This window comes from Saccopteryx leptura, chromosome 5 (assembly GCF_036850995.1).
Source record: "Saccopteryx leptura isolate mSacLep1 chromosome 5, mSacLep1_pri_phased_curated, whole genome shotgun sequence".
NCBI classification, from domain to species: Eukaryota; Metazoa; Chordata; class Mammalia; order Chiroptera; family Emballonuridae; genus Saccopteryx; species Saccopteryx leptura.
This window is the reverse complement of record NC_089507.1, coordinates 81,832,828-81,904,916: the sequence shown is the minus strand read 5'-3', so window position 1 is coordinate 81,904,916 and position 72,089 is coordinate 81,832,828. Positions and strand designations below refer to the sequence as shown.

Here is a 72,089-nt window from a genome sequence, read left to right as displayed (position 1 = left end):
TCTGGGGAGGCAAGGATGGTACAATATTTGTAAATCAATCAATGTGATTCATCACATAAACAAAAAGAAGGAGAAAAACCATATGATAATTTCAATAGATGCAGAAAAAGCATTTGATAAAATCCAGCACCCATTCATGATCAAAACTCTCAGCAAAGTGGGAATACAGGGAACATACCTCAACATGATAAAAGCCATCTATGAGAAACCCACAGCCAACATCATACTCAATGGGCAAAAATTAAAAGCAATACCCTTAAGATCAGGAACAAGGCAGGGGTGCCCCCTTTCACCACTCTTATTTAACATGGTCCTGGAAGTCCTAGCCACAGCTATCAGACAAGAAGAAGAAATAAAAGGAATTCAAGTGGGAAAAGAAGAAGTAAAACTATCATTATTTGCAGATGATATGATATTGTATATAGAAAACCCTAAAGTCTCAGTCAAAAAGCTACTGGACCTGATAAATAAATTCAGCAAACTGGCAGGATATAAAATCAATACTCAGAAATCAGAGGCATTTTTATACACCAACAATGAACAGTCAGAAAGAGAAATTAAGGAAACAATCCCCTTCACAATTACAACTACAAAAATAAAGTACCTAGGAATAAACTTAACCAAGGAGACTAAAGACTTGTACTCGGAAAATTACAAAGCATTGATAAAAGAAATCAAGGAAGATACAAACAAGTGGAAGCATATACCGTGCTCATGGTTAGGAAGAATAAACATCATTAAAATGTCTATATTACCCAAAGCAATCTATAAATTCAATGCAATACCAATTAAAATACCAATGACATACTTCAAAGATATAGAACACATATTCCAAAAATTTATATGGAACCAAAAGAGAACACGAATAGCCTCAGCAATCTTAAAAAAAAAGAATAAAGTGGGAGATATCACACTTCCTAATATCAAGTTATACTACAAGGCCATTGTATTCAAAACAGCCTGGTACTGGCATAAGAACAGGCATATAGATCAATGGAACAGAACAGAGAACCCAGAAATAAACCCACAGTTCTATGGACAACTGATATTTGACAAAGGAGGCAAGGAAATACAATGGAGCAAAGACAGCCTCTTTAACAAATGGTGTTGGGAAATTTGGACAGCTACCTGCAAAAAAATGAAACTAGATCACCAGCTTACACCACTCACAAAAATAAACTCAAAATGGATAAAAGACTTAAATGTAGGCCGTGAAACCATAAGCATCTTAGAAGAAAACATAGGCAGTAAGCTATCCGACATCTCTCGGAGCAATATATTTGATGATTTATCTCCATGGGGAAGTGAAATAAAAGACAGGATAAACAAATGGGACTATATCAAACTAAAAAGCTTTTGCACAGCTAAAGACAACAAGAACAGAATAAAAAGACAAACTACACAATGGGAGAAGATATTTGACAATACATCTGATAAGGGGTTAATAACCAAAATTTATAAAGAACTCGTAAATCTCAACACCAGGAAGACAAACAATCCAATCCAAAAATGGGCAAAAGAGATGAATAGACACTTCTCCAAAGAGGACATACAGATGGCCAACAGGCATATGAGAAAATGCTCAACATCACTAATCATTAGAGAAATGCAAATTAAAACCACAATGAGATATCACCTCACACCACTCAGAATGGCGCTCATCAACAAAACAACACAGAATAAGTGCTGGCGAGGATGTGGAGAAAAGGGAACCCTCCTGCACTGCTGGTGGGAATGCAGACTGGTGCAGCCACTGTGGAAAACAGTATGGAGATTCCTCAAAAAACTGAAAATCAAACTGCCTTTTGACCCAGCTATCCCACTTTTAGGAATATACCCCAAGGACACCATAGAACAGCTTGAAAAGGAGAAATGCACCTGCATGTTTGTGGCAGCATTGTTCACAATAGCGAAGATCTGGAAACAACCCAAGTGTCCGTCAGAGGACGAGTGGATTAAAAAGCTTTGGTACATATATACTATGGAGTACTACTCAGCCATAAGAAATGATGACATCGGATCCTTTACAATAACATGGATGGACCTTGATAACATCATACGGAGTGAAATAAGTAAATCAGAAAAAAAACTAAGAACTACATAAATCCATACGTAGAAGGGACATAAAAATGAGACTCAGAGACATGATCAAGAATGTGATGGCGGAGATGACATCAGAGTAATGGCGGGGTAGGAAGCGATTCCGATAAATCTCCCCCAAAACTCAACAAGATCTTCAACCAGAAACAGAAAAACCTATACTTGGAGCCTCCAGATGCTTCGCAATACACCCAAAGGTATGGTCGAGTGAAAAATTGGCTAAATATATAACCAAACCCCGAAGGACATAGGGAGTAAGAAATGCTCCGCCTTCCTCACTAACCTAAACAGGGCGGCTTTCTCTGGTAACTGTGAATATAGAAACTGAGGCGGGCAAAGGGGGTGAATAGATTTAGGCCACGTCACAAACGGCTGAACCAGGCTGTGGCACGGAGATCCAAGCCGAGGAAAAACTGATCCTGTGGCAACCCGGGCAATACAAGCTAACACTCGCGCCAAACCCAAACAAAGAAAGACAAGCGGGGCGGCCATTTTACCCGGTCTCCTGGTTGGTGCGCAGTTAGTGGGCGAGAGATTTCTTCCTAGGCCCCGGGAGTCAGTGCCCGTGTTGCCCCACAGAGAGGCAGGGTCAGAGGCCTTTCTGTGGGCCGAGGGCAGAGTCTCTGGGCAGCCCCAGTGCCCTGGGAAAGCCACGCACGGGAGGGAGTGAGAACTAATTCCAATGGTGGAGATTTTCCTTGCCGAGGGTGTTTCACTCAGAGGGAAAGCGGCCGGCCTCATATCCTGGTTTGCGCGCGCAGATAAGGAGTGAGCGATTCCTCCGAGTGCCTCGGCAGTGCGCGCCCGTGTCATCGCACAGAGGAGCAGAGTCAGGGGCCTTTGTGTGGGCCAAAGCGGAATCTCGGGCCGCCCCAGCGCCTTGCAAAAGCCGCACACGGGGACGGAGCGAGACTCAATTCCAACGCTGCAACTTTTCCCTGCGGTCGGGGGTTTCACTCAGAGCGTGAGACTGCTGGCCTGATATCCTGGTCTGCGTGCGCAGCCAGTGAGTAAAAGTTTTCTCCAAGCGCCCCGGAAGTGGGCACCCGCTTGTGTTACCGGACAGAGTGGCAGAGCCAGAGGTCTGTGAGTGGGTGGAAAGCCCGCCTGATTATGCTAGCAGCTCTGACTGACTGAGCCTTACCCAGAGCCCTGTGCTGAGTGGAAATAGAGTGGGGAGTTGCCAGCTCTTTGAGCCTCTTACTATCCAGGCAGAGGCAGCAGCAACCCCATAGCTGGATTATCAGGCTACTAATTGAGGAAGGAAAGACTAGGAGAAAGGCTCCAGGAACACGGACTCTCTCACGGTCGGAGCCTATAAATGCTAATAGCCTCGACTGCCAATGAGACTAAAGCACAATACATGACATTGCCATAGAGACTTATCAACTGCAAACCTCCACCTGAGCGTGGCAAAGGGGCAAAACCCGGGGTACAGAGTCACCGACCAGGAAGAAGGAGAGAAAAGAAAAAGCAAGAAGATAACCTCTCAAAATCAAGAATAATCTGCAGACTTTATAACCTATCCCATTTTATTATATTTGTTCGTTTGTTTCTCTTATCTTCATTCTTGATACTTTTTTTTTTCCTCCTCCAATTTGGCCGATTAACTCTCTACCGGTCTTACTCTCTCCTCTCCTTGAACTACACTACCCATAAGTGTTACATCTCCCATTATCTTTTCTCTTCTCTTCCTTTCAATCTATGAGGGTTGCACTCCAAAACCCCTAACTCTCTCTCTCTCTCTCTCCTTTCTTTTTTCTTCTTTTAGTGGTTCCCTCTTTTTTTTTTTTTTCTGTCTCTCTCTCTTTCTTTTCTCCCTCTATATTAGTTTCTTCCTTTTTCCTTTACATCTCCTCTCATTCAAACCTCAATAACAAACAAATTATCTTATCTGGGACTCAAACTTATGTTTGTGGCATTTTGGGGGGTTTTTACTTCACCTTTTTAACTCACTAGCAGTGCTCCCATCCCTGGCTCTCCATATTATCTAGTTCTTGTTCCACTAAATACAATAGTAATTTTTTAATTTGTCCCCCCATTTTTCCGTTTTCCTCTTAATCCTCTCATCATAACTCTTAGACAACCAACACCTAAAAGCAAATCATTTTATTCTTGACCCAAATTTTTTCCTTATTTGCTTTTTGTGGGTCCATACGCTCTTTTTTTTCTTTTTTCTTTCTTTCTTTTTTTTTTTTTTTTTTGCCCCTTTATTACTTTTCCCCAATTCAGGCCCTCCATCACAGGCATTGTTTGTTATAATTCACAGTCCACCACAAGATTTTATCAAGAAAGAGGGGAGAGGAGAGGAGAGGAAAAAAGGAGGGGGGGAATAATTTCCTTTTTTTTTTTTTTTTTTTTAATTTTTATTTTATTTTATTTTTCTTTATTTCATTATTAATTTTTTTTTTTTTAAAAAACAACTCTTTTCGATTTTTTTTATTATTTTTTTAAACTTTTTATTCTTTATTAAATCTCATTAATACTATCAACAAAACCACCCTCAGATGCCATTAAGGAAGAGAAAATCAATTATCATGGATACAAAAGAAAGAGAGGTAACACAGCTAGATGAGGAAAAATCTATGGAGAAAAAATTTAATATATTGGAAACCTTGGAGCTAAATGACAGAGAATTCAAGATAAAAATCCTAAAAATCCTCCGAGATATACAAGAAAACACAGAAAGGCAATTTAGGGAGCTCAGAAAACAACTCAATGAACACAAAGAATATATGTCCAAGGAAATTGAAACTATAAAAACAAATCAAACAGAGATGAAAAACTCAATTCACGAGCTGAAAAACGAAGTAACAAGCTTAGCTAATAGAACAGGTCAGATAGAAGAGAGGATTAGTGAAATAGAAGACAAGCAACTTGAGGCACAACAGAGAGAAGAAGAAAGAGACTCAAAAATTTAAAAAAATGAGATAGCCCTACAAGAATTATCTGACTCCATCAAAAAGAATAACATAAGAATAATAGGTATATCAGAGGGAGAAGAGAGAGAAAATGGAATGGAGAACATACTCAAACAAATAATAGATGAGAACTTCCCAAGCCTGTGGAAAGAATTAAAGCCTCAAGTTCAAGAAGCAAACAGAACTCCAAGTTTTCTTAACCCCAACAAACCTACTCCAAGGCATATCATAATGAAATTGACACAAAACAACAGCAAAGAAAAAATTCTCAAGGCAGCCAGGGAAAAGAAGAATACAACATATAAAGGAAGGCCCATTAGATTATCATCAGATTTCTCAGCAGAAACTCTACAAGCGAGAAGAGAGTGGACCCCAATATTTAAAGTCCTGAAAGAGAGGAACTTTCAGCCACGAATACTATACCCATCAAAGCTATCCTTCAAATATGAAGGAGAAATAAAAACATTCACAGATACAGAAAAGATGAGGGAATTTATCATCAGAAAACCCCCACTCCAGGAATTACTAAAGGGGGTTCTCCAATCAGATACAAAGAACAAAAAAAAACAGAGCCACAAGTAAAAGCTCCAATAAGAACACAATAAAACCAAATTTAAACTGTGACAACAACAAAAAGAAAGAGGGGGAGAGGATGGAGATTAACAGTAGCAAAGGACGATGGAGTGCAAAAGTACTCACAAAATAGTTCGCTACAATGAACAGGGTAGGGACCCTTTTCATTATTCAAAGGTAACCACCATTGAAAAAACCACCACAGAAGCACATGAGATAAAAAAGATAGCAACAGTGGAAAGATGTATGGAATACAACCAAATAAAAACAAAAGATAGAAAAACAAAAGAGAAGGATCAAACAAGACACAAAACTAACAGAAAGCAAGATATAAAATGGCAATAGGGAACTCACAAGTATCAATAATTACACTAAATGTAAACGGATTAAACTCACCAATAAAAAGGCACAGAGTAGCAGAATGGATTAAAAAAGAAAATCCAACTGTATGCTGCCTACAGGAAACTCATCTAAGTAACAAGGATAAAAACAAATTCAAAGTGAAAGGCTGGAAAACAATACTCCAAGCAAATAACATCCAAAAAAAAGCAGGTATAGCAATACTCATATCGGATAATGCTGACTACAAGACAGGAAAAGTACTCAGAGACAAAAATGGCCATTTCATAATGGCTAAGGGGACACTGAATCAAGAAGACATAACAATTCTTAATATATATGCACCAAACCAAGGAGCACCAAAATATATAAGACAGCTACTTATTGATCTTAAAACAAAAACTGACAAAAATACAATCATACTTGGAGACCTCAATACACCGCTGACGGCTCTAGATCGGTCATCCAAACAGAGAATCAACAAAGACATAGTGGCCTTAAACAAAACACTAGAGCACCTGGATATGATAGACATCTACAGGACATTTCATCCCAAAGTGACTGAGTATACATTTTTCTCCAGTGTACATGGATCATTCTCAAGAATTGACCATATGTTGGGACACAAAAACAACATCAGCAAATTCAGAAAAATTGAAGTTGTACCAAGCATATTTTCTGATCATAAAGCCTTGAAACTAGAATTCAACTGCAAAAAAGAGGAAAAAATCCCACAAAAATGTGGAAACTAAACAACATACTTTTAAAAAATGAATGGGTCAAAGAAGAAATAAGTGCAGAGATCAAAAGATATATACAGACTAATGAAAATGACAATACGACATATCAGAATCTATGGGATGCAGCAAAAGCAGTGATAAGAGGGAAGTTCATATCACTTCAGGCATATATGAACAAACAAGAGAGAGCCCAAGTGAACCACTTAACTTCACACCTTAAGGAACTAGAAAAAGAAGAACAAAGACAACCCAAAACCAGCCGAAGAAAGGAGATAATAAAAATCAGAGCAGAAATAAATGAATTAGAGAACAGAAAAACTATAGAAAAAATTAATAGAACAAGGAGCTGGTTCTTTGAAAAGATCAACAAAATTGACAAACCCTTGGCAAGACTTACCAAGGAAAAAAGAGAAAGAACTCATATAAACAAAATCCAAAATGAAAGAGGAGAAATCACCACGGACACCGTAGATATACAAAGAATTATTGTAGAATACTATGAAAAACTTTATGTTACTAAATTCAACAACCTAGAAGAAATGGATAAATTCCTAGAAAAATAAAACCTTCCTAGACTGAGTCAAGAAGAAGCAGAAAGCCTAAACAGACCTATCAGTAGAGAAGAAATAGAAAAAAACATTAAAAACCTCCCCAAAAATAAAAGTCCAGGCCCTGACGGCTATACCAGCGAATTTTATCAAACATTCAAAGAAGACTTGGTTCCTATTCTACTCAAAGTCTTCCAAAAAATTGAAGAAGAAGCAATACTTCCAAACACATTTTATGAGGCCAACATAACCCTCATACCAAAACCAGGCAAGAATGGCACAAAAAAAGAAAACTACAGACCAATATCTCTAATGAATACAGATGCTAAAATACTAAACAAAATACTAGCAAATCGAATACAACAACATATTAAAAAAATAATACATCATGATCAAGTGGGATTCATCCCAGAATCTCAAGGATGGTTCAACATACGTAAAATGGTTAATGTAATACACCATATCAACAAAACAAAGAACAAAAACCACATGATCTTATCAATAGACGCAGAAAAGGCTTTCGATAAAATACAACACAATTTTATGTTTAAGACTCTCAACAAAATGGGTATAGAAGGAAAATATCTCAACATGATAAAGGCCATATATGATAAACCATCAGCTAACATCATATTAAATGGCACTAAACTGAAGGCTTTCCCCCTTAAATCAGGAACAAGACAGGGTTGTCCACTCTCTCCACTCTTATTTAATGTGGTACTAGAGGTTCTAGCCAGAGTAATCAGACAAGACAAAGAAATAAAAGGCATCCATATCGGAAAAGAAGAAGTAAAGGTATCACTTTTTGCAGATGATATGATACTATACATCAAAAACCCCAAAGAATCCACAAAAAGACTACTAGAAACAATAAGCCAATACAGTAAGGTCGCAGGATACAAAATTAACATACAGAAGTCAATAGCCTTTCTATATGCCAACAATGAAACAACTGAGAAGGAACTCAAAAGAATAATCCCCTTCACAATTGCAACAAAAAAAATAAAATACTTAGGAATAAACATAACAAAGAATGTAAAGGACTTATATAATGAAAACTATAAACCATTGTTAAGGGAAATCGAAAAAGATATAATGAGATGGAAGAATATACCTTGTTCTTGGCTAGGAAGAATAAATATAATCAAGATGGCTATATTACCCAAAGCAATATACAAATTTAATGCAATTCCCATCAAACTTCCAATGACGTTTTTTAAAGAAATAGAGCAAAAAATCATCAGATTTATATGGAACTATAAAAAACCCCGAATAGCCAAGCAATCCTAAAGAAAAAGAATGAAGCTGGGGGCATTTCAATACCTGACTTCAAACTCTATTATAGGGCCACGACAATCAAAACAGCATGGTATTGGCAGAAAAATAGACACTCAGACCAATGGAACAGAATAGAAAACCCAGAAATAAAACCACATATATATAGTCAAATAATTTTTGATAAAGGGGCCAACAACACACAATGGAGAAAAGAAAGCCTCTTCAATAAATGGTGCTGGGAAAACTGGAAAGCCACATGCAAAAGAATGAAACTGGATTACAGTCTCTCCCCCTGTACAAAAATTAACTCAAAATGGATCAAAGATCTAAACATAAGACCTGAAACAATTAAGTACATAGAAGAAGACATAGGTACTCAACTCAGGGACCTGGGTTTTAAAGAACATTTTATGAATTTGACTCCAATGGCAAGAGAAGTGAAGGCAAAAATTAATGAATGGGACTACATCAGACTAAGAAGTTTTTGCTCAGCAAGAGAAACTGATAACAAAATAAACAGAAAGCCAACTAAATGGGAAATGATTTTTTCAAACGACAGCTCAGATAAGGGCCTAATATCCAAAATATACAAAGAACTCATAAAACTCAACAACAAACAAACAATCCAATAAAAAAGTGGGAAGAGGATATGAATAGACACTTCTCCCAGGAAGAAATACAAATGGCCAACAGATATATGAAAAGATGCTCATCTTCTTTAGCTATTAGAGAAATGCAAATCAAAACGGCAATGAGATACCACCTCACACCTGTTCGATTAGCTGTTATTAGCAAGTCAGGTAACAGCAAATGTTGGAGAGGCTGTGGAGAAAAAGGAACCCTCATACACTGTTGGTGGGAATGTAAAGTAGTACAACCATTATGGAAGAAAGTATGGTGGTTCCTCAAAAAACTGAAAATAGAACTACCTATGACCCAGCAATCCCTCTACTGGGTATATATCCCAAAAACTCAGAAACATTGATATGTAAAGACACATGCAGCCCCATGTTTATTGCAGCATTGTTCACAGTGGCCAGGACATGGAAACAACCAAAAAGCCCATCAATAGATGACTGGATAAAGAAGATGTGGCACATATACACTATGGAATACTACTCAGCCATAAGAAATGATGACATCGGAACATTTACAGCAAAATGGTGGGATCTTGATAACATGATACGAAGCGAAATAAGTAAATCAGAAAAAAACAGGAACTGTATTATTTCATACGTAGGTGGGACATAATAGTGAAACTAAGAGACATTTATAAGAGTGTGGTGGTTACGGGGGGGGAGGGGGGAATGGGAGAGGGATAGGGGGTGGGGAGGGGCACAAAGAAAACAAGATAGAAGGTGACAGAGGACAATCTGACTTTGGGTGGTGGGTATGCAACATAATTGAACGACAAGATAACCTGGACTTGTTATCTTTGAATATATGTATCCTGATTTATTGATGTCACCCCATTAAAAAAAATAAAATTATATATAAAAAAAAAAAGAAAGAATGAAAAATAAAGGCGATTTATCAAATGTAAACTAAATAAAGCATAATCAAGAAAAATATCAATAACAAAAAAAAATAAAAAATAAAAAAATAAAAAAAATAAAATATAGAATCCATGACTTGCAATGGGGTGCAACTATGTATGGCACCGGTAGAATTTGTTCATTTTCCTAAGTTCAGCAGCAGCACATAACAGGAGTGTTTAGGAGACAATTAGGGAAAGGAGGGTTGACATTATCAGCCAACTGTGGTCTGCTCCATGCAACACAGTGTTTATCGATTATCAATGCCACCTCTCCCATCTTTCATTAAAAGCTAAGTATCAATTAACCCAAAGAACATGATCTTTCTACACGTTGCTCTATCTACTGAAAGACACCAAAGGAATGGGGCTGCTTAATCGCTGTCTACTGTATAGCAGTCAAGTTCAGAAAACCATGGAATTTTTTTATTTCCAGTTATGATCTTTTGCTGAATTACATGTCTCATGGGAAAACCCTGGGCAGGAAACCCTGCTTTTTTGGTGTAATTCATGCAAATAAGAATATTTCCTACATGATTACACATCATCAAAATACAACTATCAAAATTAGAAACTTAATATTGATAATTACTAATATCTAATCATGGGCTCCATTCAAGTTTTGTTTATTGACCAAATAATGTCTACAAAGGACCCAGCCAAACATCCCACATTGCATTTAGCTTTCATGTCGGTTTTGTCTACTTCAACATGGAACAATCCCTCAGTCTTTCCTTGAATATCATGGCATTGACACTCTTGAAGATTGTAGAGCATTTGTTTTGTAGAGGATCCCACAATTCAGTTGGTATTTCCCAGTGAGAGTCAGATTATGCACTGTTGGCAGGAGTGTCACAGATGTTTTAGCATTATAGTACCTCCTATCAGTTGATATGTGGCTTTGATTTATCTCATTACTAGCGATCTTTTCTCTATATTTTACCTAGCTTTTCTAGGTGTCCTTATGAAAAGTTGAATCCCAAAGAGCCTAGCTCACCATAACCAGAAGCTGAACTACTTATGTATAATTTCTAACTTATTCTTGACAATAGTTTAAGTATTATTGTTCTAATTTTACAAATAGGTACCTAGTGTTGATCTTTTTAGCTAGTTAACTGAAATAGAAATAAAATAGGACATGAAGGTCATTCAGCCAAATTTTCCCTCAGTGATAAGAATTGCCTCACACTGGAGGTAAGCTAACTGGCCTCAGTACTGGACTAGCTGAGGAAAGACAGCAATGACAAGGAAGAAAAGAAAACTTTGAACCAAGACACAGCCTCTGAAGACAAGGCTCTTCCACTTGTCCTTTTGGATATTAGCTACAAATCATGAAGTAGTGTGCGAGGATCAGGATAGGAAACATGACATGTTTTAACTTCTTCTTTTGGGGGTGGGGAGGGCGTGAAGGGCAATGCAAGAAAGAAGCCTGAATACCTCGATACCCAGGAGTCACCTCTATTTAAGTATAGGTAACAAAATAGACCGTAAGTTTGAGTTATCTGCTTTATCATATGCCACAGATCACAGACCGCTTCTTGACAAAGAGCTAGAGAATACTTCAATGATAATATTAAATTCAGTGTGATGTTAAAGAGGCCTAGAGAGGATTATAAAGACAAAGACTAAGTGTTTTGGTCTGTTTTCTTTTTTTTTTCTTTTTTTTTCTTTTTTTAATGGGGCGACATCAATAAATCAGGATACATATATTCAAAGATAACATGTCCAGGTTATCTTGTCGTTCAATTATGTTGCATACCCATCACCCAAAGTCAGATTGTCCTCTGTCACCTTCTATCTAGTTTTCTTTGTGCCCCTCCCCCTCCTCCTTTCCCTCTCTCTCTCCTCTCCCCCCCCCCCTGTAACCACCACACTCTTATCAATGTCTCTTTGTCTCACTTTTATGTCCCACCTACGTATGGAATAATGCAGTTCCTGTTTTTTTCTGATTTACTTATTTCACTTCATATAATGTTATCAAGATCCCACCATTTTGCTGTAAATGATCCGATGTCATCATTTCTTATGGCTGAGTAGTATTCCATAGTGTATATGTGCCACATCTTCTTTATCCAGTCATCTATTGACGGGATTTTTGGTTGTTTCCATGTCCTGGCCACTGTGAACAATGCTGCAATGAACATGGGGCTGCATGTGTCTTTACATATCAATGTTTCTGAGTTTGGGGGGTATATACCCAGTAGAGGGATTGCTGGGTCACAAGGTAGTTCTATTTTCAGTTTTTTGAGGAACCACCATACTTTCTTCTATAATGGTTGTACTACTTTACATTCCCACCAACAGTGTATGAGGGTTCCTTTTTCTCCACAGCCTCTCCAACATTTGCTATTACCTGTCTTGTTAATAATAGCTAATCTAACAGGTGTGAGGTGGTATCTCATTGCAGTTTTGATTTTCATTTCTCTAATAACTAAAGAAGATGAGCATCTTTTCATATATCTGTTGGCCATTTGTATTTCTTCATGGGAGAAGTGTCTGTTCATGTCCTCTTCCCATTTTTTTATTGGATTGTTTGTTTGTTTGTTGTTGAGTTTTATGAGTTCTTTGTATATTTTGGATATTCGGCCCTTATCTGAGCTGTTGTTTGAAAATAGCATTTCCCATTTAGTTGGCTGTCTGTTTATTTTGTTATCAGTTTCTCTTGCTGAACAAAAACTTCTTAGTCTGATGTAGTCCCATTCATTAATTTTTGCCTTCACTTCTCTTGCCATTGGAGTCAAATTCATAAAATGTTCTTTAAAACCCAGGTCCATGAGTTGAGTACCTATGTCTTCTTCTATGTACTTAATTGTTTCAGGTCTTATGTTTAGATCTTTGATCCATTTTGAGTTAATTTTAGTACAGAAGGACAAACTGTAGTCCAGTTTCATTCTTTTGCATGTGGCTTTCCAGTTTTCCCAGCACCATTTATTGAAGAGACTTTCTTTTCTCCATTGTGTGTTGTTGGCCCCTTTATCAAAAATTATTTGACTATATATGTGTGGTTTTATTTCTGGGTTTTCTATTCTGTTCCATTGGTCTGAGTGTCTATTTTTCTGCCAATACCATGCTGTTTTGATTGTCGTGGCCCTATAATATAGTTTGAAGTCAGGTATTGTAATGCCCCCAGCTTCATTCTTTTTCTTTAGGATTGCTTTGGCTATTCGGGGTTTTTTATAGTTCCATATAAATCTGATGATTTTTTGCTCCATTTCTTTAAAAAATGTCATTGGAATTATGATGGGAATTGCATTAAATTTGTATATTGCTTTGGGTAATATGGCCATCTTGATTATATTTATTCTTCCTAACCAAGAACAAGGAATATTCTTCCATCTCATTATATCTTTTTTGATTTCCCTTAACAATGGTTTATAGTTTTCATTATATAAGTCCTTTACATTCTTTGTTATGTTTATTCCTAGATATTTTATTTATTTATTTATTTTTTTTTTTTTTGCAATCGTGAAGGGGATTATTCTTTTGAGTTCATTCTCAAATGTTTCATTGTTGGCATATAGAAAGGCTATTGACTTCTGTATGTTAATTTTGTATTCTGCGTCGGTCTGTTTTCTGAAACAGTTAAACTCTATGAGCACAATCAATAATATGTCACGTTTAGGTTTTAAATAATATATTCTGCTTCTAGACTTGGAAATATTGCATTTTTCTGAAAGATCCAATTTTATAACAAGGCATTTTATCTTCAGTCATTTAATTACTTTTCAGATTCTATCTTCTGGGACCTGTGGTACTGATCAGCATATCTTGGAAGGGAAAAACAGAGTACCCATTCCTGCAATTTTGGGCCATGAGGGAGCTGGCATCATGCAGAGTAGTGGAGAAAGTGTAACCACTGTGAAACCAAGTAGGTAACTGGACAAGATATGGTGCCAATCTGGTAAATTCTGCTTTCCCAACTCACCCCCTGACATTTTCGCAAAATCACCAAGGATAGCCGAACTCATTACATAGTAACAAAACTATTTACACACCATATATAGAAAATATGCAACCTAAGATTCAGAATCTTCAAAATATGTTAAAAAACTCAAAGAAAAAGAAGTTTTCTTCATTCATTTCTTTAGATTATCTCTAGTCTATATATCTCAAACTAAAACCTCAAATATATAATCTATTGGAATATCATTAAAGCAAAGGAATATATGGTTAAGAATTCTTTTCTACACACACACACACACACCACATATACTCACACATATGATAATCCTTTAAATTGTCTGAAATAGGTATTGTCTGTAATAAAGTTTCTTCTTCTGCTTTGGATACAATTTATGTTTCAATTTATGACTGAGGCAAGGCGTCACCAGCATCCTCTGCAACCGATCTACTAAACTACTCCCCAAAACTCTACTAAAGAAGTAGGAAGGTTTACTTCTGAGGTTGAAATGTTAAGTTTTTGAAGGAGATATATCCAGAGCCTCAGGAAAAATATGGAAATTGAAATCAAACCAGGTGCAAGGTAAGTTGTTATAAGAAATCATTGGCCCTGGCCGGTTGGCTCAGCGGTAGAGCGTCGGCCTGGCGTGCTGGGGACCCAGGTTCGATTCCCGGCCAGGGCACATAGGAGAAGCAACCCATTTGCTTCTCCAGCCCCCCCCCTCCTTCCTCTCTATCTCTCTCTTCCCCTCCCGCAGCTGAGGCTCCATTGGAGCAAAGATGGCCCGGGCGCTGGGGATGGCCTTGGCCTCTGCCCCAGGCACTAGAGTGGCTCTGGTCTCGGCAGAGCCACGCCCGGGAGGGGCAGAGCATCGCCCCCTGGTGGGCGTGACGGGTGGATCCCGGTCGGGCGCATGCGGGAGTCTGGCTGTCTCTCCCCATTTCCAGCTTCAGAAAAATACAAAAAAATAAAATAAAATAAATCATTAATGCCCTGAGCACTATGGTCTAGTGGCTGTGACCAGAACAGCTTTGGATGACTCCACCAGCTCATCACAGCCCTGACACTGGTACTGCTCACCTGCAATGCGGGGTAGTCGCAGTACTCCTGAGTGACAGCAGAATTCTGCAATGGAATAAGTTACCTTACTTTTGATGATTAGGAAAAGAGTTCAGTGGTTTACCCATGAATACTTTTGCCAATTTTACACATAAACAATTCATTTGATTCTTTGGTTAATTTTTTTTCTCAAGTCTCTCTATTGCTGTCCTTTCATTCTACAGATTATAAAACCAGAGATTGTCTTCCTAAACTTGTAACTGACTACATCCAAAAAAAATTTAACATAGATCCACTTATAACCCATAGGTTCCCTTTTGAAAGAATAAATAGGGCATTTGAAGTGTTGCAGGATGAAAATTGGTATTTGTGTGTGAGTAGTGTGTGTGTGTGTATGTGTGTGGGAGGGGGGTGTAAGATGTAAATTATGAGATATCTTATACATGTGACACATAAAAAAATTTATGAAAAATAAGGTCTCATCACATTTTAAAAAAAGCAGTTTTGGGCCTGACCAGGCAGTGGTGCAGTGGATAGAGCATCGGACTGGGATGCCCAAGGACCCAGGTTCGAGACCTCGAGGTCACCAGCTTGAGCGCGGGCTCATCTGGTTTGAGCAAAAGCTCACCAGCTTGGACCTAAGGTCGCTGGCTCGAGCAAGGGGTTACTCGGTCTGCTGAAGGCCCACAGTCAAGGCACATATGAGAAAGGAATAAATGAACAACTAAGGATGTCGCAATGCGAAAAAAACTAATGATTGATGCTTCTCATCTCTTCGTTCCTATCTGTCTGTCCCTGCCTATCCCTCTCTCTGACTCTCTTTCTGTCTCTGTAAAAAAAATAATAATAATTAAAAAAAGCAGTTTTGGGAAATAGTTTAGAAAATGGCAATAAAAGAGTGTTGTCAGTTTTGAAGAGCCCTAAACACTTTACTCAGTTACTGTGTGACCCAAAATGACTACTTTGTCCATATCACTGTCCTCATCTAAAAATGTAACCTCTGAGGTCATTTGGCTGTCATTTCATTTTGGGGGAAGAAAATCAAGACCCAGGCAAGTATTTACCAGGATCACATAGCCAGTTGTGAAGCAAATTCTCCTAAATTCCTACCACTCCGTTCTCTACATGAATCTTCCACCTTACTCTCACATCTTGTCCTGTCACCCCTTGTACACAATATCTCAAGCACACTGAGCTTCTTTCAATCTTCCCCAGTCCCTGCCCCTCTCTTGTTTCTGAGCCTCCATACTTCCTTGTTCTGGAACCCATCCATGCCAAACCCCACCCTCACCAAACTCCATGTTCCTTAAGCCCCAGCCACTGTCAAAGTCACCGTTTAGCAAGGCCTCCAAGCCTTCAGAAATCTAGGTTACATACATTTTCCAGCACACCCTCTACTTCCCCCCATAATAACATGTTGAACACTGTATTGTAATTGTCTAATTATGTCTTTGCATTATTAGACTATGAACTTTCTGAATATCACATTCATCATCATTAGCACAGCATTAAATATAATGCCTAAAACATGTAAGTTGCTTAGTAAAATTTTTGTTTAATGAATGAAGTAATAAGTCAAGATCCTTAACACAAATGCATTTAGAACTACACTCATTTAGGGTTCCTGCCAATATACAATGTGTAATGTACATTATTCGTCATAATATAGATCTGCTTCACAGCTATTAAAAGTGAGGGTGTAACACCACAAGAGATGAGGAACAAAACTAAGAAGTTAATATTTGAAGCGAAATACTGTGATGGTCCTCATGTAACCATTCACAATTTAAAAGTAAAAAGAGAGGGCTGTGGTAATTCTCCTTTCCACACCAGACCAGCTCTTGGCCAGCTGACAGGTGATTAGAGTCATGGAATGAAGTGCACCCTTTAACTGTGGATTCACATGAGATGACTTCTCAGGGAGCATACTTCTCTCTTGCCTCATTGGCTTTGCCTCCTGTTACTACCATCAAATCTCATGATTGCTGATTATACACTGGACTTGATTCAAAAATGTTTTCAGGTGCCTTTGTTGGGGGGAGATAAATGTAAAGATAACAAATTTACATAGGTATATAAATTTGTTTCTTAAAATACTCATACTATAATTTTGTACTATCCACACTTATGCAGGTGTGTCAGTCATTTCAATGTTTGACTTTTTGTATTTCAGTATCTGCTGTGTCCTCTTGTTTTGAGATCCCAGATGATAAAATGGACAATGAACATCCTCAGCAATGCTGTTTTCTTCCTTTTTTACTAACTTGATGACTTAAGCCCAAAATTGGAAAGAGAGCACTTTTGGAATTTTGGCAGTGAGGGGAGTATTAGAGGGACAAATATAAGTGATGGAAAATGATTTGACTTTGGGTGATGGGCACACACACAATCAACAGTTCAAATGCTATAGAGATGTTCACTCTGAAACCTATGTGCTCTTATGGATTACTGTGATCCCATTACATGTAATTGCAAACTTTAAAAAAAAGAAATAAAACTATTATAATAAAATAAACTATTCTGAAACTGGTATTTACATTTCAGCCTAAAGCTTAAAGAGAAAAATCAAGAATTTGTTAGTGATGGAGTCTTAATCCCATACTATTGATTTAATTTTAAATTTATTGTATTATAGACAAGCTTCAACAGACAGCTTGCATATTTTGAAAACACATTTAAAATATGCAATCTTTCTTCACCACTCCATATGTTGCCGAGTTAGTTTGTTATGAAAAGAACTTCTACCAATAGTCTGCCTTCTTGGGCAAATAGTGTGAAGAGGGGTGACTGATTCTTTGAATCTGAGCTTGACATACGTTGGATGTTGTTTTTCTAGTTGGAGAGTGGAGGGTTTGTTAACTGTGGTTCAAAAGTGGTAAAACTCCTTGACACTCAGTCTTACCTGCCTTTTTCAAACAAAAATGATAAATGAACAAATAAAACAGAAACAGACTGGCCCTGGCCAGATATCTAAGTGATTAGAGCATTGTTCAGAAGTATAGAGGTTGCCCGTTCAATCCCTAGTCAGGGCACTTACGGGAACAGATTGATGTCCCTATCTCTCTCTCTCTCTCTCTTTCTCTCTTTTTCTCTCTCACTAATATTAATAAATAAAAATAAAAAATAAATAAACAGAAACGGACTCATAGATACAGAACACAAACTGAGGGTTGCCAGATAGAAGAGGAGTGGGGGAGCTGAGTGAAATGAAGGAAGAAGTTAAGAGGTCAAATTGGCCATGGCCAGGTCACTCAGTTGGATAAAGCATCAACCTGGTACCCCAAGGTTGCACATTTAATCAGAACATATAGAAGCATCAACCTATGAATGCATAAATAAGTGGAATAACAAATTGATGTTTCTCTCTCTCTCCAAAAATCAATAATAAAAAAGAAAAACAGAAATACAAATTGGCAGTTACAAAATATTATGGGCATCTTTTTTATTTCTCAACATGCTGTTCTCAGGTGGTAGGTCTGAAGTCTTAGGGATGCAGCTAAGCCATTTACCAGTTTCTTCTCTACTCCCATTCCCCAGCCTGTGATTGAATAATCTGGCCAATAATTTGCCATGTAATTTGGTCCCAAATTGGGTGTGCCAATTCCATCAAACAAAAATCATGGAATAAGGAAAGAGTGGTTGGCAGGATTTGGGCAAAAAAAAATCACCATTCAATAGCTTTAACAAAAGTATATTTATAAGGGTAATGAAAAATGATTGTTTGGCTCTACTTTTGGCTAGAGACTAGATTATATGAAAAGCATTCTTGGAAATAAAAAAAAAATTCTAGGAAACCCGTAGAAATGCAAATTATATGCAAATAACATTCATTTAAATATATGTCTCAGCTAACAAGGAAGAAGGGAAAGCTTCAGGGGAGCAGGAAACTAAATTAGAAATAAACCGCAGTTGCATCTGACCTGATGGTTTTTGTTGACCCAACAAACTACAGGGTGAGTTTCAAAGGCAAAACAAGGGATGTGCAGCCTTGGCCCTGGTAAGATGGGCAGAGCTGGAATGAAGACTCATGCATCCCCCACATCTTCCAAGAGTTACAACCTCAAATAAAACAGAGGGATTCGTGAATGTTTCATTCACCAGTAAAAAAAAAAAAAGAAAAAAATGCTGCTGTAGTTTTTCATAGCCTTGGAGAGAGAAAAATTCTTATCATATTTTTGAAAAAACAGATTTTCTCTCAGATCATTACATTTGAATTTATTTTAACTGCCTGATATGCAGAAACCCCCACCAGGAAATTTGATTATAATGGCTCTAAGTAGGTCACATTCTAGGTCACCTGAATAAAAATATATTTTTAGCTTGTGAATCAGAAGCTCAATCAATTCAAAACAAGTCAGAAAAGGACAAAAATATAATTGATTACATTGTAGACCAGCATCCATTGACATTTTAATATCTGCTATTGAAGAGTGATGAATCAATCAACAAACTGCTCATTAAAAAGGATTATGTGCAAGATACTATGCTAAGTGTTTCTTGATCTACAAAGAAATAATAAAATAAGTCTCCCTTTTTAAGAAATTTATAACCTAGTTAGTGACAAACTCTCAATATAAAAATGTTAATGATATTTAAAAATTTTATTTGTCAATTACAGTTTACATTCAATATTATTTGGTATTAGTTTCAGCTGTACAGCACAGTGGTTAGACAATCATATACTTTACTAATTAATCCCCTATTATTTTAAGTATCCACCTGCACCATACATAGTTATTACAATATTATTGACTATACTCCCTATGCTGTTAGTAGCATTTCTAAAAGTCTACAACTAGGTACTCAATGAGCAGCTATAAATATAAATGCTTACTTTCAATGTAACTTATTAAACCATCATTTCCAGTCATGTAAAGGAGCATGGCAGCCTGTTGGATAGTTTAACAGGCCATGTGATCAAGAACCAAGAACCACCCATCAGCCACCACCTGGCCCCAGAAATATGTGTGAGGTTCAGTTGGGTCCAGCAGCCCAGCGCAGCCTCATGTAGCCACAGGAGTGAGCACAGGTGAAACTAGCAGAACCTCTCGGTCAACCCTCAGAATCTTGAAAAAAACAAAACTTGTTCTTGTTTTAAGCCACTAAATTTTGGGACGGTTTATAAAGCAGCAGTAAATAACTGAAACATGTGATATCTAGCACACCTGATAGTATGTACAGAAAGCAAATTGCATAACAGTATCAATAATTGGATCCCCATTTATAGCAAAAAGACATATTTTTATATCTGTAAAGGAGTCAAATGCATAGAAAAAGTAGAGGAGACAGCTACGCCACTAATAATGATTACATCTGGGAAGGAGAGCATGGTGGTAGCCAGGGGAGTACTCACTGTACCAGCACCATCCAACAAAAATATAATGTCCAACAAATGCAACCAGATGTGGACTTTTTCATTCTCTATAGCTATATGATAAAAAATAAAAAGAAATAGATGAAATTAATTTCAATATTGTTTCATCAAATCAAATATATACAAAATATTATCAATTCAACACATAATCAAAAATTTTAAAGAATTGATTAGTTATTTTACATTATATGATACTTACAGCGCATCTTACTGTGATCTGGCCATGTTCTTGTCTTCAATAGCCATATGTGGCTAGTGGCTACCACAATGGATGATACACTTCTCTGATTTCTACACTCTCAATTTCTTTTTTTTTATATTTTTATAACTAAAACTGAATAAAAAGAATATAAATTGAAAACCAAAAATGATTTATGCTGTTGAATGTAAAATAAACTTTAAAAAAATTGTCACATACACACTGAGAAAAGTTTAGAAAATAAAGAGTAGCATAAAAAACCCTCAAGATTATCTATCATTCCTGTAGTCAGAAAAATTATTTTTAACATTTGAAGACTCTTCTTACAAACCCTTTTCCATAAGTTATAAGTAATATGTAATATTACCATTTATTATAAGTAGTTTTGCTTCGCCCATTTGTAGGAAAATGCTGCATCTGTATTATGTGCTTTTGAGTGCCTTGCCTACAGAACATTAATTATAAAACCTTGAAGGTTGAGCTTTACCAGGCAGTGGTACAGTGGATAGAGCATTGGACTGGGACATGGAGGACCCAGGTTCGAAACCTCGAGATCTCAGGCTGGAGTGCAGGCTCATGTGGCTCATCTGGCTTGAGCATGGGCTCACCAGTAAAGGAGGATTTAACGGCGGGTGCACAGGGCACACGCCTTGGACCCCAACTACTGAAGGGCCCTGCAAAACTCCAACTTTACACTTTTTCTAATGACACCAAGTTTGGTTTCATATATGCAATTTTAACATTAATAGTACATAATATTTTGTATTTACTTAAAAATATGGTTAACATGTGTTTTTTATTTTCCCTGTCTCTTTCTTTTTTTTAAGGGGCCCAATATTTTCTTCTGCGCCTAAGGCCTCAACCAATGTTAATCTGCCTCTGCTCATCAGCTTGAGCTTGGGTCGCTGACTTGAGTGTGGGATCATGTCTATGATGGCTTGAGCCCAAAGTCGCTGGCTTGAGCCCAAAGTCGCTGGCTTGAGCAAGGGGTGACTCGCTCTGCTGCAGCCCCCTGGTCAAGGCACATATGAGAAAGCAATCAGTAAACAACTAAGGTGACTAAGGAGCCGCAATGAAGAATTGATGCTTCTCATCTCTCTCCCTTCCTGTCTGTCTCTATCTGTCCCTCTCTCTGTCTCTGTCACCAAAAGAACAAATAAACAAACAATCAAAAAACCCTTGAAGATTGAAAGAAACTAATGATGAATTCTAGTTCCTCTGATCAAGAAAATATTTGGAACTACATGTCAAAATGATCCTCTTTTGCTTTTCTCTTAGATGTTTAAGACATTCAAAATTAATTTTATGTTCCTCCTTGGACTGCTGGTTGATTTAATTTTTAGGGGTGTGCTATTTAATTAATTTTAGGGGGCTTGTTTAAACCACTATATTGACCCATTATGGAGATGGGAGTTGATCAGGAATTCTCTGACTGCTGAGTGTAACCTGGGGTGAAGTATTGTAGGGCTCAGCCACTAAAAATGCCTTCTTAACTTTTCACTGTATGCTGTTTTTGGTTTTCGTTTTCTTTCTTTTTTTGCTTTTAGTGAGAAAACTACAATCTGCTTTTTGGAGAAACATTATATAGGGCTTGGTTCACCTTTATACTGAACATTATTGTCTCCTTATCTCCTTACCTCCAAAAAATAAGCCTTCCCACTTTTGTCCGTGAAAGAGCAACACTAGATGCAATGAAACATATGTTCCAAAAGGAGCTGTTCCCAGCATCACACATTGTCGTAACTCCTGTTGCAGGATATGGGGGCAGAGAAGTTAAAGGCAGGGAGAACATTTCTTATAAAAACAGTATTTAATTTTTTTTTCTTTTTTTTCTTTTTTTTATATTTTTCTGAAGCTGGAAACGGGGAGGCAGTCAGACAGACTCCCGCATGTGCCCGACCGGGATCCATCCGGCACGCCCACCAGGGGGTGATGCTCTGCCCATCTGGGGCGTCGCTCAGTTGTGACCAGAGGCAGTCTAGTGCCTGAGGTAGAGGCCGTGGAGCCATCCTCAGCGCCCGGGCCATCTTTGCTCCAATGGAGCCTTGGCTGTGGGAGGGGAAGAGAGAGACAGAGAGGAAGGAGAGGGGGAGGGGTGGAGAAGCAGATGGGCACTTCTCCTGTGTGCCCTGGCTGGGAATCAAACCCAGGACTTCCGTACGCCAGGCCGATGCTCTACCACTGAGCCAACCGGCCAGGGCCTAAAAACAGTATTTAAATAGGTGGTCTAATTTGCTTCTGCTTAGAAGCTATGGCAACCTCCACCCCCATTTAACATGATCTCTTTCTTCAGAATTCCTCTATTAAAATAATCCCCTTTCATTAGGAAATTAGTTACAAATAGAATAAATGTTCTATGCCTCTAAAAGACTCCCCTGAAATTTTAGTGATTGAGTTCAATTGCCGAGAAAAGCACCTGAACAAAGAATCAAAAAGCAAAAAGAAACTGTAGAGATAAGGTTCACATTAGGAAGGGCAGTGCTGGAAACTCAGCGCCTGTGGACCGGAAGGCCTCCTGCTTTTACTTTGCTAACAGTTGCGTCTTCCAACCAGTTCAGAGAGCTGTGAAGAGAACCATTTCTTTTGACTTAACTCTGGCTAGAAAGAGACGCTTGTGGTGATGCAGTGATGGGAGAGCGTGACGGGGCCACCTTAGCTGATTCCTTCCTTGTCATCAAGAGAGTGACCCAAACACAATCAGACTTACGTTCAAGCTTTAGAAGGGCTGATTTAAAAAAAGAAAAAGAAAAATAGGTCAGAGCTCATTTTTATGCATGCAAGAAAAGATGTTTAAGAAGGGAGAAATGTTTGAAGTATGAAACTCAGATAGCAGAGTTCACAAATGAATTCAATGAACAAGAACAGGACACACACCACAAGATTCCAAAATGGCTGCGCAGGACTCTTAAAACAACCTTATCAGAGACAGACAAAGGAGAACTCTATAACCAAAGGGAGTAAAAGAACGTCTCAGGACCTATAAGAATAGCATCTCAAAACTAAGGGGGAGAATAATAACCTGAGGCTTATTTAAAAATAAAAAAGAACTTGAGAACATTATACTAGGTGAAGTAAGTAAATCAGAAAAAGCCAAGAACTGTATGATTTCACCCATAGGTGGGATATAAAACTGAGACTCATGGACATAGATTAAAGTGAAGTGGTTGCCAGGAGTAGGGGGGAGGGAAAGGGGAGTAAAGAGAGACAAATACACAGTGAGGCAAAATGATTTGATTTGGGGTGATGGACCCACAATGCAAGCAACCATTAAATGTTATAGAAATGTTTACCTGAAATCGATGTACTCTTATTGACCAATGTCACCCTATTAGATTTCATTTCTTTCTTTTTTTAATTAAGTGAGAGCAAGGGAGGCAGAGAGAAACTCACACATGTGCCCCCCCATGGTATCCACCCATCAAGTCCCCTGTGTGTTTGTGTTGGGGGGGGGGGTGCTATGCCAATCTGCTGCATTGTTCTGTTGCTCAGCACACCAAGCTATTTTTAACACCTGATGCAACCCCCCACCCTCCTCAACCCCCAACTTACTGGAGCCAATCAAGCCATGGTTGTGAGAGGGGAAGAGAGAGAGAGAATGGAGAGAGAGAATGAGAAAAAGAGAGAGAGAGAGAGAGAGAGAGAGGGAAGAGGAGGAGGAGGGTGGAGAAGCAGATGGTTGCTTCTCCTGTGTGCCCTGCCTGGGAATTAAACCTGGGGCATCTGCACCCTGACCGAGGTTCTATCACTGAGCAAATCAGCCAAAGCCAAATTTTACTTCTAAATTAATAAAAATAAAAATAGCTAGAGACAAATAAGCAGGAATTTCATGTTTTGTTTTGTTTTTTTAACTAGGTAAAGAATTTTATTATCCTTTATTTCAAACTTTATTCTCAGGCTTCTTCAGCTTAATTAGCTGCAAAGAATGATTTGTGTATAAGCAAAAACTGAAAAGAGCTATAGTGTCCAAGAGGCTTTGGCTTAAAAATATTAGAGAGCTAGATGTTATCAGATTATTGCAGGAATCAAAGGAGGACAAAAATGCCCAGACAACTTGATGAAGGAAGTAGGATTTATTTAGCTGGCAGAGCAGCGTGACCTCCTAAAGAGGCAAGTCAAACACGTGCTCCCCAAAGTTGGATTTATTACATCTTATACCCTTTACAGAACACAGGTTTACATGCAAGGGGCTTGTGATCCCTTGAGGTCCATGTCAATCACACGATTTCAGGATGGGAGGAGGTTTAGGTGAGGTCAAAGAATAAGCATTGGAAATCACCCATTAAGGTCTTCAAGACTTTTAAGAAAAGGAGAGAGGAAGGGGTTATTTAAATAATTTCCTGTGGGGTCCCCTTCCCCTGCATTTCTCCTTGCTTCTCTTCCTCCTCAGTGGAGGAGGGAGGGAGGCTGATTTCTCCTTCCTTCTTTCTTTCAAACTTTCTAGTACTAAAACCTCCCCATTAGCAAAATAATAGCACTTCCCAAGAAGGAAGGCAACCTGTAACTTCACTGACCATTTTTAGCTGGTGTTGCCTAGCCCTCACTGTAAATCACACACAAGTATAAAAATCATATTTTACCAACTTATTTGGCCAACATTCTACCCCTTTTGCTTACTTTGCTATCTACACCAAAGGCATTCATTCCAATGCAGGGAATGAAGTACATTATGCAAACAAATTACAGTAAAAGCACAAGTCATACAATTTGAACAATTACAAAGGTGCCCTTTACAAAATCTCTCTGAGCACTTTGCCTAAAACATAAAATGTCCTTGAAGCTTCTTTACACAGGGAAGAAAAGCTTCTTGGTTCAGGTGGGCTTCCTTCCTTAAGATCCATGAATAAAATTTGAAAAAGCAGTCATGACATTAAATAGCAGCTCTCAGTAACTTCTAAGTTGACTCAATTCAATTTGCTTCATTTTTAGAAGCCTCATCACAATTCTCCACAAGATCTGGAACTTCATCAACAACCTCTTCTCCGGTAGCAGGTGGTGCTTCTCTCTTCACTGTCTGAGCAGAGTTTCAGCCAGTTCCCTTCTAGCAGTGAGTCTGCCTGCCCCATGCTGGTGTGAGAATTGTGGGAGCATTTCTATTGTTGTAAAGTAGCTAAATCCGTAATTTCGCGGGTGTTCGTAGAGGCACATAGTCTAAATAAGTTTTTGATAAGTTTTATTAAAGGAGGAAATTTATTAAATACACCGGACGCATATGGCTGACACAGGGCAACAGATCCAAATTGTGCAGATCCCAAAAATAGTTCAGGGGCTGTTTATATACTCCTAATTATACATGGGAGGGGAGAAAACCTGACATCAGAGCATAAGTTTATACTTTTTGTTTAGAGATACATACATTAAGTACATGCTTTCAGGAGGAGAGGGGTGGTTTCCATAGAGACAAATGCCTGCAAATGGCTCATCAGTATAAGAAAAGATTTTAATTAATCTTTTCTTCCCATACCTGGCTAGCTATTCACCCCTCCTCCCATGGGTATGGGGAAAGGTCAGGGAATCCAAGTCTCCTTCCTCTTCTGCATTTACAACACAATGCCATTGGCCATCTTAGTTTTGATGCTAATCACACAAGCATAGAAATCACACTAACAAAATCTTTCTGCATGCCTAGCCCAAATTAATAAAATGTTCTTTAAACTTCCTAAATATTAATATTAATTCTGCAGCTTTTGGCACCTTACAGCACTGTCAGCTGCTCTGTCTCAACATGAGCTGTAATGGTGAAAGTGTCTGTACCAGAGATCCCTGAACTTTCGGGTTGTTGCAGTGAATCAGTGTTTCTTGGTTTTGTGAACATATTCACCTCTTTACCTCTTTACAACCAGAGGTATTTTTTACTTCTAACTTCTTTAAGGAGAACTGAAGTTTTTGTCATCTACTGTAGTTTTACTGTGAACCCCCTTCTTTCTGTAAGCAGATCCTTTCCCACCAATGAGCAATTGTGCCTGTAGTTTGGCAAGGTTCTGCTGATTCATGATAGTTTCTTCCATCTTGTTGGAGAGGAAATGGGGCCACATGAGGTACTATGGTTGTCTTTCAGGGGGTCTTAGGCCGACAAACTGAGAATAAGCACTCACTCACAGGAACACAAGATAGCAGCTCAGGTGTTTAATGTGTTGTTGCTATGTCTCAAACAAGAATAAAAGAAGAGGAGGGAGTAGATACAGAAAGCAGAGCTACTTAATCCTCACATATTTCCCATAAGGGGAAACCCTGATGAATCAGCAATGGATAAATTAAACATTGGTCAGAAGAGTTGAATCCTAATGTAGACCAAAAGACGGTAAGATAGCAAGCGACAGTTGTGAATGCTAGCAGATATCTTCAAGGATACTGAATGAACAGACTCTTGTAATTGTTGATAGCTTTAGGAAGGCAAGCGGTCTCTAAATAGTAGAAATGAACAACTATTACCCTTTATCTGAAAGATCAATGGGCTGCCTTGCCTTGTGTGATCTTTCCTCTCACAGAAGTGTTAATGTAGCAACAGTGAGCAGAGGGTCACTGGTCGACATAAAGGCTGGATTGGATCATCTTGGAGGCTCCCTCCCAAATGAGAGGCTGCTAAAAAGCCAAATTCCATCAAGTATTTTTTAACTGAAATATAACTGATATATAATAGTATATTAGTTTCAGATGCACAACATAACGATTCAATATATATGTATCTATTACAAAATGATCACTAGATAAACCTAGTTAACATCCATCACAATAGTTAAAAAAAAATTTTGTGATGAGAGCTTTTAAGATCTACTCTTAGCAACTTTCAAACATACAATAGAGTATTACTAGCTATAGTCATCATGCTGAATATCACATCCATAGGACATACTTATTTTTTAGCTGGAAGTTTGTACCTTTTAACAACTTTCATCCATTTTGCCCACCCCACTTCCACTGCCTCTGGCAACCAATAATCTCTCTGTGACATTTTTTTAAGATTCCACATAAAAATGGAGAGGGTACACTCTAAAATAACAACATAAAGTACAGTATAGTAAATACGTAAACCAGTAACACAGTGTTTATTATCATTACCAAGTACTATTGCCTGTACATAAGAATATGTGCTATACTTTTATCTGACTGCATAGCAGTAGGCTTCACCACAAACACGTTGGGTAATGCCTTGAGCTATGGTATTAGGATGGTATTAGGATGGCAACAAGGTCACTAGTCAGTAGGAATTTTTCAGCCCCATTATAATCTTATAGGAACACCATCAGATATGTGATTTGTCATTGACAAAAATGTTATGCAACTCATGACTGTCTCTCCTAATGCAGTCTTTTGTGTGATCTAACCACATTGTGGATCTGAGCATGAAGTTCTGTATCACCAATATTTGGTCTATAAAAAGCTGTTGTGTGCGTTTATCTAATCCCGATGGTCCCCTTACTCGCTGTTTGCTTTAGCCAAACCAGGCTGTCTACTGTTCCGTAGGCTTCCTGTTTCCCTGCTTCTCGCTCTCCTTTCTGGTGGGACAGTATCTCCTAACCAACGAGGAGATTCTGGTTTGTGTAACTCATTTGGAATATCGCGTGTACACCCTCTTTAGTTGATTATTTTATGTGTAGAGACTCTTTTCTAGGTTGGATTTGAGTCAAGAAATGACAAAAGTAAAAAATATTGAATAGAATTTTTTTTCTCCCCACTTTTTTCATCCTCATCCACTTCTATATAGGAGAACTGGGTTTGAATCCCTACCCAAGGCAGTTTAAGGATGGTTATTTTTAGGAATTAAATTTGCTTAGCTATTTTTAGCCTTGACCTTCATGTTGATGAAGTTGACAGTCATTTGTATCAATCCATATTTCATCCGTGTAAAGCACCACCAGTCAACATATTTCTATAGAGACTGACATATGCTCTAGCACTCTCCCCTTCTTTATAGCAGAGAAGTCAAATATCAGTCAGTCACAGCAAAGACGTTCATGACCCTGGCATTTCTGGTCCATGCAATATCAATCAGCATTGGCTGAGCACCTCCCTGTTCCAAGCAATTGGCTGGGTACAGTGTAGTGGCAATGATGAATAAGAGATGGCCTATGCCCTTGCCAAGGGGCAGTATGGGGCAGTGGTTATAACATGACTTTGGATTTAGGCAGATCTTATCTTTACTAGCTGTGTGAACTTGAATTTATTATTTATCTGTCTTTGCCTTAATCTTTCTTACCTGTAAAATAAAGACAAATAATAGTTCCACCTCAAAAGGTTGTTTGATGAGAAAATGAGATAATTCTTTTAAAACACTTATCAGGGAGCCTGTTAGAAAAAACAATGCTTAATAAATATTAACAATAATAATTATGCATAAATCAGGTGCACAATCTATGGGAGAAAAGACACTCAGCCTTGTCAGGCTGTCTGGAAGTGCCATATCCCAGATGTAAGTTAGTGATTTGAGAGGGAGAAAGAGGTGCCCTTCTGAATGAAGAACTGAGGGGAAGCTCTGTAGGAGAGCAGGCACTTGAGGTAGACTTCAAGCAATCTTGGAGAATAAAGAAAAATCTTCACTGGATCATTTGTATTGTCCTTTGTTCAGTGTAACTACTATATGTATGGTTTCCAGAAAATAGGAGTTGGACTTTTTTTTGTCCACAGGTAGAGGTCTCCTAAAATCCATTGTACAGTCACCTATTTAATTAGATGTAGTCTGTCAAAGTGAATAAATTAACATAAAGGATATGATTTGTTAGAATTTCCAAGGGAACAATTCCATGACTAGCTCATGGCTGTGTCAGTCAGCTGTAATTACGTACCTGTTGAGAAACAACCGAGGGCTGAGAAACATTCACCTACCAGACAGGCAAGGGAGGACCTGCAATTTCAAGTTGCTTCCAGTTTGGAAAGTACTGAAGGAAAAGAGAAAGTTTCCCATCTTGTATCTGGCATTCAAACCTCTTCGTTACCTGACTTGAACCTTCTCGTCCACCTTAATTCTTCATGATCTCCAATAAAGCACCTATGTTCTTTAAAAGTTATGTCCACATTCTCTCCACAAACAGAAATCAATTCCTCATTCAGCCTTTGCTCATCATGATCTTTCGTCCCTTTCTGTCCTCTTGGCCCATTCAAACCCTGCCCAAACCTTGAGATCCAGTTCCTAGTGCCCCACTGTGGAGATATGCTAGCTGCATCTCACAGTCTTCCTTCCAGCACCAGCATTGCTCATGTGGCATTAGGGACCCATAGTCTTCTGCTGCTCTCTGTATTTAGTGCAGAGATCAATCTCTTCAATTTTACTGGAAATCCCTGGTTATGGGTCTTCATAAATTGCATTAATGCACAACTGCATTTAGTGCCATGTATACAATAGGCATTTAATAAATAGTTGTTAGACTTTTGTGCTTATTTCCCTTCAGGCAGGCACATGCTGCCTATGAGGAGTCCCATGTTGGATGCAATTTAGCACCTCCTCTTTCAGAGCCCACAGATTAGAAGTAAGGTCAGCACTTGTCAGGTTGATGAGATGGACAAACTTTCACATGAGGTAAGAAGTGGTCAGTGCCCTAGATTTCCAAAGTGAAATTCAAAGAAAGAAGATTCTATCTTGTCTTTTCATTAGTGCATTCTCAGTGCTAACTCAAATCCTGGCACATGATAGGTGTTCAGATATTTGTCAACTAAACAGAAAGAAAGATGTCTACTTACAGAGTCAAGGAAGCCTTGAAAGAAAGATATTTTATTAAGATGCATCTGGGCCCTGGCCAGTTGGTCCAGTGGTAGAGCGTTGGCCTGGTGTGTGGATGCCCTGGGTTCAAGCCAGGGCACACAGGAGAAGTGACCATCTGCTTCTCTGTCCCTCCCCTCCCCTTCCTCTCTCTATCTCTTTTCCTCTCCAGCAGCCATGGCTCTATTGGTTCCAGCACATCAGCTCCTGGCACTGAAGATGGTTCCATGGAGCCTCTGCCTCAGGTGCAAAAAATAGTTCAGTTGCAAGCATGGCCACAAGTAGGCAGAGCATCGGCCCCAGATCGGGGTTGCCAGGTGGATTATGGTCAGGGCACATGTGGGAGTCTGTCTCTCTATCTCCCCTCCTCTCACTTGGACAAGAGGAAGAAAGAAAAAAAGGACATATCTGGAAAGATGAGTTAGGGTTGAGGGATATAGATGGAATTAACAGCATGGACTGAGAACCTTGAACAAATGATTTTTTCTTGCAACCTGCTTTTACACATTTTCCTGTTTACTCATCTTCCACACCTGACAGCCTAGAACTTGGGAGGATTAGAGCCATTGCCAACTCATGTTCAATGCTCCAATGAATTTGGAGCCCTGTTCCCCAGTTGTGACCTCCCATCACTCCATGAACACATGGCTCCACGAACTACCAACAGGACATCAGGACCAACTCCATAGAGTCAGGGCTTCTTTCTTGATATAGTCTGGCAAGTGCTCTGCTCTCATCCCCTTGCCCTGCCTTCTAGAAGTTTAGGTTGGCAAGTGGGAGAGCAGGGGACACACAATAGGGTATCGGTTCCAATATCAAGAGGGACATAACAAGCCTAGAACCATATCTGAAATGTCCAGAGGTAATCCCATCAATCTCCAAAGGGTCATAGGGTATCACTCACCTCTGCTTCTCTCACTGTCTCTTCCATTCTCTGTCTGTAACCCAGCCCAACTCTATATGACACTTCAATGCAAGTACTATCTTCTACATATAGATTCTGCAGAAGATATTATTTGTTCAGATTAGGTCAAGGCTCCCCTTGTGGTAGGCAGCATAATGGCCTCCAACTGTACACTTCTAATCTTCTAATCCCCAGAATTTGTGAATATGTTGCTTTACATGGGAAAGGGGATTGTACAAATGTGATTAAATTCAAGGTCTTGTGATGAGGAGATTGTCCTGGATCATCCAGATGGATGCAATCTAATCACATGAGTTCTTAAAATAGGAGGAGCTTTCTAGGCTGTGGTCAGAGAGAATGATGTGCCTATCCCAGCCCTCAGGAGGCCATATTGCAACAGGCAGTGATACTGTAACAAACTACTACAGATTTACTTGGAAGACTAACAGGAAGGCCAGGAAGGGCAGGCAGGGCATCTCTAATTCAATTACACAGCTAATAATGAGCAGTGCAGGCATTTGACTCCAAAGCTTAGGACGGAAAAACCAACATCTCTGCAAGAAACCTCATTGTCTCCTTTTTGTCTAGAGGCTTCATCATTGATAAGAAACTAAGAGAGTATTGGAGCTGGCAGGAATCACCCTCAGTCCAAATCCTTCCTTTCTAGAAAGTTCAATTACTTGGCAAACTGATGAGATTAGCATTATTTTTAAAATATCTTTTTGAAAAAATGAACACCAAATATGTGCATTAACAGTCTGCAAACTTGAAAGCATGTTGAGAGATGAGGTGCAAAACGAAGAGCTGAGAAGAGGCCTTAGTGCCCGTATGTAAGTAGAGCTCTGGCCCAAGATATAAATTCATAGAGTAATATTGAAAGATACCCACATTCATTACTATTAATTGCTGTAAAATTAGCATTTTGCTTTTATTTTAATACTGAAGCCAAAACATTGAGGGAGTTGAAATGCTTGTCAATGTTGCTGCAGCTGTGGGGCTGGGAACCTTGCCGTGAAGAGCATTGCAAATGAATTTTGTTTGCGTGTCTCCTGACGGTCTTGGGAAATAACCTAAGAGAAGCCAAAATTCAAAACACCAGAAAGTACACTCTAGTCTTCTCTGTGAGAGCCAAGCTATAAACATTCTGAATGTCACACAAATGTTTTGTTGACTTACTTTTAATCACTTTGATAATGTTTTTGGCAGATGGAAATATAATTACTGAGATAATGCTGAAATACCAAATGTTCTAAATACTTTAAAATAATACAAAGTATCAATAATACAAAGTTCATGGTTGCAACAAAATGAAAATGTCTTAAAACAAAAAAATAGTAATTTAATGATGGGGAGATTTCTTGTCAAAACTTAAAAACATTGTTATTTTCTGTGAAAACACAAGTTATTACTATCAATAGCTAATATTCATGGAGTTCTTAATTTGCTAGGTACTTTGCATAACTTGTCTTATCTAATTAAATCCTTGTAATTAACATATAAGGTATCATTGAACTATTTAATCAATTTGCTCCCTGGGTAAAAGTACCTTTATCCAACATACTAGAAAGTCTTGGCCCTGGCCAGTTGGTTCAATGGTAGAGCATCACACCAGCATATGGACATCCCAGGTTCAATCCCGTTAGGACACATGAAAAGCAATTATCTACTTCTCTTTCCCTCCTTCTCTCTCTCTTACTCTCTCACAGCCAGTGGCTCAATTGGTTTGAGCATCAGCCCCAAGTGCTGAGAATAGCTCAGATGATTCAAGCATCAGCCCCAGATGGGGGTTGCCGGGTAGATCCCAGTTGGGGTGCATGTGGGAGTCTGTCTCTATCTCCTTTCCCCTCACTTAAAAAAAAGAAGGTCTCAAAGAAAAGACATGGCAATAAAATTGTTGTCAATCATATTCTTTAATAACTTATAGGTATATGAGTGTTTCTGGTTCTGAATTCTACTGTCATGTTGTGATAGACCAAATTTGTAGGTAACTTCTAAGATTTTCACTTCTGATATACATGCTTTGTATGATCCCCTACACTTAAGTAACTATTGAACCTTTGAATGTGATGATCTAATCACCCCCTTGATTAGGTGCTTAGGTTATGTCATATGGCCAATGGTGATGAGTTAGTCACTCCCATGACTATGTTATACAAGGCTGGGAGGGGGGATTGGAAGTCAGGAGATTGGAAGCGTAAGAGGCTTCCAGTGAAGTAAGTTACAAAGAGAGAGTTTCCAACCTACAGCCAGCAAGAGATCAGAAGCTTTAGCATTCCACAAGGAGCTGAACTTAAGCAACAATAATGTGACCTTAGAAGAGGGCTCTGAGCTCTAGTAAAGAAGCCCAGCTGATAGACCCTGAGAGACCCTGAGCAGAGAAACCAGACTTTGACCTACAGAAACTGTAAGATGATAAATGGATGTGCTTTCAAACTGCTGGTTTTGTGATGATTTGTTACTAAACAATAGAAAATCAATACACATATGAAGAAATGTATCATGTAATTATAAGGCTTCTACAACTGTTCATTTTTCAAGTACATTTTTACACATTTAGAGTAAATTTTTATGTGTAATCAAGGGAGATGTTTAGAAGGGGATCACTTTCAGTGAAAACAGACTTCAGGGAGGAGAAGGTGTTCTTGAAAGTTTTGGAATGATGTGAAGGAGACATGAGTAGAGATGAGAAGGTCATTTGGGATATGATTTTGACTTGTAGGAAGGCATAGGAGAAACTGACAATGAAATACTATTTGCAAAGCAATATTTTTTTCTTAAGTGAGAAGCTAGGAGACAGAGAGACAGACTCCTGAGTGTGCCCCAACAGGATCCACCTGGCAAGCCCCCTATGGGACAGTGCTTTGCCCATCTGGGGCTGTTGCTCTGTTGCTCAGCAACTGAGTTATTCCAGCTCCTGAGGTGAGGCCATGGAGCCATCCTAAGCACCCAGGGCCAACTCACTCCAACTAAGCCATGGCTGCAGGAGGAGAAGAGAGAGATAGAGAGAGAAAAGGAGAGGGGGAGGTGTAAAGAAGCAGATGGCCACTTCTCTTGTGTGCCCTGATTGGGAATTGAACCAGGACATTTACACGCCAGGCCAATGCTCTACCACTGAGCCAACCTGCCATGGCTGCTAAGCAATTTTTTAATGGAAAATATAGTTTAAAATTAAAGAGATTATGATGTAAGAATAGAAACAAGGTCTAACACAATTTAGAAAGTCCTATATACTGGCTAAATCATAAAATTATTTCTATTCTGCTATACACAAAAAAGAATTTTAAGTAGAAAAATTTTAGTAATTTTCATAGTTCTGAAAACGTAATGTAGAGACTCTAAAGACTCCATAAGGGCCAGAGGTTTCTTCCTTCCAAAGATTACTAATGACTGATATAAAACTGACATAGAACAACCCTTAAAGGAAGAAACAGTGAAAAGCTAAAGGCCAGGTGACTAGTTTTTCTGGATCCTGTTAGTTTGTGCTTGTTGTCAGCATAATTATTAATAATGCTGCTTGCCATTTATTCTTAAAATTATATTGGTTTGGATAATCAATTTTGAAGTCACCTATCAATGCTGGCTGAGATGGAGAAAAGAGGCAGAAAGAACACTTGGGAAAAACACATGTCAACAACATCTGTATCTCAGAGTTGCCTAAATCTTCTCCCATAACAACCCTTCTCTGACCAGTGTGTAAATGGTCCTAACTCCCACTACGTATAGAAAAGAGCAGACTACAATGAAGGAAAAACAAGTGAACTCACACAAAGAAGCAGATAAACAGAGAAGAGAGGAAATTTGCCCTAAAACCAAGTTCTGTTCTGAGGCTCAATTCATTATTTGTTTGTTCATCCTTCTTTGAATTTCATGATTTGATACATTCTCAATTTGTCACGGACATTGTTTTATTTAACCTGGAGCATTCCGTTATTCCTCTTTTTTTTTTAATTAAACCCTCTTCATTTTAGAATCGCCTTTCCCTGACTCCCTGTTTGTCCAATGGAGCTGTCTCTGGAGCACCTTGGTTATGCGGTGAGCACCAGACCCAGACCTACAAATCATAGCATCACATTACCTGGCTAAACAAGTTGGCTCTGGAATGTGTACATGATCCCAGCCACACTTGTTTGAGTTCTTCTTTGGGGTTCTTGAGCAAAGATTCTTGGAGAGGAAACTTTCCTTTTTTCTGGGACGGCTATGCTGGGATGACATGAGTCCTGAGCTGTCAGTATCCTAATCCCCTGCTGTACAGGGAAGATGTGCCTGCAGTTGGAGGGAGTGAGAGCCACCAGTGGAGAGTTAGTAAGTAGACACTGAGACAGAATTTCTCTCACTTGCAGCTGGAAAGACCTCACCATATGAGTAATCATCAAAATGCTACAAGATAATTATTAGCGTATTCCTCTTAAGCACATGGGGAAATTGGAGCTGAGAGAGCTTAAGTAAATGTTTCAAAGGTCAAACAGGAAAGAATGAGAATTTGAACTCCACACTCACAGTCTTTCCACCATACCACCTCGTTTCCCACAACAAATTCATTCTAGATGAACAAATAGATTATGCAATATATGTTGGGCGTTGCTCTAGGAAAAAGCTCTGTCCCAATATGGCTTGCATTAAGTAGGGGTTTACAGAGAAGAAACAAAATGAGTAAGTCAGTTATTTAGTAGGTTAGTAATTCATGCTGAGAAGAAAATAAAGCTGGGAGGGACATAGGGTTTCCTGGAAGAGGATGTGTACACAATTTCAAGAAAGGTGGTTGGGAAGGCCTCCTTTAGAAGATTTCATTTTCGCGAAGACTTGACTGAGCTGAGGGAGACAGACACAAGCTGTCTGAAGGGAGATCATTCCAGGCACAGTAGAGATGGGGGTCCCGATGGAAGGCTTGAGGGTCACTGAGGAGACTGTATGAACAGGACATAGTGAACAAGACGGGAGTGAAGAGAATAGATCAGAGAGGCTCTGCATGGTGAGGTCTTTAGAGTGTTGAGGCCATTTTGAGAAGATTTCAGACGACCTGTGGTGGTGCAGGGGATAAAGCATTGACCTGGAACACTGAGGTCGCCGGTTGGAAACCCTGGGCTTGCCTGGTCAAGGCACACATGAGAGTTGATGCTTCCTGCTCCTCCCCCCTTTTCTCTCTCTCTCTCTCTCTCTCTGTTTTTTTAAATGAATAAATAAAATCTTTTAAAAATGAGAGAGAGAGAGAAGATTCCAGTTTTCACTCTAATTGAGATAGAAAGCCACAGGAAGGATCTGAGCAGAATCATGACCTGATCTGACAGATACTTTAACTGGATTCTATAGTCTTTTGGTTGACAATGGAGTGCACGTGTAGTGTAAGAGATGAGTTGGAGACTGTGACAACTCTGATGCCAATTTTGTGGAAACTCAGAGAAAGGAGAAATGAAAGTTAACTGGAATCTTTAAAGAGAAGCAGCTGGAGGGGTTGTGAGAAAACAGGGAATTGTTCCGCAAATAGGAAAAGAAAGAGAGATGAGAATCTAGCAGAGGGGAAGGAGCACAAGGACTGTGTTGACAGGCTGTGACCATCTCCACTATACAGGGAGTGCTCACTGTGACTGACAGGCTGTGGCCATCTCCACTATACAGGGAGTGCTCACTATGACTGACCCTCCACTCAGCACTTTGCAAATGTAGCCTTTAATACCCCACAAAGGTATTATCACCACACTCCATAGATAAGGGGACTCAGACTCAGTAAGGTTAAATAGTTTTGAGGGAAAAATAGGGCCCTGGCTGGTTGGCTCAGTGAATAGAGCCTGGCTTGCAGACCTCTCATGTTTGATCCCCAGTTAGTTTCCTTACCTATTCACTGCAAACAACAGAGAACAGCTTCTTCTGTTCTAAAGCTTAATAATGTAAAGACACACCTGCTGATGGAAAGTAGGAGTCCCCCTGGAAGGAGGAGAAGAAAAGTCACAAAGAGAAGATCATGGCTCATCTCTGTTCCTATTTTTTGAACCATCCAGCTGTGCACCCTTATTCTCCACCCTCATCACTTACAAAATAAGAAGGTTGACTTTGAAGAAATTTAAAGCTTTTTCCAACTCTTGTAGCCTATAATTCTCTCATGTCTCTTTAATAATATCTACCTTCTGCTTACAACATATTATCAGGTCAGTTTTCTTCCCAAAAAATCTGCATTCCAGTTTTAGTTTATTTTCAGATTAAGAAATTTGTGGAATCCCTCAGCCTTGTCATGTGAAAATTGAAGAGCTCGATATTTTTCACATAAAAAATTCCACAAGAAGGCTCAGGAGAAGTGGAATGTAACTTGAAAGTGCCAGGAAATGCAATGATGATAGGATAAGAATGACACAGAGAGATCCAAGAGTAAGTGGAAGCTACACTCACCTCCTCCCAGGACCAAACTGGAATTACAACTAAATTATAGAACAGTCATCCTGAATAACCAACTGAAGCTTAACTGAAGATAGGTTTTATAACTAGAGATTTACAGAAGAAGCCACACAGAGACTGGTAGGAAGAGCAGAAACATGAAAAGAACTAGCCCCGTTCCCACAAGTGGCAGTTGAGGTTCCAGAGGTAGATCTCAGCTATGGAGATTTCCCCTGAGAAACAGCAGGTTTAAACTCTAAGCAAGTTGCACCCAACCAGTGATGGGATTCAAATAATTTAACAACTGGTTCTCTGCCCTAATGACCATTTTAAGTATAAAAAAAAGATGTACAAAAAGGTAGTTTACTACTTCATGCATTTAATACTTAAATAAGAACAATAAAAGGAGTATACAAAACTAGATTATGTTATAAGAAAAAGTTTTAAATATTAATAAAAATATTAAATAATACCTGACAAAAAATATATAACTGTTATTTAAGATATTTCCAATGACAATTTGTTACCCTCTGATTGTTTGGCACTTTTTCTCTATAGGAATATAGTGTGAAGACAAGCAGAGTTAGGAAAACAGTTAGAGACAGTGAGGAGCCCTAGGGCAAAAGCCCTGAGTGAACAAGAGTCCAGGGGCCTCTCTGACCTGTACTGGGAACAGTGCATTCTGGAAACAGCAAAACAGCAGGATAATTCAGTAACAGAAACTATTGAGGCTCTCAGAACAGAGATTAGGAGTCAGCATATTCCTTGCACTTTACTTCACCCCCTGAAAACTTCTGCTGTCTGCTTTTTTTTTAGTTATTTGTACTGGCTAATAAATATCTGAGCAAGGCTCAGGACAGAGCTTTCGGTCTGCTGACTGGGGCTGTTGCCTCCCTTCAGCCACTCAGAGCATCTGATCTCCACATAGTTTATTGTCACTGCAACAAATACTGCCCCGTATGAGAACCAGAAAAAATGACTTCCCAAAGCCTGGCAAAGAAAAAGGACGTCTGCCCATCCCATTTGGTAAGGGACACAAGCAGTAGGGGAAAAGCCCTTGAATGCTTACAGTGAGGTCACATTTAGGGATCAGGCTGGGGATTTCCCTTTCCCTTCATCGTTCCCCCTTTTTACTTTCATCATGAGGAATTCCCTTTCCCCTGAGCAGCAGAGTCTCAAGTTACAGCTACAGGGACTCTCTGAACTGCAAGGTGTCAGATCAGAATGTAACTGCCCTCTTGCTCACAATCCCACAACAATGCCCTTTGGATCCTAAGGAGGGAAGTTTAGATCTGAAATATTAGAAAAGCACTTTTACCGAGAGGATGGTCGAAGCAATTGGGATGGGATATGAAATGACCCCTTGGAATTAGAAAGGGCTTGTAAAAACTGTTCTCACCACCTAGCCCAAACCTCAGACCAGCCTCTCCTCCTAGATATTTCACTAACCCTAACCAGCAGGAAGTAGCTACAGAAAAGGAAACCTTTGCCCCTTTTCTTTAAACAATAAAAGGCTGGAATATTTGATTTGGGTCCAGGGCTTCTTTAAAACTCAAATTCCACTCAGCCAACCCTCCCCTCCCCTTAAGCAACTCCCCCCTCCCTGGGAAGGTTCTGAGATGTGTCCCTATGACAAGGCTTTCAGGAGGGACCTGAGGGTTGGAAAAGGGAGAGGGTCTATGACCAAGACCACAAACCTGTTAAACTGTGGAAAAGAAGGACGTTTTCAGAAAGATTACAGGCAGAGCCTAAGAGCAACTATGTAGGTTGGATTTTGTGTGTGTCCTGAGAGACTAATTAAAACTCAATCTAAAAAGTCCTCATAAAGTTCTAGCAAAGCAGACTGTAAAAAGCCTATATGATCAGTTACTATTCTATTAATGTTTATGCAAATTACCAGGGCAAGTTAAAACTAAACTTAATATTATAACTAGAATAACCTTAATTTGACTCTTTTAAAAAAAATAATAATAACTAGGTCATTTTAGGAAGAAAAAAAAAAACAGGTAACTTAAATATCTTAAGGCCTTCTCCTAGAGACCTGGGAACTACTATAATCCTGAGAACAATAAAAAAATTATTAATAATACTGTAAAATATAAAATTATTCCAGCCTTACCTGGTGGTGGCACAGTGAATAGAGCATTGAACTAGGATGCAGGGACCCAAGTTCAAAACCCCAAGGTCACTGACTTGAGCTTGGGCTCATCTGGCTTGAGCACGGGCTCACCAGCTTGAGAAAGGGTCGCTGGCTTGAGTATGGGATCATAGACATAACCCTATGGTTGCTGGCTTGAGCCTAAATGTTGCTTGCTTGAATCCCAAGGTTGCTGGTTTGAGCCCAAGGTTGCTGGTTTCACAAAGGATCGCTCACTCTGCTGTAGCCCCCCAGTCAAGGCACATATGAGAAAGCAATCAATGACAACTAAGGAGCTGCAAAAAAAAAATTGATGTGTCGCATCTCTCTCCCTGCCTGTCTATCTGTCCCTATCTGTCCCTCTCTCTGACTCTCTCTTTGTCTCTGTAAAAAAATTTTCTTTAAACTATTCCAAATTTTTTTAACCAAATGGTCTAGAAATAACATTTGATATCACTACTAGTTTAAATTAATTAATGTCTTTTAAAGTTCTTAACAAAAAATGTTTGTTTTGCCTGGGTTTACAAAATGTTTTTGTTATCTCTTTTAATCTTTTAAAAGTATAAATTGGTTTGCCAATAAAAGAAACTCTTTGTAAAGGTTATAAAATATGTTCATAAAAGTATCAATCTAAAATTGCTAATTACTGACTCAGTTGTCACTGAAAGTTAAGGTTTTTAAAAGTTGAGAATTCTGATTAATTAGAAAGAAATTATATGGTTTTAATAATAAAAAGTATACGACATAAAGGTACTTTTGAAAGGAAAAGGAAGAAAGTAAATAAGTTCTGAAAGTTAGTTATTTCTGAAGAGATAAAAAAGTTTATGAAAGTTACAGAAGGTTTGTATAAATTGCAGAAGGTTTGTGTAAGTTGCAGAAGGTTTGTGCAGGTTGTAGAAGCTTTGTGCAGAGGGAAGAAACAGAAGGAGAAGAAACTGAGAAAGTAGACAAAAGAGAGAGAAAGAGAAGAAAGGAAGGACTTTAGAAGAAGGATTGTTCTTGTTGGGCAAATAAGTTTGTAGAATTTGTGTTATTTGATTTTGCTCACCTTTAATTAAAAATGGTGCTGCCCACATAGGGCGGCTGGTTACCTTCATGCTTGGAAAGGGGCTTGGTTATGCTAATGTGTACTGGAGGAGGGAGTTGTCCTGCCAAAATTTTTAAAAGGAGGAGCTAGGAGGCCATTTTAGAGAGGAGGAGACTACGTTGTTCTAGAGGAGAGAGGTCACGTGGTTGGAGGGGAGGAGGCAGCCAAAATGGAGGCGAACAGAGGTGGGAGCTAGGAAAAAGAACAGAAAAAGTGGGGTTTGGTGCCCGTGTGTTTGTTTTCACTCATTGGCCGGTAGGAGTCTAGAATAAAGGAAAATGGCCCACCAGTTATTGGCTCCGTTGTTTCATTACCATCTGTCTGAATCAAATGCGAAACTGCATGGGCCAGGCAGCTATGGTGATGGCCATGGCTGCTGGCCCTACAGTTCTAAAAGGAAAAGGAAAAGAAACACTAAAACATTCTTAGGGGCCTCAGGAGCTTGAGAAATTCACCCAAACTTACAAGTATTACAGAAAGAACCAACAGCCTTTTAAAGCCTGAACTACACAAACAAAAAAGGGGGAGTCAGGAGAAGAGACTCACTCCCCAAGAATAATTGTACTAGATCGCTAACTGAGGCTATTGCTTTTCCTCAGCCCCTCAGAGCACTGCATCCAGTCTCTGAGTAGTTCATTGTCACTGCAACATTTCTCTTTACATTGTACGTTTGTTTACTGAAGTAACAAACATGAGGAAATCAAAATGCAGTATTTCATCAAAGGTATAATGTTTTAATAAATAAATAAATATTACAAGCATAGTTCTGTCAAATTTTTTCACCTATGGACAGAATGAACAACACTATGGGCACTTAAAATACACTGTTACGCAGATGAACGTTAAAAAAGAGTAAGGAAAGTAAATTTGTGATTTCCACATTGGACTGCTGCCTGGTGCCCACCTTAGAGAGAACCCTGATTATAAGTGTCATTTTGACAACTGATTCACCAAACTCAAAAAATTAGTCATCAGTTCTGCTGAACCAGTACAAACTGGCTTAATCCCACCAATGACCCCAACCCAGAGCACCAGACCCAGGAAGAGGAGTCCACCTAACATCTGGCTGTGAAAAGCCACAGGATTTCTGTCTACCAGGCAGAGATTGCAGTCTGTGAGAGACACAGGCACCCTCTCTAGGGCCAATGAACAAGTTTGTTCACAGCCACTCACCCTGGGCTCCCATGGAAGGAAGGAGGAGCAGACTAGAGTTGCATAAAGAGAGCCTAGGCCTTGTGGCTCTAGGGAAGGAGCTGAAGAACTATAGCCACCAAGATCCCATTGCACAGTCATTCCCCAGTACCATAGACATTATCTTTATTGGATGGAGCAACCCCCTCAGTAAATCACCAGTTTGGGGGAAAGCACTAACTCCACCCCCTGAAATTCCTCTTATCCTATGCTGTGGAACTTACAACCTGCTGAGGGGTATAGCCAGAGGATCTTTCAGTGACTGAGCCTAACAGGCAGACAGCAAGTAAAAGCAGAAGGAGGTAGATCTCAGCGTGCCTTGGGACATTTGTTGACCTGCCCCTGGGCCTGGTGCTGGTAAAAGACAGCTTTGGTGTGCCCCTTAATTCTTCCCACATGTACCCAGGCACAGCACAGGTAGCCACAAAATGTGAAAAACTTGTAGCTTCAAAAAGATTGCTCAGGGCCAGTCACAAGCAGCTTCTGACATTGGTCTGTGCCAGATTCCCTCCCAAGAGGCCCAGACTTAGCACACCCAGAGGCCAGCTACAGATAACATCTCAGCAGGATCCCATTAGCTTCACAAACAGATTATCTTAAAGTAAATCTCAGCAGGCAGCAAACCCTGCTGGGTAAATTCTGCTTTGTGTGGTCAACACCTGCACAGCAGCTCACATGCTGTGATCAAGCTGAGACTCACAGTGAACCATCCTGAGGGTTGTTGCCATAGAGATCAAGACTCAATTACAAAAGGAAGGCCCACATAACCCACACTGTGGACATTCCTGGAGTACCCAGCTTAAGTGATCAAGGAGACTGCAGCCCTGGGTCCCCAAAACACCTACTACATAAAGCCACTCATGAAGACTGTGAGTCATAGCAGATCTATATAATACATAGAAACAACACATTTTGTCTCCCAAAATGGGGAGACAAAACAACAGTCTCCAAATGAAATAACAAGAGAAATCTTCAGAAAAAGAGCTAAGTGAAAGACAGGCAAGCAATTTATCAGATATAGAGTTCAAAGTAATGGTTATACAGATGCTCAACAGCATGAAAAATATATATATAAACCATTCAAAAGGAAAAGTCAGAAATAAAGAATATAATATCTGACATCAAGAATACACTGGAAGAAAATAGAGCAAAAAAAATAGAGAAAAAGAGGATTATAGACTTAAAAAATAAAATGGCAATATATTCATACCTATCAATAATCACATTAAATGTAAATGGCGGCCCTGGCCGGTTGGCTCAGCGGTAAAGCGTCGGCCTGGTGTGCGGGGGACCCAGGTTCGATTCCCGGCCAGGGCACATAGGAGAAGCACCCATTTGCTTCTCCACCCCCCTCCTTCCTCTCTGTCTCTCTCTTCCCCTCCCGCAGCTAAGGCTCCATTGGAGCAAAGATGGCCCGGGCGCTGGGGATGGCTCCTTGGCCTCTGCCCCAGGCGCTAGAGTGGCTCTGGTCGTGGCAGAGCGACCCCCCGGAGGGGCAGAGCATCGCCCCCTGGTGGGCAGAGCGTCGCCCCTGGTGGGCGTGCCGAGTGGATCCCGGTTGGGCGCATGCGGGAGTCTGTCTGACTATCTCTCCCCGTTTCCAGCTTCAGAAAAATACAAAAAAAAAAAATGTAAATGGCTTAAATACTCCAATGAAAATACATAGGGTAGCTGAATGGATAAGAAAGCAGGGTCCATACATATGCTGTCTATAAGAGACCCACCTCAGAATGAAAGATTCACACAGACTAAAAGTAAATGGGTAGAGAAAGATACTTTATGCAAGTAGAATTTTAAAAAAAACTGAAGTAGCAGTATTACATCTGACAAAATACACTTTAAAAACAAAGGCTGAAAAGTAAGAGACAAAGAACACTACATAATGATAAAAGAAGCAATCCAACAAGAGGATATAACCCTTGTTAACATTTATGCATCTGACATAGGAGCATCTAAATATGTAAAACAAATCTTAATGGGATATTGTTGAGCAAATAAGTTTGTAAAATTTGTATTTTCTGAGTTTGCTCACTTTTATTGTTAAAAATGGCGCTGGTCTGTGAAATTGCTAATTATCTTCCTACTTTGGAAGGGCTATTGTTATGCTTATGTTTCTGGAGGAGGGGTTTTCACACCAAAAAAGTTTGTGATGAAGCAGAAGGAGGAAGAAGGAAGTCATTTTTGCAGAGTAGGAAGCCAAGATGGTAGGGTGCAGAAAGAGTAGTCAGTGTGTGCAGAGAGGAGAAGGGAGAAGGTGTGCAGATGGGGAACCAGATGTGACTGAGACTGGTGGGGGCCTTGATTCTAGGAAAAACCTGAGAAGATTCTCCTAGTTGTGGAACTGAAGAATATAAGTGGCTTTGGGAGCCCTAAGTGAAAGGGAAGTGTTTTCCCCGCTGTATGTTTTCTTGCCAGCCAGTGCAAGGCTAGAATAAAGAAATGGCCCACCATTTTTGCTCCACTGTTTCTTTACCATCTGTCTAAACCTAATGGGAACCTGCATGTGCATGACCATGATGGCCGCAGCTACTGGCCATACAGATACAAAGGGAAAGATTGGCAGTAATACAGTCATAGTAAAAGATTTAACACCCCATTGACATCAATGAGTAGATCTTCCAGATGGAATATCAATAGGAAATGATAGCCTTAAGTAATATACTAGATCAGATGGATTTAATAAATATGTTCAGAGCATTTCACCCCAAAGCAACAGAATATACATTTGTTTCAAGTACATATGGAACATTTTCTAGGATAGATAACATTGTAAGACACAACATAAATCATAAATTTAAAAAGACTGAAATCATATCAAGCATCTTCTCTAACCATAATAGTTAGAAACTAGAAATCAATCACAAGGAAAAAATAGAAAATACACACAGATAGGGTCTAAATAACATGTTACTGAACAAGAATGAGTTAACAATAAAATTAATGAATAAATCAAAAGTTACCTTGAAACAAATGAAAATAAAAATACAGCAACTCAAAATCTATGGGCCAATGAGAAGTAAGTCCTAAGAAGTAAATTCATAGCATTACAGGTCTATTTAAAAAAAAAAACCCAGAAACATCTTAAGTGAACAATCTAACTTTACACTTAAAAGAACTTTAAAAAAGCCAAAAGTGAGTAGAAGGGAGGAAATGATAAAGATCAGAGCAGAAATAAATGAAATAATTTAAAGAACAACACAAAAGGTCAATGAAACCAAGAGCTGCTACTTTGAAAAGATAAAAAAGATTGACAAACTTTTAAGCAGACAAATCAAGGAAAAAAGAGAGAAGATCCAAATAAATAAAATCATAAATGAAAGAAGAGAAGTAACAACTGACACCAAAGAAATACAAAGGATGTTAAGAAATTATTACAAACAACTAAGTGCCAACAAATTGGATAATCTGGATGATGAATAAATTTCTAGAAACAAACAATCTTCCAAAACTAAATCAGGAAGAGTCAGAGATTCTGAACAGACAAATTACAACTAATGAACTTGAAGCAGTAATCAAAAAACTTCCAACAAGAACAGTTCTGAACCAGATGGCTCCACAGGCAAAATTTACCAAATTTTCAAAAAAGAACAAACACCTATACTTCTCAAACTATTTCAAAAATTTAAGAGGAGGAAAGATTTTCAAGCTCATTTTACAAGGTCAACGTTAGCCTAATTCCAAAACCAGATAAAGACACTACAAATAAGAAAATTATAAGGCAATATCTCTGATAAATATGGATGCTAAAGTCCTCAACAAAATATTGACACACTGGATCCAGCAATATAGGGGGTCCTCAGGTTACAACACAGTTCCATTCCTACGATAGTGATGTAACCTGAATTTTGGTGTAAGTCAAAACACACCCCAGCCTAAGTCACTTACCTATCCTAACACAGTTGTAAAAACATAACTTAGAATATAAAAATACAACTAAGCCACAGAAAAAGAAAAAAGACATAAAGATACTGTACTGTAGTAACAGAAAAAATGAGTGTAAAAATAATTCCTTATCTTTATTTCTGTGGTTAGCTTTCACAGTAGAAGAAGTATTGCAAGGTGGGAGAGAGTGGCCAATGGGAGGAAAAAGCTAGAGAGGCAGGAGAACTTGCAGAAGATACTGGAGATACTGGGCCAGGTGAATCAGGATTGCCTAAGGAACTTACAGAAGATGCTAGAGATGATTCTACCTATACTACATGTGTTTCATCTTGAGAAGCAGCTGATGTAGAAGGTACAGGATCTGTTGAAGGCCTCTCCACCTTCTCAAATAATTGTTCCAGGCTAGTCTGGAACTAGTTTTCTCACATAGTCTATAAGTACGATGCTAAAGGTATAAATGGAAACACTCACTTCTCAATTTTTTTAAGTTTTTATGGAGCGAGCATTGTAAACTCAAAACTTTGTATGTCAAGATTGTTGTAAACCAAGGACCCCCTGTATACTGAAAAGATCATACATCATGATTAAGTGGGATTGCATTCTGGGATATAGCATTGCTACAATATATGCAAATCAAAAATTGTGATACACCATATAAACAAAATGGAGAAAACTACATGATCATATCAATATATACAGAAAATGCATTTGAGAAAATCCAGCAACCATTTATAATAAAAACTCTCAACAAAGTGAGAATAAAGGAAAAATACCTCAACATAATAAAGGCCATATATGACAAAACCACTGCAAACATCATACTCAATAGGCATATGTGAAATCTAATGAACAAAATAAACTAACAAGCAAAATAGAAATAGACTTATGGATATAGGACTAACTGACAGTAGTCAGAGGGGAGGTGAGTTGTGAGACTGGTAGAAAAAGGTGAAGGCAGAATGCCAGAGTAATGATGGCATGAGAGATACTCCTGATCTCTATCTACCCTTAAAATTTCAACAAATTGAACAACTATAATGCAGCAAAGAAACACCAGCTGAGCTCACAGGCATGCCTGAAAGATCCACACACCAAGTGGACTAAAGGATTCTTAACTAAACCACTCTCAAATGTTATCAAGGAAGAAAAATCAATTATCATGGCTACAAAAGACAGAGAAGTAGTTCAGAAAGAAAATGAACAATCTTCAGAAAAAAAAATCCTAATCAAATGGAAACCTTGGAGTTAAATGAAAGAAAATTTAAAATTGAAGTTCTAAATTTACTCAATGAGATGCAAGAAGACACCAATAGGCAACTTAATAAGATCAGAAAACAAATAAATGAACAAAATAAATACCTTACCAAAGAGATTGAAACTTTAAAAACAGAGATTAAGGACTCAATATTGAATTGAAGACTGAGATGACAAGCTTAGCTAAAAGAAAAAGCCCACAGATAGAGGAAAGAATCAGTGACAACAAAGACAGGAAACTAGAGATGCTACAGAGAGAAGCAGAAAGAGATTCACGAATTAAAAAAACTGAGCAAGCTCTACAAAATTTGTCTGACCCCATCATAAAAAGCAATATAAGAATAACTGGTATATCTGAAGAAGAAAGGGAGAAGAGAATGGAGAACCTATTCAAACAAATATTTGATTAGAATTTCCCAAGCCTATAGAAAGAGTTAGAGCCTCAAATCCAAGAAGCAAACAGAACGCTGAGTTACCTCAACCCAAACAGACCTACTCCAAGACACATTGTAATAAAATTGTCAAAAATCAATGACAAAGAGAGAATCCTCATAGCTAGGGAAAAAATGAACATAACATATAAAGGAAAGCCCATTAGGTTATCATCAGACTTCTCAGCAGAAACTCTACAAGCCAAAAGAGAGTGGACCCAAACATTCAAAATACTGAAAGAGAGGAATTACTAGCCAAGAATACTATAGCCATCAAAGCTATACTTCAAATATGAAGGAGCAATAAAAACTTTTACAGACATACAGAAGCTGAGGAAATTTATCACCAGAAAACTGCCACTACAGAAAATACTCAAGGGGGTTATTCAACTAGATACAAAAAACAAAACAAATCAAAACTATAACATAAAGCTCCAACAAGGTCACAATAAAAATAAGAATAGTGTGTGACAACAATAACATAAAAGGGGAGAGGATAAAGATCTACAGTAGCAAAGGAGGATGGAGTGCAGAAGTATTCATAAGACAAAGAACTCTTGTACATATGAATATTTTTCTCTTAATAACCTAATAGTACCCAGCAATGAAAAAGCAACTACTGAAATACACAGCTTTAAAAAAAAAAAAACAGGTGAAAGAAGTATGGAATACCAGCAAACAAAAATAACTGACAGAAACAAAAAAGAAAACCAAACATGACACAGAGAACAAAACATAACATAAAATGTCTATAGGAAATCCTCAAGTGTCAATAATTATCCTAAGTGTAAATGGACTGAACTCACCAATAAGGAGACACAAAGTAGCAGATTGAATCAAAAAGCAAAACCCAACTATATACTGCCTTCAGGAGACACATCTAACCTGCAAGAACAAAAGTAGACTCAAAGTGAAAGGTTGGAAAATGATTATCCAAGCAAAAAATACCCAAAGAAAAGCAGGTGTAGCCATACTCATATCTGACAATGCTGACTTCAAGACAACAAAGGTAACCAGAAACAAAAATGAACATTTCATAATGATAAAGGAGACACTGTATCAAGAACACATGACACTTTTTTAATATATATGCACTGAACCAGGGAGCACCAAAAAATATAAGACATTTACTAAATGATCTAAAAATAGAAGCAGACAAAAACACAATCATACTTGGAGATTTCAACACACCATTGATGACTGATAGATCATCTAAACAGAAAACTAACTGGGTCAAAAAAGAAATAAAAGCAGAGGCCCTGGCCGGTTGGCTCAGCGGTAGAGCGTCGGCCTAGCGTGCGGAGGACCCGGGTTCGATTCCCGGCCAGGGCACACAGGAGAAGCGCCCATTTACTTCTCCACCCCTCCGCCGCGCTTTCCTCTCTGTCTCTCTCGTCCCCTCCCGAAGCCAAGGCTCCATTGGAGCAAAAGATGGCCCGGGCGCTGGGCATGGCTCTGTGGCCTCTGCCTCAGGCGCTGGAGTGGCTCTGGTCGCAACATGGCGACGCCCAGGATGGGCGGAGCATCGCCCCCTGGTGGGCAGAGCGTCGCCCCTGGTGGGCGTGCCGGGTGGATCCCGGTCGGGCGCAAGCGGGAGTCTGTCTGACTGTCTCTCCCTGTTTCCAGCTTCAAAAAAGAAAAAAAAAAAAAAAAAAAGAAATAAAAGCAGAGATCAAAAGATATATACAGACAAACAAAAATGACAACATGACATATAAAAATTCCTGGAATACAGCAAAAACAGTAATAAGAGGAAAATTTATATCATTACAGGCTTATATCAAGAAACAAGAGAGATCACAAACAACTCAACATCAAACCTTAAGGAACTAGAAAAAGAAGAACAAAGGCAACCCAAAGTCAGAAGAAAACAGGAAATAGTAAAAATTAGAGCAAAACTAAATGAAATAAAGAACAAAAAAAAAACTATAGAAAAAATTAATACAACAAAGAGCTGGTTCTTTGAAAAGATCAATAAAATCAACAAACCACTGGCTAGACTCAATAAGGAAAAAGAAGGACTCATATAAACAAAATCCAAAATGAAAGAGCAGAAATTACCACAGACATCACAGATATACAAGGGATCACAGTACAATATTATGAAAGATTATATGCCACCAAATTCAATAACCTAGAGGAAATGGATAAATTCCTAGAACTATCCAGTCTCCCTAGACTGAATTACAAAGAACTGGAAAACCTAAATAGACCCATAAGCAGGGAGGAAATAGAAACAACAATCAAAAGCCACCCCAAAAACAAAAGTCCAGGACAGATGGCTACACTTGTGAACTCTATCAAACATTCAAAGAAGCTTTGGTACCTATCCTTCTCAAAGCCTTCCAAAAATAAAGAAGAAGCAATACTTCCTAACACATTCTATGAGGCCAACATAACCCTCATACCAAAACCTGGCAAGAACAACACAAAAAAGAAAACTACAAACCAATATCTCTAATGAATACAGATGTAAAAATCCTAAACAAAATACTAGCAAATAGAATACAACACATTAAAAATAAAAATCACAATCAAGTGGGATTCATTCCTGAAGCACAAGAATGGTTCAACATAAGAAAATCAATCAATGTAATACACCACATCAACAAAACAAAGAACAAAAATCATATGATCCTATCAATAGATGCAGAAAAGGCATTTGATAAAATATAATATTCTTTTATGTTTAAAACACTTAATAAAATCAGAATAGAAGAAAAGTACCTCAACATAATAAAAGCCATACATGACAAACCATCAGCTAATATCATACTAAATGGTGAAATAAATGGCTTTTCTTCTAAAATCAGGAACAAGACAAGGCTGCCTGCCCACTCTCTTCACTCTAATTCAGTTCAGTTCTGGAAGTTTTAGCCAGAGTGATCAGGCAAGAGAAAAAACTAAAAGGAATCAATATTGGAAAAGAAATAGTGAAGGTATCATTTTTTGCAGATGACATGATACTGTATATACAAACCCCCCAAAACTATTAGAAACAATAAAATAATGCAGTAAAGTAGCAGGATACAAAATCAATATACAAAAGTCCACTGCTTTACTCTATGCCAACAATAAAACATCAGAAAATGAACTCAAAAATACAATACCTTTGACAATTCCAACAAAAATAAATAAATAAATACCTAGGAATAAACTTAACAAAGGGTGTGAAGGTAGTGAGGAGAAACTGGGAATGAGGCATATGTCTGTGCTTGTGACACTCTGCCTTCCCCCAGACCCAGTCTCTGCCCTGCTCTGTGCCCTGGGGCTGTCCCCCCCTCCACCCCCCAACACCGGGCCACCCTGGCTTCTGGATTCTGGCTGGGCAGAGATTCAAAGAAGCCCCCAGCAGAAGACCAGAGGACAGCAGGAGAGAGAGGTCAGGGGGTTTATTCCCCGTCCTCTTCATTGCCCACCTGGTCAGGCAGTGACTGTTTCTTCTGCCGGAGGCCACAGCTCCTGTTAGGAGGCCCCTCTGCCTCTGCTCCCACTCCTGCTAGATTCTGATAGCTCTCCCTCGCCCCGGACCTTCAGGCCCAGGAGCAATCCCAGTTTCCCACTGTAGAGAGACCTCACACAGGTGCTTCCTCACTCCTTGGAGTCACTAATCCTGCTGACACCTCTAAAAAACCCTTACTTAAACTTTTTTCAATTAAACCCTAATTTGATTAAGTCTGCTGTTCTCTGCTAGAAGCCTGCCTGATACAGGTCCTGCCTTCCGGTTGCTCACCAGACAAGCCCAGAAGCTGGGACAGCTCAGGAGGGAGCAGAACTGTGATGGATTCTAGGTTCCGGTTTGCTGGGTTAGAAGTCCACCAACATAAGAAACAAAGAAAAGAATATAAAATAAAAAGTATCACAACCAACAAAGCACACACTTAGGGGTTACCAAACTAAACCATTTTTCAGCCTACATTTATTTATTTGTTTGTTTAATTTACTTAGAAATATTACAGGTGAGGAATAGTATAGGAGAATTGGAGAACTGAAAATAGAAGAATGATATCAATTCAGTTAGGTTAAAAACTAATAAATGGACAAAATAAAAACTAAATGTAAATTAAATATCAACACGAAGACTTGGAGTCACAGTGGTGATATAGGCACACTCTCTAATAATCCTTCTGTCTGTGAAGTGGTTTGTAAGCTAGAAGCTCATTCACACGCTGAGGAACAGACCATGTTTTGTACATTTTGTCTCGTTCCTAAAGCAGCCTGGGTCATTCATGACAAAAGTGGGAGATGTGCTTTGTGTAAGTTGCAGATTTGGCCCCACATTGCAGGATTTGTTGTCTATCAAGCACAGAAAAAATCAGCTGGGGTCTCATTTTTCTCAGCTCTACTGGGAGAGAGAAATAAACAAGGCAGCTGGAAAAGTGGCCCCAGGCCCAGGCTAAAAGGAGCAGTTATTTCTGATTCTCCTCCTGCCTTAGCTGTGAACTGGCTCATAACTTTTTGTCCTAGGTTGATACTGCCACCTGCAGCCCCTTTCTAGGTTCTGAAGAGGAAACCAGTCCTCATGGTATCAAGAACCTTTCATTTATGCACCTAGTTCAGAAACACTATTGGACAACTACTCTCTACTCTTGTTAGATGGAGACAGCTCACAGAATGAACACATAAGCAGAATGTTACCCTGTAACGTGCTGCCCACAATGACAGAGGGACACACAGGGCACTGAGAGAGCAGAGGGACACTGAGATCAAAGGAGAAATCTTCTGGGGAGTAAACTAATGGAATCCTGAAAAATGACCAGGCATTTGCTAAAACAAGGGGATATGATGGGAGAGTATTTTAGGAAGAGGAATAACAAGAGAGAGGCAAGGAAGAAAAAAAACCCAGAGCATAATGGGAGCGGGGACGGGGGGGGGGGGGGGTGGAGAAGCAAGCATTTTAGTGTTCTTTGAGCACAGTCAGGGTGCAGTGGGCAGTGGGAGGTCAGCTGGCCCACCCCAAAGGGCCTTTGATTCATGATCATACCCTGGAGACAAAGTGGAGCCCTTGAATAATTTTTAAGTTGAGTGACATGATTGGATTTCCCTCCAAGATGCCTCAACTGGAGACTGTGGAAGAGATACGTTGAGGGGCGCAGGACAAGAGCAGGGCTCATGGAATTTCCCCACTCCTTCTGTAATCACCTTGGAGGAAGATAATAAGATACCAAGCTTCTCTTTAAGTCCTGGGAATTTCACAAAGAATAGGGGGGAAATTAAGTTAGTCGCACAGACTATGTTTTTGGTGAGTACTGAGTAAACCGTAAATTTAAAAAAAGAATCTATCTAGAAGAATGTTACTGAGTGTTATGAAGCTTGTCTCTAGTGAAAAATAAAGTAATCAAGTCCATGGTATTTAGATTCTGACTGCTCTGTTTGGGTTTTTTCAGTGAAAGACAAATCCCTTTCTTAAGAGAGAAGGAGCAATGAGAAAGTTCCTGCTCTGATGGGAAGGAGGAGACCTCATCCGTAAGACCTGAGCCCTGGCCACACAGTGCCCTGTGCTTGGCATTACCCCATCCTTTCAGGGAGTGGCCTCAGTCTCTCACTCACATGAGCAGGACCCAAGTAGAGCTGGTCCACAGTGCACAGGCCCACACACCCTGTCCACGGCAGGATGGTAAGGTACACTGCTCTGGGGCCCATGGTGAGAGAATGCGGTACAGGAGACTGGTACTGGTTCTTCCTCTGTTCTCAAAAAACTTTGCTGCATTTTAAATAACAGCAATAGAGCATGCTTAATTTGGGCATTTGCGCAGGCTTTAAGGATTTGGATGAGCCAGTCCAAAGCCATTCTACAATAGGCAGGGACATGTGCTAGATGGTTCTTGGAGAATTTGAGCAGGAGATGAGGAAACAGACCAGGGGAGAACATGCTGGCAGGGAAGAAGGAGAAAGACATGATCACTTCATGTTTAGGAGGTTAAACCAAGTGGTCTTGATGAATCACTGGGTGTGAAGACTGGTGCAGAGGAAGAGTCCAGCATAATGCTCAACTTCCCAGTTTGGGTGGAAGGTGGGGCCACAAGCTAAACAGAGAACTCAGGAGGCAGACCAACTCTGGAGGCAATAAAGGGTTTGGTCATGGGAGTTTGAGTTACTTATGGAGTATCTAAGCTGTTACTCCAAGTACTTAGGGTTGATCTGTGTGGGTGAGGTCAAAATGCCAAACTATTCTCAGGGCATAATATTAGAGCATAAATTCTTATGAAAATGTTTATTGTGGAAATCTTGAAAATGAAAAAATATGCTTGGTCAAAAATAGACTTCATATTAGAAGTCTCTTAAGTAAGGTGTAGAGATGTCAGAAATGATAGGTGTATTCCCCTATTAGGGACTCTTCCTATTTCTATTAACATTGCCTGATGCACCAACATTAAAGGAACATACCTGACCTCTTCTAAAGTCCTTAGTCTGGTAATCAAGTATTAATCGAGCCTCTGAAATAGACTTTCAATTTTAGGATAAAGCCCAATTTTTCCATTTTACTCTTCCTACAAGTAGAGAGAGTAATTTGGATAAAATAAGATATTTCCCATAAGTGAAATAAGTAAATCAGAAAAAAACAAAAACTACATGATTCCGTACATTGGTGGAACATAAAAACGAGACTAAGAGACATGGACAAGAGTGTGGTGGTTACCAGACTCTTGTCTGGGGTTAGGGGGAGGGAGAGGGGCACAAAGAAAACTAGAGGGTGACGGAGGACAATCTGACTATGGGCGATGGGTATGCAACATAATTTAATGACAAGATAACCTAGACATGTTTTCTTTGAATATATGTACCCTGATTTATTAATGTCACCCCAATAACATTAATAAAAATTTATTTAAAAAAAAAGATATTTCCCATAGTTTAATCACTTAATAAAGCAATTGGAGGAAAGAGGTGAGAATATTCTTTTCAGAATGCAGGGAAATTGACTTTCTTTTAAATGACAGATGTTATAAGGATAAAATTTTTTTAAGTTTCAGATGGACAACAGACCAAATTAGGTCAAAATCCTGCCATGTCAAGCATCCTAGAAGCAGGTAGGGAGGAAACAGGGCCTCCTCTTAGTGCTAGGGTTGAGTTCCTAAAACCAGGCCCCTCTCTCTCTTTCCAAGTTATTTAGTACTCAATCAAGCTGACTCATTTGAGAGTTTCTCTTGAATTCACCAAGGTCTTCCCAGGACCTCAGTGGCTTCCTGGTGAGACTGTATTTCTCTGATTATCTAGCATGGGTCCCCTATTGGCAAAAATAAATTGTGTTTTAGCACCTTTTGTTCCTAGGGAGACATGCTTCAGTCTTCTCTTCCAAAGTAGAGAGAAACCAAGTTTATGACTATCTCAAGATCCTCCATTCTAATTAAAGTTTTTGACAGTGCAAGATGGGACCCCAGGAAAGAGGTGCTGGGAGTTCTAAGCACAGGCCTTCTGAATCAGGCCACCCCATCATGGTTTTGACTGAAGTACTATATTTGAGGCATGCCAGATAGTTATGTAAAGCTCACATTGAAATTTATAAAATCTTAGCTAAATTAAAACTCTGTTTTTTCTAAATATGTAATTGAAAATTCAAGTAAACAGTATTTTTCATTAAAATATTGAACTTTAAGTGAAATTCTCATTCATTCAAAGTAGAAAAAAATAAATCAAATTTGAAATGAAATGTTGCGCTACCATAAAAAGCAGTTCCCAAGAACACATCCTGCTGCCTCATTCAATTCCTCTACTAACACGATGTATTTTGTGCACTGGACACCAGAAATATGCAGTCCTCTTAATTCCACCATTAAATTGGCCAAGAGTGCTTGCATGGCATCCATTGGACACACAGTGCTCTTCTTGGTACTGTTTTAAAAAAGAACTTAGAGCATAGTTGCTATATTCTGAAACTTCACTTGGAGAAGGGGGTGAATTCTCCCGCAGGCAACAGTCACGTCTTTGTAGCCTGTGGGGACTTCAATGTTGGAGAAAGGGTGAAAAGAACTATACAACCTAAGGCTGGTTGCCTGGGGTCATGGCGATTTTCACTTTTCTTCATGAAGGAAATCCAACTCTATGAGAAACAAAGAGATGAACAAATGCATGTACACAAAGAAGGCAAATACTATAAACTAGCTTATGAGGCTTCGGTTAGCTAATTATCACAGAGGAATATACAAGATCCCAGAAAGAGAGAGGAGTGAGAAACGAGAAGGGGAATGCTGGTGGAAGGCCCTTGGCAGCCTGGGGCTGAGGTCGTGGGGAAAGAGCATCCTGGGAAGCTCTACAGAGCTTTTCTCCCCTGGAGAAGAACCGCGTCGTGTCAGTCCTGGTGACAACTGAAGCCTGCTCTTTTCTGGACAAGTCTCTGAGGAAGCTGACTATTAGGATAAACAATTGTACAAAATGTCCATAAAGGAGTAGCATTTTTCAGCATCATGAACCTAAACAATTTTATTAATGTTTTGAGGCAAATACGCTGACCTTTCTACAGTTCCCAGAAGGAGATGGTCAGCTTTTCCAACTTGCTGGCCTTTGGGCACATGGTTCTTTCAACCGGGAGAATTCGCCCCCACCTTCACGGGGTCTGCCCCGGCTCCGGCTTCAGCTGTGAGTTTGAACTCACCTTCTTAGGGCAGCCCTCCAAGGCACCTTAGAGGAAGTTGAAATCTTTCCCTTTCTCACCCCAACCTCTTTTTTTTCCTAACATAATATTTTGGTCCTTGCCCCATTTAACACATCACAAATTTAGTGATATATTTTTATATTTGACTAAGGGCAGCGCACTTGTCAGTTTGACTCACCACTGTGAGCTAGGTGTTTATCTAACTCAGTGTTGGGTACAAGGCTGAAATGGGGAAAAAATGTCAAACTGAATACCCTTTACACATGGGTTAAGTGATTAAATTCTAGGTTATTTTTTTTTTTAATAAATTTTTATTAATGGTAATGGGATGACATTAATAAATCAGGGTACATATATTCAAAGAAAACATGTCTAGGTTACCTTGTCATTAAATTATGTTGCATAGCCCTCGCCCAAAGTCAGATTGTCCTTCGCCACCCTCTATCTAGTTCTCTGTGCCCCTCCCCCTCCCCCTAACTCTCCCCCTGTCCTCCCTCCCCCCACCCCTGGTAACCACCACACACTTGTCCATGTCTCTTAGTCTCATTTTTATGTTCCACCAATGTATGGAATCATGTATTTCTTGTTTTTTTCTGATTTACTTATTTCACTCCTTATAATGTTATCAAGATCCCACCATTTTGCTGTAAATGATCTGATGTCATCATTTCTTATGGCTGAGTAGTATTCCATAGTGTATATGTGCCACATCTTCTTTATCCAGTCTTCTATTGAAGGGCTTTTTGGTTGTTTCCATGTCTTGGCCACTGTGAACAGTGCTGCAATGAACATGGGGCTATATGTGTCTTCACGTATCAATGTTTCTGAGGTTTTGGGGTATATACCCAGTAGAGGTATTGCTGGGTCATAAGGTAGTTCTATTTGCAGTTTTTTGAGGAACCACCATACTTTCCTCCATAATGGTTGTACTACTTTACAGTCCCACCAACAGTGAATGAGGGTTCCTTTTTCTCCACAGCCTCTCCAACATTTGCTATTACCCGTCTTGTTGATCATAGCTAATCTAACAGGGGTGAGGTGGTATCTCATTGTAGTTTTGATTTGCATTTCCCTAATAACTAATGAAGCTGAGCATCTTTTCATATATCTGTTGGCCATTTGTATCTCTTCCTGGGAGAAGTGTCTATTCATGTCTTCTTCCCATTTTTTATTGGATTGTTTGTTTGTTTGTTGTTGAGTTTTATGAGTTCTTTGTATATTTTGGAAATTAGGCCCTTATCTGAGCTGTTGTTTGAAAATATCATTTCCCATTTAGTTGGCTGTCTGTTTATTTTGATATCAGTTTCTCTTGCTGAGCAAAAACTTTTTATTCTGATGTAGTCCCATTCATTTATCTTTGCCTTCACTTCTCTTGCCATTGGAGTCAAGTTCATAAAATGTTCTTTAAAACCCAGGTCCATGAGTTTAGTACCTATGTCTTCTTCTATGTACTTTATTGTTTCAGGTCTTATATTTAGGTCTTTGATCCATTTTGAATTAATTTTAGTACACGGGGACAGGCTGTAGTCGAGTTTCATTCTTTTGCATGTGGCTTTCCAGTTTTCCCAACACCATTTGTTGAAGAGGCTTTCTTTTCTCCATTGTGTATTGTTGGCCCCTTTATCAAAGATTATTTGACCATATATATGTGGTTTTATTTCTGGGCTTTCTATTCTGTTCCATTGGTTTGAGTGTCTATTTTTCTGCCAATACCATGCTGTTTTGATTATTGTGGCCCTATAATATAGTTTAAAGTCAGGTATTGTAATGCCCCCAGCTTCATTCTTTTTCCTTAATTCTAGGTTATTTTTAAATAAGCAGCTGGATATTTTGTTTAACATTCCCTTAAACTATTCTTGATCATTTATTTTGACCATTTATTCTTTGACTTAGCATCCAAGAATTTAATTTGACATTGCTTCATGCCTTCGTTGACTAGAAATGAAAAATACACAAAAAGTATTCATTTATTGATCTCTCCTTAGAACCAGTGTTTTCAGATGATTTTGAAAACTATTCATAGGCAGGTTTCCCTGGCGAGATTTTTGAAATGTTTTCTGTTCACTATTTGGCCACGACAAACTCCAAAGTGAGAAATGCTTCTACATTTCACAATAATATTAAACATATAAAATTGTGACATGTGTAACATTTATAAAAATAGAATTTATAGGAAGCTCTAGGTATAAAGTGGAGTTCATTTCAAAAAGTGTGATTGTAGAATATAAATGTTAATTCCTTCTTGGATTTATTTCTTTTGATGTAATAACTATATTTATATATAGCTTTAGATATCTTTATTTAATGTTATTTGAAGTTCGAGATTAAAAATGTAAACATTAATTGGTCTTTCATATTTTTCCACTTAAAAATGCTTTGGGTGGGGTGGGGGCTGTTTCCTTCATTAGTTAGGTGCTACATTTCTAAACACAGATATTGCTAATAGATGAGGGACTTTCAAATGATTCTTAGGTGGTGATTGTATATATATTGTGTATTTATATATTGATATATTAGTATACATTTTTATAAACAATTTGTGACATTTGTAAGGGTTTTTGAGGTTTGCCATAGCTAAACTTAGCAATGTTCAAGTTACTTCACAAAGAATTTCCACATACTTTTCAAGTATTTCAGCTTCCCCTCCCCACACATGCCACATACCTAGATTAAGCCTAGATCAGCAAACTGATAAAGGAAAAAATTTCACCCCTGGGTTCAAGCCACTTTTTATTGGGAAATATTCATTATGTAAAAGAGGCTCATAATCATCTGAACATTTTGCAATCTACCGAGGAGGGTCATCCAAGCCAGATCACATCCTTGTATTGAAATCCCCAGTTTTTGCTATGCCTACTTTGCTTGCTTTCCTTGTAAAGTATTTTATGTTTTCAGGTGTTTTACTACTTTATCTATAGCCAATAGGAGTTTAATAACAAATGAAACTGACTCTTCAAACAAAATATATTACCACAAAACAGTTTGTAAAATATTCAAGTTTTATTAGAATTTTTAATATATTATATACAGGTAAATATACACAAAGTTAAATAGTATTACCAATGCAGTTGAACCAAATTGAAAACATTTTTTGTTGAATGGAGTCATAACTGAGTAAACAAGGACTTAGGGACTTATAATTCTACTTAACTGAGCTGAACATTAAGATATATATTGCAATGTGAGTCTAGCTGCAGTTTTATATTTTAGTAGTATTATTAAAAGGCGTATTTTCTATAGTATTAACATGCTGGAGAATAGCTTCATGCACCCTGAGAGTATGTTGTTTTAGGTTCATCTATCTAGTTATATAATGATGATTATTATTAAGGTTAATCATTGAAAATGTGTCCTTCAATTTCCTCACTTTCTTCTTAATCTAATCAACTTGTGCATGCAATTAGCCAGTTTTAAAACCTAATTCAAGTTAATATATAACAAAGATTTTTTAAATATTTACAATTGAATCTAAAAAAAAGCATATTTACAATGTGCTAAAGGCCATCTTCAATTCATTTTACTGAATATATTGAATATAAATTTAGTAAAATGAATATTACTTTAGGAAATACATGTGTCATCTTTAGACACTAAATATACTCTAAGTAGTGCCAGTTGCTTAAACTCTTTTCTAAAAATCTCTATTCTGACATAAAAGTTTAAGTATATATATTTTTCAAAATATATCTTTACAACCTTAGAAAATGTATATTGTAAGTGTGAATATTGTTGACTCAAGCCCCTTGCTAATTCCCAGGTGCTCATAGGACTGTAAGTATTTATTTCATGAAGATTATGTGTTTTCACCAAGTCTCCTTCTGCCATGTTTATGAAGCAAACTCACGGTCTCAGCAGAGGAGTGTAGAAAGGAAAGTTCCATCCAGGTCACCGTCACATAACACAGACTTCCTACCCCATAGAATCTCAAAATGTCAGGATAGTTCGAATGCTAAAATGGAAATTAATTGTTTTTAGTGATTTATGCCCATACCTTCCAAACAAGAACAGTTTAAGCAATTATCCTTCTGATCTGTTATAGGAAAAGTCAGATAAATTCCGATGTTAGAAATTCTTCTGGACGTGAGGTCCACACTGATTAATTTTCTTTCTACGGGTCCCTGATAAGGGATCTGAACTGATTCTTGAAGCCTCAGCACAACTGCAGACTGACGGGGAAAGGGATTCTCTGGCTGAAGGGAAAGCATTAATAGGGTTGGGAAGGTGTGAACAAGAAGGTATCCAGAGTGTTTAGACTTCTGGATGCCTAGGAGGTGGCCGGGTAGGTGAGACCTACTCCCTCATTTTATCCCCACAGCCTGGTGCCCAGGCTGCAGCAGAGTGGGCACTAAGCTCTCAGCTGTGGAATGTCTGGAAATATTAACAAATGAATACTAAAGGCTGTCAAAACCAAGTGAAGGCACTGACATTTTGGGCAAGTTCAGCTTTAGCGGTTCAGTGAAGGCCTGACCTCTAAGGTGTGAACACTGCTCCCACACTAGGGTGTGAACATGATGGGGGGTGACTGGACTGAATGAGGTAATGCTCTGGGCAATGACAGGGAGGCAAGCGGGAGGAGACATCAAGGGTGTGTGTTCTGGGTTCAGCATCAGTTCACCCATGGTGGGCAAGAGTGGAGGAGTCAAACGTGACGCTCTGGCTGTAGAAGCAGAATATGTGGCATTATTTGCTGAGAGCAGAGGTACTGGTGGAAGAATTATTTGGGGCCAATTTAATGCAAGTGGGACACTCAAGAGGAGTCAGGCAGTTAGTAGATCTAAATGAGGAGTGTAGGTTTATGAAGGTCAGTTTGTGATATGGGAGTCAAATTCCTTGTTTCTTTGGACAACAATTAGTAACGTTTCAAACTGGCCGCGTTAAGCTGTTTGTTTTGCTTAACTGAGTGAAGTTTGTTCTGACAGTTTACCCATTATTTTCTTGCTTAGAAAGAGATTGGGCCCTGGCAGGTGGCTCAGTGACAAAGAGCATTGGCCGGCGTGTGGATACCCCACTCGCCAGGTCAGGGTACACAGAAGAAGCGCCCGTATGCTTCTCCACCCAGAGGCGGATTAAGGTTGGTTAAGACACCGGGAACAGAAAAAAATATTGGGCCCCTTATAAAAAAGAGATAACTTGGTGTCATTAGAAAAAAGTGTAAAGTTAGAGTTTTGCCCGGCCCTTCAGAAGTCGGAGTCCAGGGTACACGCCGGGTGCACCCCCCGCCATTAAATCCGCCTCTGTCTCCACCCCTCCCTCTCTCTCTCTCTCTCTCTCTCTCTCTCTCTCTCTCTCTCTCTCTCTCTCTTTCCCTCCAGCAGCCATGACTCGAATGGAATGGTTCGAGCATGTTGGTCCTGGGTGCCGAGGTTGGCTCCATGTCAAGTGCTGAAATATCTCAGTTGCTGAGGAACAGAGCAGCAGTTCCAGATGGACAAAGCATTGACCCCAGAGGGGGCTTGCCAGGTGGATTCCAGTCCAGGCGCCTGCCGGAATCTGTCTCTCTGCCTTCCCACCTCTCACTTAATTTTTTTTTAAAGTTTGAATGTATCTTAATAATACAATGACCTGGTAGTCTAGAGATGTAGAGACAAGAGACAACGTTGAAAAAGCACTCAGTGGAAAACTTACTGAGATTTTGGATCTCACGTTAATATACAGCTAGTTCCCTTGCTAATGAAACCCAAGTCCTTGGAACACAGTGGGTGTTCAGTAAATATTGACAGACTCAGGGAGTGAAATTTCATTTCATCATGTAGAGGGCTCTCTAATTGCTGTTTCACATATCCACGAATAGATGGCACAGTTGACATTTGTGTGAATTCTTTGTATTCTACCTCTAGCCTAGCCCAACCCTCAGAAGCAACAAGGTAGTGACAAGAACCCCCTTGTTTGCCTGGAACCTGTCAGCTCTGTCAGAGGAGTTCGGGGCGTGGTGACAGAGCACAGGCCTTGCACTGAGCCTGCGTCCTGGGGCTGCCCCTGCAAGGCCTTCCAGGTGGCTTATTTGCCTTCACAACCTTAGTTTGTTCAACTGAAAATGTTAAAAATAATAAGTGACTTTCAAGGATCAGAAGAAAGCACATTTGAAAAAGCACTTTGAAAAGTGTAAAGAAAATTTTGTGGCATTACTTGAAGAAGCTAGCATCTTTATGATGAAATAAAAATAGCCAAAATAAAATCCACCCAGTGTAGAAAAACCAAACTCAAGAGGACTCTTTCAATTAGTTAAATACTACAATACTAATATACTAAGTCTATGAAGCTATATCAATCTTGCTAGGTTAAATACAGTCAAGAACTGCAAAATGATGCTTCAGTCAATGAGGGACTATATATACCGTGGTGGTCCCTTAACATAATAATGCACCTGAATTTCCTCAAGAAATGGAGGAGTATGTTGTTCAGGAGAAAATTTTTTTTTTCTTTGACAGGAGCAATGTCTATGGGACTTGGCAATAGATTCTCTCTGACTCACAGCACCTCAATTTTGAGTGCACAAATTACATCTAAATGAGTCAACCCCCTGTTTCAGCAGCGAGGAAGTTAATACCCCAGTGCTACATATTTAGATCTAGCTTGACAGTCTTCAGAGTACACTGCTGTTAATTATTTGTTGAGGGCCAAAGATCCTGTACAAGGACACAGGTCCACAGAAACTGCCTTAGCAAGAATGAAGTGTCACTGCCATCTTAGTGGAAGTTCTTCGTGCCAGTGTGGAGCCAGACTGTCCCTGTACTTTGGGGATATTTTCAGGTTGTAATGATGTACAGCATGGATAAGGTTTGTTTCTTCCATCAATTCAATGCAAAGAGAGCCCTCCGTGCCAGACAGGGTCAACGGAAACAAAAACAAATTTCCAAAATCAGAATATTGAGTCCTCGGTTCTACACTCTTTCTATGTTAAACAGCACCTTTTTCTTTTTTTAATGAATACCACAAAGTTCCTTAATCTGACTACTGTTTCACTATTCAATTGCAAAAGCACCATTGCCATGACAATTCCCTGTGTTCCTTTATCTCTGTCTCCATTTCTTATTCCTACTGACCCTTGGGCCACCTTTTACTCCCTCCTGACGGTCACTATTGTGGTGACCTACACCCAACCCAGCTCCTCCTGGGTGCTTCCAATCAGTCCAGCCACATCCCTGTTCATGGAGAAGTGTTGGCAGCCTCGCTGTTCTATTTCTGGCCCTGTCAGTGGAAGCAGAGAGAGGGCCATGGGGCAGTGTTTATAAAGTCTAAGTAGTGGATAATAGGGTCCCAGGCCTCCGTGCTCACTCACCACTCACTGACTCAGCCAGAGCAACTTCCAGTCCCGCGAGCTCCAGTCATGATGAGTGCTCTGTACAGATGTACCATTTTTTTATCATTTATACCATATTATTACTGTACCTTTTCTATGTTTAGATATGTTTAAATATATAAATGCCTGCCATTAGGTTACAGTTATCTACAGTATACAGAACAGTGATGTGTTGTAGAGGTTTGTAGCCTAGGAACAACGTGGCTATGCCTCTAGGTTTGTGTGAGTGCATCTCTGATGTCTGAACAAGGATGCAATCATCTAATGATGCATTTCTCAGACTGTATCCCCATTGTGAAGCGACACATGACTGGAATCAGAAATAAAATATGACGGAAATGGTTTAAAAGTAGCCTATGGAGAGGAGACAAGATCATCACAAAAAAAAAAAAAAAAACAGATACCTTTGTCCTAAATAGAGCAACTGATTTTTTTTAAGGTAAACTGTGAATTATCAACTGGTCCAGGCCAAATTCCCTTGCCAGGGAATCAGTCAATAGTTTTGAACTCTCTAAAAAAGCAGGAAATTTCTGCCTTTCCAACCTGTAAATAACACATATTTTCTGTTTAGACTTTTCTAAATAATATTTATATTTTATTATATTTGTATCTTCTGTCTCCTGCATTTTTACCTTTTCCCCATAATGAACTACTCTCAATTGCACACAAATAAGCTATTCTCCCAAAGGCCAGGAAAAAAAACCACAAAAATCATTTTATGACCCTGCATCTCCTTCTAGCTGCCCTATAGCTCTGTTCCTTTTAAAGAAAAACTTCTTAACAAGAAAAAAGTATCATCTCCAATTCACTGTTTTCAGTTCCACTTCCTCCAGCCGTTCTCTTGAGCCCACTCAGCCCTCTGAGGTGAAAGTCACCTGTGACACAGACCACGCTCAATGTGGGGCCAGAGCTTGTTCTCTTTCCACAGCATCACCAGGAGCACAAAAACGAGGGGCTTCTTGGCGCAAAGGCAGTTCTTTAGGGCTGCTCCTTACAGGAAATAAGACTTCAACAGACGAACAAACAGTAAGAGGTGTAAGTTGAGCCTCCTCACTTTGACTATTTGTGTGATGTGGTCAGATTTTAAATTATTCAATAGATATTTACTGGGCACACATTAGCACCGAGCAGCAAGCTTGGAATATTGCAGAGGCAAACACACCAGGTTCCTGCTCACAGGAAGCATGGGAACCCCCTCATTTTACCGCAGAAACACTGACAATAAATAAGCAAATGCAGAGGATGTCAGCCAGTGACGGCACAATGAGACGGAGTATGAGCCATAGTGCCGGGGGACAGAGGGGTACGGGTGGGGAGGGGTGCTATTTTATAAACCTCAGGGAAGGCCCATCTGACAAAGTGACATGCGGACAAAAGCATAAAGGAAATGAGCTAGGCAGGAATCTTGGAAAGACTATCTCAGGGAGAGAGCAGAGTAAATGCAAAGGTGAGGTGGAGTGTTGGCAGGTGAGGACAGTGATCAGACCAGTGTGCCTGGAGCAGGTGAGGACAGAGGGACAGCAAGCAGCAGCTGGGGCCAGACAGGGGCCAGATCACAGGGAAGCTTCCGGCCATTGCATGTTTGGGGATTTTATTCTGAGGGAGTAAAGAAGTCATTAGGAAGTTTTGAATTAGGTGTGACATGATTCCATTTTAACATGTAAATAAATAAACTGGAAGTACCTGTAAATAAGGAAAAGAGCTGAGGCCTGAGTCCTAGAACACACCACAGATGGAGAGCTGAGGATGTGAAGACTCCAGTAACGATTTCTGGAAGGCCTGACTATTGAGATAGGAGGAGAAGAGACAGAACAAGAACAACAAACAGCCTGACCAGGTGGTGGCACAGTGAATAGAGCGTCAGACTGGGATGCGGAAGACCCAGGTTCGAGATCCCGAGGTTGCCAATTTGAGCACAGGCTCATCTGGTTTAAGCAAAGCTCACCAGCTTGGACCCAAGGTCGCTGGCTTGGGCAAGGGGTTACTCGGTCTGCTGAAGGTCTGCTGTCAAGGCACATATGAGAAAGCAATCAATGAACAACTAAGGTGTCGCAATGAAAAACTGATAATTGATGCTTCTCATCTCTCTCAGTTCCTGCCTGTCTGTCCCTCTCTCTGACTCTCTGTCTCTGTAAAAAAAAAAAAAAAAAAAAAAAAAAAAAAGAACAACAAACAACGACAAACACTTGAAGCCAAGTGAAGAGAGTGAGGAAAAGTGAGCCACCAGCTGCATCAAATCCTGCTAATGGTTCATGTAAGACCAGGACTGAGACTTGACCATTGTCTGCATCAGTCATTCTGGTGTGAATCTCATTACCCCTATAAAATGCAACAATCTCTCTTATTTTGTTTATTTTGGCTTTGGATCCAGAATTTGTTTTTACTGATATTGTTGTGGCTTGAATAAATTCTATTTTTTATACATGTTCTTTCATTCACTGAGAATAATGGGTTTAATCAGCACTTCCTGTCCCATAAAATCATTCCAATAGAGAGATTGTTGGTGCCTCTCATTCAGGCCTGTGAGGAACTTGAGTTGCAAATGCTAATATAAATATTAAAATGTGCCCACCAATGTTAGCCTTAAATCAACGTGAAGGGTGGGCAATCCTCTTTGGTATCATTGTGATCACAGTCTGATGTAAGATCACTTCATACTTATCCTTGGAACAAAAACCTTTAAGGGAGATATGATGAGACAATAGACTTCTCTCACTGTCAACCAAGAGTTAAATCCACCACTCCCAGGCCAGAGGCTCCACCTCCTCACCTCCAAATATGCATCCCTTCCACGTGCGTCCAGTGAAGAGCAGCATAGAGTCATAGGTCAGCATCTTGGCTGAGGGAGGAGCACCTACCACCAGGGGCCCCCAAACTTTTTACACAGGGGGCCAGTTCACTGTCCCTCAGACCGTTGGAGGGCTGGACTATAAAAAAAAAAAAACTATGAACAAATCCCTATGCACACTGCACATATCTTATTTTAAAGTAAAAAAACAAAATGGGAACAAATACAATATTTAAAATAAAGAACAAGTAAATTTAAATCAACAAACTGACCAGTATTTCAATGGGAACTATGGGCCTGCTTTTGGCTAATGAGATGGTCAATGTGCTTCTCTCACTGACCACCAATGAAAGAGGAGCCCCTTCCGGAAGTGCGGCGGGGGCCGGATAAATGGCCTCAGGGGGCCGCATGCGGCCTGCGGGCCATAGTTTGGTGACCCCTGACTACCACCACGCTGGTTCCGTAGTTCTCATGGCATGATGCGAGGGCATCAATCTAAGTTTAACATGAAGACGGCTATTTGTTTCTTATGTCTCACAACATCGCATGAATTCATAGGTGCCCTACATATCAAACTAAGTTTCCCACTCATGATACTAAATTAAGCCCACATGCCTTTTGTTGACTGCTTGTGTTTAAAATTTCTCAACACAACACTGGTCATAATTTAACTCTTTCACACATTTTCCCTTGAAGGCAGAAAGCAGAAAATATTGTGATCGATATTCATGGCATTTTCAGTGTGTCCTGGATCAAAACGCAGGGGGAAATTCCTGTAATATTTTCAGACCAATATTCACCTTGCAGATAAGCCTTAGACAGTCATTTAAACCAAACTAAATTGAATTACGTATACTAAAGCAATTAACCTAGTTTTTTCTCTTTTTTTATTTTAGTGTGAAAACTAAACAAAATACTAAAATATCAAACAAAAAAGTCTTTCTTTTTTTGGTGGCATCTCTGAGACTAACCCCACATTTTTTAGTCATTCATCCATTTGGTTTTCATTAATACAGTAAGCCCTTGAATAACATCATCTCATTCAATGTTGTTTCATTATAATGTTGATAAGAGAAAAAAAAAATCTATTCTTAGCCAGGGCCACTATCTGTGTCTGTGGTGTTTTCACGTTCTTCCTGTGTCTGCATGGTTTCCTCCAGGGACTCCAGCTTCCTCCCACATCCCAAAGATGTGCCCTTGAAGTGAACTGGCATGTCCCGCTGTCCCACTCTGATGAGTGTGGGTGTGGGTGTGAGTGCCCTGTTATGGCTGGGCTTCCTGTCCAAGCTGGGTCCTGCCTTGTACTGAGCTTCCAGGAAAGACTCTGGACACTTGAGACCCTAAATTGGAATAAGCCATTAGAAAATAATTAACTTAATTGTTTTATTAACCTTTATTAAATATATTTACAACTCAGATTTATTTCAATATTTAATATTATAAGTGTTTTGGGTCTTTATTTAGAATTTTGGTGATGTTTTTGTGACTGAAGGTATGCTATAGGAACTTAAATTATGTTTATATCAATTGGCCTATAGCAAAATTGGTTTCATTGTATGTCCTTTCACTTAAAGTTGCAGTTTCCAAGAACCTATAAAGAACCTTAAGGGAGGACTTACTGTACTTTTTGACTAGTTGTTAGATTGTAGGATGGATGTTGGCATTTTTCAGAGATCAGTGTTCATCTTTATATCATCTGGAAATCAACAGGCCCTAACAATATACCCATTATTGCATGTCGGCTTTGTAAACTTACAAACTAGAATGCTATTTGTTGGTACAGGGTAATTTTATGTGGCACTAGGAATTGAGTATGGCAACAATAGTAAATTAAAGACTATTCATAAATTACCAAAAATGTTAAAATGAATTGAATCTACTACTCCATTATGAGCAAGATTGGCTTTGTCTCGTATTTCCAAGTCTCCTCACCCTACCCCAGCCTGGGGCCCTTATCCAGAAGCTCTGCCCCTGTTTCTACATGGAGGTCTGGCGCTGCCGGCTGCCACCATGGAGCCGTGTTTGAGAAAGTTGAAGGCTCCTAATCTAAGGAAAGTCAGACAGGTGAAAACAAAGCTCAGGTGTAAGGAGTGAGAAGTTGGATGCATCATGGATGTGGGGGAAGAACCTGCCAAATCTGGAATAGCCCTTTTCCCCTGGATCTCCTTATTTCCCCTTGGGAAGTTACTGTGTACCTTTTGGCTTGCTACAGTATAACAGGTGGGATCACCTTTGTCAACTAATTCACATATGCAGACAAGGGAGAGAACACAAAAATTTGTTCCAATGTTTGACTGCCTTGAACTCCAATCATATGAGAGTGATGTGATGGGATACTTAACTTTGCTCATGCAAACCTGCTTATGAGTTCATGAATTTTTATGTAAAATTGCTTTGTAGTTACCAGTTTTTGCCTAACAAGTATTTTCATAGTTATTTGTGTGTGTGAGGGGGTTGTTGGGGGTTTTTTTGTTATTTTTGTGGGGGGTTTTGTTTTTTTGTTACAGAGACAGAGAGACACAGAGAGAGGGACAGGTAGGACAGACAGACAGGAAGGGAGAGAGATGAGAAGCATAAATTCTTCATTGCAGCACCTTAGTTGTTCATTGATTGCTTTCTCATATGTGCCTTGACCGGGGGACTACAGCAGAGTGAGTGACCCCTTGCTCAAGCCAGCAACCCTGGGCTCAAGCTGGTGAGCCTTGCTCAAACCAAATGACCCCGCACTCAAGCTGGCAACCTTGGGGTTTCAAACCTGAGTCTTCTTCATCCCAGTCGACACTCTATCCACTACTCCACCGCCGGGTCAGGCAGTTATTTGTTTTTTTGTTTGTGTGTTTGTTTGTTCATTTGTTTGTTTGTTTTCAAGTGAGAGGAGGGAAGATAGAAAGACAGACTCCCCCATGTCTCCTGACCAGGATCCACTCAGCAACCCCTATCTTGGGCCATGCTCGCAACCGAGCTATTTTAAGCACCTGAGGCAGAGGCTCCATGGAGGCATCCTCAGCTCCAGGGCCAATGTGCCTGAACCAATCAAGCCATTGGTTGTGGGAGGGGAAGAGAGAGAGAGAGAGAGAGAGAGAGAGAAGTGGAAAGGAGAGGGGTGGAGAAGCAGATGGTCGTTTCTCCTGTGTGCCCTGACTGGGAATTAAATTGGGACATTCACATGGTAGGCCAACACTCTACCACTGAGCCAACCTGCCAGGGCAAAGTTATTTGTTAATTAAGCTATGGAAAATGTTTTACCGTGTGCAATTAAATAGCGTGCATATTGTGTGGCTTCCCTAATCTTGGCTCTTGCCATCATATAAAAACTGTAGCCCATAGGTCCTGGCCAGGTGGTTCAGTAAATAAAGCATTGACCCAGCACACGAGAACTCAAGGGATCAACCCCTGGTCAGGGCTCGTAGGAGAAGCAATCAATGCGTGCACAACTAAATGGGACAACTAAATGAAACAATTAGTTGATTCTCTTCTCTCTTCCTTTCCCTTCTCTCTCTCTCTCTCTCTCTCTCTCTCTCTCTCTCTCTTCCCCTACCCTCTCAGATCAATGGTAAATTTTTAAAAAAGGAAAGAAGAACTGTAGCCCAGTGCTGCCTGTCCTTTCTGACAGCATGTCACTGATGGGTTGGGAAAGTCCTTGCAGCGGATACACTCGGTGGCTCCTACAGCCATGGCCTTCTCTCACCTTTGTGGAGGTCAGTTCCAATGATCCTGGAAGCACCAGCCAACTTACAGCTCATGAGGACCCAAAGGCCAACTTCTCCCAGGCCAAAGACAGCACAAGTGGAACTTGGGATGATCTGTGAAAAGAAAATGTGACACCTTCATTTGGATGTCTCACAGGTATCTTAGGCTAAATATATGTATAAAACTGCATTCTTAATTTTATTTTATATATACTTTTTTTTGAGAGAGAGACAAAGAAAGAGAGAAACACTGACTTGTTATTACATTCATTCAGGCCATTATTGGATGTTTCTTGCATGTGCCCAGACCAGTGATTGAACTCGCAACCTCAGTATGTCGAGAGGATACTCTAACCAACTGAGCCACTTGGCCAGGGCACTGAATTCCTTATTTTCTTATCCCCTGCCCCTCAAACATATTTATGCCCACACCAATTTTCTTCATTCTTGATCTTCCCTCTCCATTATCTTATATGCAATCCAACAGCAAGTCCTGTTAACTTTACATGCAAGGTGTATTTTAAATCTCTCCAGGTACCAACATCAGATTGTCTTTGTCTGGTGGTGTCCCATGGACAGAGCTTAATTCTCCCAGGAACAACATGTGACAACACACACGTATCAGCAAGGGAAGCCCATTCAAGTGTCATGGTTTCTATTGGGGAAGGTAGGATGCAGCACTCACTTGACTGAGCTCAGCTACGCAGACCCCAGCACCACCAGAGGACAAGCTGATGGCTCAAAGCCCCAGGCTTTCACATTCTAAAACAGGTTTTACCATAAACCACAATGTTAGCATAAACTATCTGGCATAGCACAAGGTCTCAGGTACAAAGACACTCATATTAAGCAAGATATTCCAAAAATTCAAAAGTAGTCTCCCAGGAGCCAATCAGGGACCAGTTCTGAAGACCTCTGGAATAGTGAGACACAGATTTTTATTAAAAGATTCTAAGGGGCTTAAAATAGTGAAGAAAAAAATAGCAAAAAGTAGAACTTTCTGATATTTTTAATTAATGAAATTTTTTTAAATGATGTATATTTAAGACTTTTATTTTAGACTGTGGTTTTCTTCTACAACAATGATATAGAAAATTCACTATAGATATTAATCTCCAGTTCCCAGTCTTTAGAGCATGAATGTTGGGAAAAGAAGAAATGTTGATGTTTGTTTTGATTTTTTGTGGTTTTGGTTGTTGCTGTTGTTAGATTTTTTTTTTTATTTTGTTCTTTCTGGGAAGAGGGAACAATCTGAAGTTGGCAAAGACTAAGGTCATGATCCACTTAAAGACTCAGAGGCACTGCCTGACCTGTGGTGGCGCAGTGGATAAAGCGTCGACCTGGAAATGCTGAGGTCGCCAGTTTGAAACCCTGGGCTTGCCTGGTCAAGGCACATATGGGAGTTGATGCCTCCAGCTCCTCCCCCCTTCTCTCTCTCTCTCTCTCTCTGTCTCTCCTCTCTCTCCCTCTCTGTCTCTCTCTCTCTCTCCTCTCTAAAAATGAATAAATAAAATTAAAAAAAAAGACTCAGAGGCAGGATGATAAGAGGGTCAAGAAACTATCATTTTACATATGGGTGACTGGGACCTAGGGGTATTGCTTTGAGGTACAATTTTTTAATGATTAATAATATCACACTTTATCACCACCATAGTCTAAAGCTTACTAGAAGTTAAACAAGGAAGCACTGCAGTGCATGAAGGAGACTTGTTCCATAGCTTCCTGGAGCTTATCGTCTAATAAGTAAAACTAAAGATATGAGACTAAGATTTGGGACACACATTGTTCCTGAAGCAGTCAGATTCCTTTGAATAATGGGAGAAGTTTCTGGTTAGACAGAAAAACAAGAAGTTTTCCGAGCAAGCAGGCGACTTTAAACTGAAAGTGATGTTAAGCGACCAACCACATGAGGACTGGGGAGGTGAGTGTTCCAGACAATCAGAATAGCTTGTGTTAATGGCTCCAAGCAGAACCAGCTCAGCAGGCTTGAGGACGCTAAAAGAGGCAAGTGTGGCTGGATCACAGTGGGTGAGGTGAGATTGTTCCAAGCAAGAAAACTATTGAAGGATTTTCGCCCAAGAAAGTAATGTAGTCCAATTGGTTTTGTAAAATTATTCTGGTTTATAAATGGATAATTATTGGAAATAGTCAAGAAGAATAATGAGGACAATAGAAGGGAAGCCACTGCATCTGTCCAGTTCAGATGAATTGTT

The 72,089-nt window shown here is 39.5% G+C and overlaps 1 pseudogene; it reads right to left on the bottom strand.

Annotated features, from left to right (window-relative positions):
• Nucleotides 1-25,472: 25,472 nt before the first annotated feature.
• LOC136405896 (transcription factor BTF3-like) lies at nt 25,473-26,571 on the bottom strand (annotated as a pseudogene).
• Nucleotides 26,572-72,089: the final 45,518 nt, after the last annotated feature.